The sequence below is a fragment of the Salarias fasciatus genome, unplaced genomic scaffold, assembly GCF_902148845.1.
Source record: "Salarias fasciatus unplaced genomic scaffold, fSalaFa1.1, whole genome shotgun sequence".
NCBI classification, from domain to species: Eukaryota; Metazoa; Chordata; class Actinopteri; order Blenniiformes; family Blenniidae; genus Salarias; species Salarias fasciatus.
The window spans coordinates 253,081-325,169 of NW_021941381.1; the positions used below are offsets into that span (position 1 = coordinate 253,081).

Below are 72,089 nucleotides of genomic sequence, written 5' to 3' on the forward strand. Positions count from 1 at the left end.
AGTTGTTGGTGTACAGAATAAAAAGAAGAGGAGAGAGGACACAGCCTTGAGGAGAACCCGTGTTAGAGGTGGTGGGAGGAGACAAGCAACCATTGACCAGAACACGCTGGACCCGATCAGTGAGAAAATCTAAAATCAATCACAACAATTGGTCAGGAAGGTTAAAATCTGAAGCCAGCCTTTGAATCAGGATGTGAGGCTGCATTTTATTAAACTATTACCAGCAGGGCCAACGTTAGCTACCCAGATGGCAATTAAAACATTAAAAAAAAAGAAAAAATAAGAAAATGTAAACACCGTCTGAAATGATCTAGTATAAATTTCCCTGAGGAATATAAACTGAGAATACCAGTAGTTATATTGATTATTGATTAGTGACTAGCAGCCATGTAGCTTAATCCAGGTTAATGTCACGTTCTGCAACAGAGACATAATTTCATGCAGCATAACCTGTCTTTCTCTCGTTTCTCCTCCTTGTTTTCTTGTTTTTTCTTCCCGGGATACCGGGACAGTTGTGGTCATTTTGACTTCTGTTCATACACAGAGGGACGCCCAGAAACAGTCATGGAGTGAATCAGGGAGGAGAGGGGGAGGAGGGGGGCATGGGGCAGGCAGCTGGGGGGCGCGCACGACTCAGTAAATAATATAAACTACTGGAATTGATTAATTGTCTTCGCTTAAAGGTGCATTAAGGAGTTTTACAACCTTAAAAATACTTATTTTCCACCATAAATATGCTACACATTTTTAATGATGTGTACAATGTGCCCTGACATATTCATTGCAAGTACCTCTAACAGCGCTAAATTGTCACTTGAAAGTTGCAGTGCCGGTCTGGCACCAGAATTTTTTTGGGGAGAATTTGAAAGGAATGACGTAATGCACGCTAGGGATGGTAGGTTTCATTTTGTCCACCATTACTCCAGCACCAGCTCCAGCACAGACTCCACCAGGTAAAAGAAACTTACATTTTACTTGAGCGCTACTAAATGAGTGAAGATAGAGTTCCCCTCTTCCGTGCACGCGAGCCACAGGGACGAGTGTTTCACTAAGCTGCATTACCCCCAAGGCCTGCAGGGGGCGCTGTTTCGCATAAAACGTGCAAACTCCTCAATGCACCTTTAAGAGTACCACACCTACTTAGAAAAATTGTGAAAGTTACACCTTTTCTTCTTTCCCATTCGTAGTGCTGGTGCAGTGGCGCTGGCGCCCCCTGATGGACGGCGCCCTTAGCATCTGCCTAACGGTGCGTGCACACCGGGCGCGTTGCAAGTGTCACGGGCGTCACTGACGCCTCAAAGTTGACGCATGTAAAGTGTGGAATTCAACGCGTGTTGATCTGCACATGACGCTTGCAACGCTCGCGACGCGCGGCAGGCTGTCTTCATGTTGACAATGGTGGAATCAGTGCCAAAATCGATCTGCTAAAGCTGATTTCACTTTAGCTCTAAACTCTTTAAATGTAGAACTTCATCGATATTTTTTTTTTTTAAATTAGGCTCCTGGCCCAGTTTGACGAGCCTCTGGCCCGCATCAGCGCTCAGAGTGCTCGTCTGTGATTGGATGACGCGCGCGTTGTTGCTTCCAAAGTTCAATTTTCCCAACTTCAGGCGTTGACGCCTGCAACACGTCGCGCGCGTCGCCAAAGTTCAAAACGCTCGGAAAGCGACGCTTGAAAAGTGTCTGACGCGCGTCACGTGCGTTGAAGCTCATCCACCAGAGACTTTGAATGTAAAAGCAACGCCTGTAACGCTTGCAACGCGTCCGGTGTGAACGCACCATAATACTGCCTATGCCACGGGCAGGCTCTGCCTTCACCCCTCCCTCTTCCTGCCATCATTTCCCTTCATTATTGCCCATGTTTCCTGCAGTTCACTAAAACATGTCTACTGCGGGATCTTCCTGACCGGATGCTCTTTAATACTGAGTCACTGCAGATAATTACTTTGTCTTTCTCTCTCGGATCCACTCCAATGCCATCTAAATTCTGGACTTCTGCTGCTTCCCTGATCGCGTCTCCAAGATGGCGGCCGTCTGTCCCGCTCCGAAGCAGCCACGGAGGCGTCAGTCTGTTATGTCTGTAGCTGTTACCCGGATGGGAGATCCTCTGCAGCGGATGTGCAGTGTTTACATCCGGTGCTCACGGCGCATTTGTCAGATTTAAAGCGGCCCTTCCTGATGTTTATCGCGGCCGGTGTTCCCCGTCGCTCCAGCTGGTGTCGTGTCCAAATGGTTTCGACCGTGTGGCGGTGAAGGATGGACGGGTGGAGCTCCAGCTCCGAGGGAGAGTGCACGGTGCAGCACGGAGCCGAAGACGGAGCTCTCAGGTCGGCTGACAGCGAGCAGGGGCAGCGGGGCGGCGCAGAGGGGGCGGCCGATCCAGGTCCCGCCGCTGTCGGCTTCGGTAGGAGCGGCATGGTGTTGGGACGAGTCGGCCCTGCGAGCGACACGGAGCTCCGGTATCTGCACTTGTTGTGGGAGCCTGGCTGCAGGGAGCCCGGCGTGGCGGGCAAGCCGGGGAAGATGACAGGGAGCCGGGCCAGGCGACACCACAGAGCCGGGAGGAGCCTCGGTCCACTGGGGAAAGACATCTACGGTAAGTCTGTGAAAAGAAGTCCTTTATGGACCGGTTTGGTCTCTGTGTGTAGAAAAGAGAAGTTTGATTGTGTGTGTGTGTGTGTGTGTGTGTGTGTGTGTGTGTGTGTGTGTGTGTGTGTGTGTGTGTGTGTGTGTGTGTGTGTGTGTTTGGTTCTGTAGAAAAAAGAAGTTTGAGGTGAGCAGAGTGTTGAAACAGTGTTGACAGCAGCTGTGTGGAGCACACAGAAAAACAGTCAGGTTTACATTTAAGAAGAATATGCAAAGTGCAAGTGTTAACAAACGGACACTTCAACAAAAGAATGTTGCAAGCATATAATATACCAACATAAATATTACATATATATGTATGTATATATATATGTGTGTGTGTGTGTGTGTGTATAGAAAACGTGTGTGTGTGTGTGTGTGTGTGTGTGTGTGTGTGTGTGTGTGTGTGTGTGTCTGTCTGTGTGTGTGTGTATTTATCTGTCTGTAGGGTTTGTCAGCTGTTTCCAAACGTGACATCTCATGAAGCATTGCTCTGGCAGGCAGGAAGCAGTGGAAGCCCATCACTGTTAGGATGATGTTCAGCCTTCATCCAGGAGTGGGACGATCAGTCAGAAACCTGTATTTTACCATATCCATTCCATACAGTTTGAAGGCTGGATGATGGCCCCTTGCTGTGGCTGGACATTATGTTTACTGTTATCTTTTGGAAACACCAGGACAGTTTACTCACCATAGTTTGAAGGTTGTCAAAACCTGACGTCCTTTACAGGCATGGAAGCTCAACATGTTTTCTCGCAGACAACCTCCAGTGTCCAGCTTCTGCAGTGAAATCTTCCAGTCAGCTGAACAGGTATTTTACTGTCCAGGACGTTTGGACAAGATTAAAGTCCGAGTTAAGCAGAAATAAATTTGTGTTATGAGTTTGTCACACTGCATAAACATGTGTCATTACCACTGAGCCAAATTTGAATGATTAAAAAAAATTGCCAAGTATATAAAATAAGTTCTCAAAATCATGGAAAAACCAGCACTTCTCTCTGCTGTGAAACGCTGGGGGCGTGTCAGCTAGAAGCGCCGGAGCCACGCCCACAGCGGGAGGGGAGCCGCCTGCAGCTGGGTCCGTCTCATGAGGCTTTTAGCGCTAACAGCCTCATCAGACAGACCCAGCCCTACCAATTTGAGCCATCAGAGCCAGAAACTGAGAGCGCTCAGCCTCGTTCCTCACAGTCTCCATCAGAATGGTCATTTATTTGTTTTAATTAAACAGTGGGATTCCCCCGGTCTGCACCAGTTCTCAGCCAGCTGCTAGGCGCCAGCCGAGTCGACCCGCGGCTCCGGGCGGGGGAGCTGTGGGTCCGCGGCTGGGAAGATCCGCGGGAAGGGCCCGGCGCGCGTCCAGAGTCGTCGTCGCCGACCCGACTCCCTCCAAAACCGACCTGCCTTCCGCGGCGGCGTCGGACACCGCCCCGCGGAGGAACCCCCGCGACCCCCGGGGAGAAGGCCTCCCGGACCTGGCCGCGCCTCGCGGCGCGGTGGCGGGCCCGAGGTGAGCCGACGCTCCCCGGGGACGAGGGCAACCCGCGAGGCGGGCTGCGCGGGCTTGTGTAGCTAACGGCATCGTTACCCTGCACACTGTGGCACCAGGGAAGATGCACGGGCGACGTGGAGGTGACATGCCTGGTTAGCTGGCTGGCTGACTGGTTAGCTAGCTGCAAACTGTCGTACGAGATGCTATCCGAGACTCGAAAGCTAGCGGGAAAACCGCCGATGCTAATACTCTAGATGTTTTTATATCGCTCAGCATCCGGGGGGCGGGTTTATGCCAATGATGGCCGCGTTATGTAACGCGGCCCTCATTTCTGACCCGCCCATTAAATCCTGAACACAGAAGCGGTGAAAAAAGTCTGTGAAGTCTACCTCCAAAATTAAATCATAAATGGAGGAATGGCTTTTATATGTTGTAAAGAAACACATTTATGACTTATTTAAGGTGTTTAGAAGAAAATGACTGATTTTGGTTAACTTGGACTTTAATATTGAGCCCTGCAGGCCGGTTTAGTTGCGGCTAACCCAGCATGCTGTGATGTTCTGTGTACAGAGATCATGTCTGATCTGCTGACAGTTTCTTTTGCTCCTTACCTGATTTTACAGAGGAGCTGGTGGAGTCAGTCAGGGTGGAGTCAGGCTGTCACTGCAGCATCTTAAAGGGACATGAACACAGCCGACCTACACAGCCAGAAAAGATTTTCATTTTCATTTTTTTAAACTCCCAATAGGGCTGCACGATTTTGACAAAAAAACCTAATTGCAATTTTTCTGACCAAAAATGCGATTGCAATTTGATTTGCGATTTTCACATTTTATACTTTCAAATGCAGAAAACCGCTAAAATTATGGTCGAACAAAATTCTTGTTACTTTTACATGGTCTTGCTCAAGTTGGCACATAAAATAACGCATAATGTAAACTAACTTGACAGTGCCTGCATGGAACGCGCACAACTGAGCCCAAAAACGTAGTATAGGAGAAACCGCCTGCGCATTGGTGGCGCGCCAACTCGAACAAGACACGAGCATCAACAGTCCTTCTGACATTTTAACCCTAACAAAACAAAGGCTAACTCCTTGAGTTTCTTTTAAATTTAACTGCACAACATAAAGTACAAAAAGCTGAAGGCAGCGGCAGCCGAGACGCCACCATGCATGTCGCATCATGTTTGGGAAAAAAAGAATGTGTTGTTTTAATGAAATAAAAACAAAATAATCAAAACCCAATGCTGTCAAAATTGTAATTCAATACTGGTCTTGCTTGCATGGTTCACAGAACATTACTTAGAGAACAGTTTTCAACGTGAAATAAATGGAAATTAAAAACGAGAACCGCAAATGGGCACCACTGTGAAACTAACTTCAGCTCGCAAAAAAAAAAAAGAAAAAAAAAATGCTAGCCTCTAAAGATAAAGGGTAAAAAAATTAATCCTTATTGCTGTAATATTCTTAGATCACAGTCAGTTCAGTAATCCTGCTCTGGGTCATCCTCCCTCACAGACGAGAGCATCACATGCTGGATGAAGGCTGAGCTGTGGGGCGATCAGGGGAGAGAGAGAATAACCTACGACTTGTTGACGTTTCTGTTAATTGTGTAGTGGTGTTGGTATAAATTAGATGTGTTTCCTCTGGATCTGGCTGCTGCACGGCGACACTGTCTACATTTGGCTCGCTTTTGCTCCACATCGGGGTTTTTTCAAACCCCAAGTCAGTCCAAACAACTGAACTACAGTTCTTTTTCAATACCAGCGGCTCCGCTCCCTCTTCTGTTGCCATCTCAGCCATTTTCACACCGTGATCGAGTCGCACTGAAAACTTTTTGCTCCTCTCGACACAGCAGAGCACACTGCAGGGTTTGTTGTTAGCAACCTGACAGTAGTTAGCGGCAGCGGTGCAGTGCACACGTACTTGCTTCCAATTGTCATTTCTGATTGGCCGGTGGCCCGGAACGCGAGACCGGAACGTTTTGATTGGCGGATAGGTCTGTCATTCAAATGCCTCGAAAAACCTCAGCCCTGTGCGGTTCGGTTACCGCAGCAGTTAAAACCTCAGTTTCAATGCGGTGTCGGTTAATTGTGCAGCCCTAACTCCCAACATGCCACCATGGGCAAAATTTCAAGGAGATGCCACCCAGGAAGGGCAAGAACGCAGTTTCACTCTATCGATCTATCTCTCGCTCTATAAGAGGAGCTAATAATATGATTTATTTATTTTATTTACATGTTGGTCCAAATATAAGACAACTCTGATTATATAATATCCATTTTACAAATATCATTTTCAGGGTTTCCCCTAAAGCGTTATAGCGTAGCGGCCCCACTACACTTAAATTTTTGCCTGTTACGCTTAAAAAATTTAGACAAATGCCGCTACGCTATATGAGGCTGCCGCTACGCTATATTTTTACAGAGCCACTAGCAAGTGTTGTCCGCTAACTACCAGGGAAGCCCCGCGGGGAATCCCTGCCTCAGTGCGTGCGTGTCCTGCATGGATTAGTCGTGTATCTAGCGCCAGAGCGCTGATTGGCCAAGCTCAGGCATATCATTATAATAATTGTGATGTACGGCGGACATGGCGGCTCCTGGTGGATGCCGACTCAAGGGAAAAATCTAAGTCTGAAACGATTCATCGATTAAATCGAATAATTTGATTATAAAAAAGCTTCGAATTCACTTCTGTTGCTTCGAGGATTCATTTATTAATTTTGTACAGTGAAACAACTGAGAAACTGCTAGCGTGTAGCACCCGGAACTAAAGCGCAGCATGTTTCCACCCGAGAGTGTAAGCCGCACGGACATGTTGGAGCAAGCAGGTGGAGCACAGCGCGGGAAACAACACGAGAAATGGATAAAGAGCAGAATGAAGAAAATGCAGGTGAAAACGAGGAAGGACAACAAAGAAAAGGCCAGAAAATGTCAAAAATTTGGGACCATTGTAAACGGAAAAAAGGGGAGAGATCGGTGCAATGTTTGCACTGCCAAGCAGAGCTGGCGTATCAGAACAGAACCACGTAGATGCTTTATTTACTTTTTATTTAAATCATTTGTGAATTCAAAGTGCCCAGTGACATTTGCTCCAAAATATGCATTATATCCCAAGTAAAATACATATTTTCAAAAAGTTAATTTCGTAAAAACACCCTAAATATGCATGCGGCAGCCGTAAACAAAGCTTTCAGTTCAGAGGTCGGGACATCAGGAGGCTAAGTCGTCCCTGACGTCGCCAGTCCCAAGCCAAGTTGGCCCCCAACCAACTCGGCCCCGACTTCCGATCAACTCGGCCCCCAACTGACTCGGTCGCAAGTAATTGAAAAAAAAAATTTCGGTAAATTTGTCTGGTGCACCGCCGCTGTGGAACCGGGATGAATCACACAAAACCTGTCAATCCAAAAAGGGAAGGGGCGGGCTAAAATAGCGCAACAACCAATGAAATCAAGCATTGTTGTCATGTGAGTCTGTTGCTGTGTGCTGCGTAGAAGTGACCATAAATCGATCAGTTTTCAACTTCTGATCGAGTTTATTATAAACACCATACATGGAGGACACAGACACAAAGAGAATGAAATGAAGTCATAAATTCTTCAGGCAGAGATTTTTATTGAGAGAATTGGTTTAAGGATGTATATTGTACTTGATTGCTATTGATATTATGGTTGTATGATTCTGATCAGCATTATTGTGATATTGTATTATTATCACATGTTATTAACATCCATCCATCCATCTTCAACCGCTTATCCGGGGCCGGGTCGTGGGGGCAGCAGTCTCGGCAGAGATGCCCAGACTTCCTCTCCCCAGACTAATCCTCCAGCTCCTCTGGGAGGATCCCAAGGCGTTCCCAGGCCAGCTGAGAGACATAGTCTCTCCAGCGTGTCCTGGGTCTTCCCCGGGGTCTCCTCCCGGTGGGACATGCCCAGAACACCTCCCCAGGGAGGCGTCCAGGAGGCATCCTAAACAGATGCCTGAGCCACCTCAGCTGGTTCCTCTCGATGTGGAGGAGAAGCGGCTCTACTTCCAGCTCCTCCCTGGTGACTGAGCTCCTCCCCCTGTCTCTAAGGGAGCGCCCAGCCACCCAACGGAGGAAACTCATTTCGGCCGCTTGTATCCGGGATCTTGTCCTTTCGGTCATGACCCAAAGCTCATGACCATAGATGAGGGTGGGAACGTAGATTGACCGGTAAATCGAGAGCTTCGCCTTTCGGCTCAGCTCCTTCTTCACCACAACGGACCAATACAACGACTGATCACTGCAGACGCTGCACCGATCCGCCTGCCAATCTCACCTCCATCTTTCCCCCACTCGTGAACAAGACCCCAAGATACTTAGGGCCAATCCCAATTCTACCCCTTTCCCCTACCCCTCAGCCCTTGGCCCTACCCCTATCACTCTCCTACCCCTTTTAGAATAGGGCTGAGGGCTAGGGCTGTCTTTGCAGCACTATGAATTGGGATACCCCTTGGCCCTTTAAGCCCCGCCGCACTCCTATAACAACAAAAAATTATGGATATTAGAAATGATAGAAATTACATTAGAAATTACTTTTATTTTTTTAATAATGGTATTATTATTTACCTTATATTTCTTTTTGAGGTTCTCCCACTTTTTTGAAGCTTGCTGGGCTGTAACTTCCCCTTCCAAGCCATTTTCTTTTATGAATTTCCTAAAGTAATACAGATATATTTATATAAACACGTTTTATTACTGACATATTATAGCTTAGACGAATAATATAATTTACTCTCATTGTGTTTTGGTGCTGTATTTTGATTTCAAAAACTTTTCTTCCTTTTTAACCTCTAAACCCGGGGTCCTCAAATACAAATCTTGAAGGTCCACATTTGCTTTTTATATACAAGCATGGGTCCGGACTTGGGGGGGGGGGAGGGGGGCAGCGATACCAAGGTGCGACGGAGCGCGCTGCAGAGCGGTGCAGAACGGTGCTCACACGGAACATGGAGCGTTTAAAGAAAGATTTTTTTTCTTTTTTTTCCCCCATACATTTGCCCTGGGTCCGCAGCGAGGTGTGCCGCGGTCCGGTCGTGGACCGCGGTCCGCTAATTGAGGAACCCGGCTCTAAACTGAATCAGCAGTCGGGTTTCATCGGGGGTCCCTGTGTCTAACATATTATGTTAAAAACATGATAAAAGATGACGTTAATACAGCAATTAGTGCTCTTCAGAAGTTACAAATTTACAATCGGAAACGGTGCTGCGCAGCGCTAAAACGTTAATCTATGACTGGGACACTGTCATGCCAGTATATCTACACATTTCAGTAAAGCAAATGCACTTTTTATAGCTTTTTAAATAGTATACAGAAAGCAATCTTACATTTGTGCGACTCCATGGTGGGCGCCATGTTGTTTTTTTCTGGCCAGTGTGAAACTCCGCCTACCCCTATAGGGAATAGGGAGCATCGATGCAGACTTCGCTGAAAGGGGTGAAATAGCCCTTCCCCTTACCCCTACCCCTATTCAAAAAGTAGAATTGGGATAGCCCTTAAGCCTCGTGAACGCGCATATCATAGGGGTAGGGGTAAGGGATAGAATTGGGATTGGCCCTTAAACTCCTCCACTTGGGCCAGAGTCTCTCCACCGACCTGGAGAGGGCTAGCCACCTTCTTCCGGTCAAGGACCATGACCTCGGATTTGGAGGTGCTGATCCTCATCCCTGTCGCTTCAGACTTGGCTGCGAACCGCCCCAGTGCATGATGGTCCAGGTTCCATGGAGCTAACAGGACAACATCATCTGCAAAAAGCAGAGCTGAAATCTTGTGGTACACAAACCAGACTCCCTCCGGCCCCTGGCTGCACCTAGAAATTCTGTCCATAAAGATTATAAACAGAACCGGTGACAAAGGACAGCCCTGCCGGAGTCTAACATGCACCGGGAACAGGTCCGACTTACTGCTAGCAATGTGGACCAGACTCCTACTCCGGTCATACAAAGACCGGATGGCCCTTAACAAGGGGCCCCAGACTCCGTATTCCCGGAGCACCCCCCACAAGACACCACGAGGGACGCGGTCGAATGCTTTCTCCAAGTCCACAAAACACATGTGGACTGGTTGGGCGAACTCCCACGAGCCCTCGAGCACCCTATGGAGGGTATAGAGATGGTCCAGTGTTCCACGACCAGGACGAAAACCACATTGTTCCTCCTGAATCCGAGGTTCGGCTATCGGTCGGATCCTCCTCTCCAGTACCCTGGAATAGACTTTCCCGGGGAGGCTGAGGAGTGTGATCCCCCTATAGTTGGAGCACATCCTCCGGTTCCCCTTTTTAAACAGGGGGACCACCACCCCGGTCTGCCAATCCAGAGGTTCTGTCCCCGACCGCCACGCGATGTTGCAGAGACGTGTCAACCAAGACAGTCCCTGCACATCCAGAGACTTGAGGTACTCAGGGCGAATCTCGTCCACCCCCGGTGCCTTGCCACCGAGGAGCTTATCAACGACCTCGGTGACTTCGGCTTGGGTGATGGACGAGTCCACCTCTGAGACCTCAGCCTCTGCTTCCTCCACGGAAGACATTGCGACGGGATTGAGGAGGTCCTCTGAAGTATTCCTTCCACCGTTCTATGATATCCCCAGTTGAGGTCAGCAACTCCCCACCTCCACTGTACACAGTGTTGGCGTAGACCTGCTTTCCCTTCCTGAGGCGCCGGACGGTTTGCCAGAATTTCTTCGAGACCGACCGATAGTGTTCATCCATGGCCTCCCCGAACTCCTCCCAGATCCGAGTTTTTGCCTCCACAACCACTCGGGCTGCAGTTCGCTTGGCCTGCCGGTACCTGTCAGCTGCTTCTGGAGTCCCATGAGCCAACAAGGCTCGATAGGACTCCTTTGGCTTGACGGCCGCCCTTACTTCCGGTGTCCACCACCGGGTTCGGAGGTTGCCGCCACGACAGACACCGGAGACCTTACGACCACAGCTCCGGGCAGCTGCCTCGACAATGGAGGTGGAGAACATGGTCCACTCGGACTCAGCCTCAGACTGTCCCCAGCCTCCTCGGGATATGAGAGAAGCTCTCCTGGAGGTGGGAGTTGAAAACCCTGCTGAAGAGACTGGTTCCACCAGACGTTGCCAAGAGACCCTCACAATAAGTTTGGGTCTGCCAAGTCTGTCCGGTTTCCTCCTCCACCACCGAATCCTACTCACCACCAGGTGGAGATCAGTCCACAGCTCTGCTCCTCTCTTCACCCGAGTGTCCAAAACACGAGGTCAGAGGTCAGATGACACGACAACAAAGTCGATCATCGACCTCCGACCTAGGGTGTCCTGGTGCCAAGTGCACTTATGGACATCCCTGTGCTCGAACATGGTGTTTGTTATGGACAAACTGTGACTAGCACAGAAGTCCAATAACAGAACATCACTCAGGTTCAGATCAGAGAGGCCATGCGATCCAATCACCCCCTTCCAGGTCTCACTGTCGCTGCCCACGTGGGCGCTGAAGTCCCCCAGTAGAACCATGGAGTTCCCAGTACCGGCCGCGGAGCGCGCAGGGACCCGCCGCATAAACACGGAGGCAGAGAGGAGCTCTGCGACGGGTTTAAAAATGAATCGTTAGATTAATCAATGCATCGAAGAACTATTTCCTAGATTAATCGGTTACAAAAGTAATCGTTTAACGCAGCCCTATTATCAGCGTTATCTCGTGAGTAAAAAAAATAAAAATAAAAAAAAATAAAAATATGACCGAAGCAGCACCCGAATAAATATTGGATATGCGTTTGATTCATGGAGGGAACTTCAGCTGCATTTGGGAGTGAAAATGGATGCTTACAAAAATCACATAATATGCGCTGTGGTCCTGCAGTAATCCGCGACGTAGTAAACAGCATGAGCATCCCTGGTGCAGCGCTGTGAAGCCGGACATTCTGTAAAATGTTTGTGCGCGCTCCCGTGCCGCCTTGGCTGGTGGCTGCAGTTACCCACAGCGCCTATCGCGGCAGCACTGAGGTAAATTTTGAAAAGTTGCCTTAAGTCCCTTTAAATTTTGAAATTGCTATTATGACTATTATTGCCATTGTTATCTTTTAATCATCACAGTATTGCTGTTTCGATATTAATTAATAATCTTTTTTCATTAGTTTGTTTCTGCTCTTGGAAAACACATCAAGAAATAGTAGACCAGGTACACAGCACAAACGGCAATAGCTACAGGTATTTTCATAAACAATGCTTATGTGGCAATGTTGTTTTCTATTTCTACACATTTATGGGGAAAATTATGAAATCTGTGGTGCTCTTGCAGGAAATTACCATGAGATGATGGCTGAATTTTATTTGTGGGAAGAAGATTGGAGGAAGATCAGACTAAATCTGGATGAGAGACACTGATGCTGGACACCATGGCCCAAACAAAACATCAATAAACACGTATTTTATAGTAGTTTGTAGATATGCAGATGGTTTTAATGAGACCAATGTTGTAACCGATTCTTTACTGTTTATGGTATTTATCATGTTGAAACTTAGTATGAATCAAAATAAAATATAATAATAATGGGGCCTCCACTTCCAGCACCACTACTCTAGCAAAGACGTCCACTTCCCCTTCAACTGCTGCAGCAAAGACCTCCACTTCCACCAGCAAAGCGTCGGTCTGAAGTGGCAATGCTTGGAACCTAGTACTGGGCGATATGGCCAAAAATTTTATCATGATATAGTTCATAAATTCGCTCGATACGCTATAATTCCGATATCGATATAAATAATACAAAAGCCTCAGAAAAACTGTTAAGAATCATGTACACAATGTACTACCTGTAAAACTAGAAATTATCTATCCAGGAAGCTCCTCCAGTATAACATTTTAGAAATAAAAACTACAATAAATTAAATGTTTACCTTTTATTTAAGAAATATGAAATCACTGTAAGTTTCATCTTTTTCAATATAAATAGCTTTAACTTTACACTTAAAGGTGCATTAAGGAGTTTTACAACCTTAAAAATACTTATTTTCCACCACAAATATGTTACAAATTTTTAATGATGTGTACAATGTGCCCTGACATATTCATTACAAGTACCTCTTAACAGCGGTAAATTGTCACTTGAAAGTTGCAGTGCCGGTCTGGCACCAGAATTTTTTTGCTGAGAATTTGAAAGGAATGACGTAATGCGCGCTCCAGCTGATAGGTTCGCCATTACTCCGCCAGATGCTTAGTGAGCAACAACTGAGCAGGATCTTCCAGAAAGTAAGAAAAGACTGGCTTCTAGCACTGCCACAGCTCCACACAGACTCCACCAGGGAAAAGAAACTGAATTTTTACTTGAGCGCTACTAAATGAGCAAGGAAGGAGTCCCCCTCTTCCGTGCACGCAAGCCAGGGCAAGGTCTCTATTGTTATTCGTCTGTTTATTGTCGTCGTTCTATATTATTATACTAACGCCCAAATAAACGCCAATTTGAACCCCTAAACATGCACGAAAACTCACCAAATTTGGCACGCACATCATGACCTGCGAAAAAGTTTATAAAATCCAAAAAAGAACACCATCGGCTCTCTAGCACCACCTATATCCCAAAAAACGTCTAAAACAGTCGCTACGGCCCGAAGGAATGTCGTAGAGAGATCAAACCAACACTCACGCGTTCGTCTCATCAAGATCTACATTTCACGCACTGACACCCCTGACCTAAATCCAACAGGAAGTCCACAATTTCCCTTTCAAAGTAAAATTTTGCTCAAAATCACTCCCTACGAAAAAATTATCTCCTCCGAGACCGTTTGTCGTACAGACATCAGACTAACGTGACATGATCGAGGAGAAATTTCTCTACAAAAGTTGTGAACAACTTTGTCAAAAGTCTGACGGTGTTGATTTTATTAGCATTCAAAGTCAGAAGTCTGAAATCTGCCTTGCTCTGGCCCTCATCCGTTATAATGGGGAAAAAAGGAAGAAAAGGAAGAAAAGTCAGCACCTCGAACAACTGTCGAGTGTGGCTAAACCGTGAATTATATCAACAAACCGAGCACACGTGAAGCGTCATCAGTTTCTCCCGAACAAGATCATGTGACATAAGTGGGGAAAATATCATGTTAAAAGTACATTTTCACAGGTATGAAAAGGTGCGCGCTCTACATTTTTTTTTGCTCTCAGTTATAATGGAGCCGGATGGGGAAAAATCTCGCGCTTCTCACAAACTGAGGCCTCTGGGGTCCAAACTAAAAGTCTGACTGCTCTGAAAGCTTCACCAACTGAAAGACAACTAATTTTCCGATCAAACGTGGTATTTTTTGTTCAGTTTTGCCAAAGTTGTTTCCCAAACAGAAAGTTTTATTTATTTTCTCCTCTCTCCCACTCTAACGGACATGACCATATATGGGCATACAGTGCAGTTACACAGCTGACAGCAGCTGTCAATCAAACTCTGATACTCAGTGCCTTCATTCAGTGACTGTCAAAAGCAGATGGGAGAAGCTAACAGCTCCATGTTAGTGGATGGGACATGCTAACAGCTCCCATGTTAGTTGATGACAGATGCTAACATCTACATGTTAGTGGACAGGACATGCTAACAACTCCATGTTAGTGGATGACAGATGCTAACAGCTACATGTTGGTGGATGGGAGATGCTAACAACTCCATGTTAGTGGATGACAGATGCTAACAGATACATGTTAGTAAATGGGAGATGCTAACAACTCCATGGTAGTCGATGACAGATGCTAACAGCTACATGTTGGTGGACGGGAGATGCTAACAACTCCATGTTAGTGGATGACAGATGCTAACAGCTACATGTTAGTGGACGTGACATGCTAACAACTCCATGTTAGTGGATGACAGATGCTAACAGCTACATGTTAGTGGACGTGACATGCTAACAACTCCATGTTAGTGGATAACAGATGCTAACAGATACATGTTAGTGAATGGGAGATGCTAACAATTCCATGTTAGTCAATGACAGATGCTAACAGCTACATGTTAGTGGATGGGAGATGCTAACAACTCCATATTAGTCGATGACAAATGCTAACAGCTACATGTTAGTGGATGGGACATGCTAAAAACTCACTTGTTAGTGGGTGGACGTCTCAGTCGCGGGCTGGCGGGGAGGCTCGGTCCCGACCAATGCCGCTTGCGGCTTTAATTGTTATTTAGTTTTGAACCTGCATTTGCTTCTTCTGAACCATTTGACGGTGCTTGCTCATAATGTTCTTCTGTGCTATTTTATATTTTTCTGAACACCACCCCCGGCTGGACATGGCATTTCAGGCCTCAGTGATGATCGTTTACAGCTTTGCCATTCTGTATGAACAGATAATTATGTGGTGTGATGTGAAAAGGAGTGTTGCTCCATGTCAATATCTCTTTACGCTTATCAATAAAGTATCACTCCCAGTTAACAACAATTCATAGCCCTTCCATTCTGCTATTAACTTGTGAACAAATTAGCTGTGGACTCACTGTGAATGTTTTCTCTCTGACAGCTGTGAAACGACTGAGGGAAGCTGCAAATGGCAACGACATTGACACAGGTATGAACATGCGACCTGCCTTTCCTTCGGTTTTTGCAACTTTTATTTGCGATCAGTATGTTTGTTGGAAAGTGTTTTCTGTCAAACAGTTATTAATTAGTTAATTTGAGCTGGAGCTCGGCCAATATGGGATTTTTGGATGCAAAAACTGATATTTGCCCCCCCCCCCCCCGATTTCTGATGTATAGGGTTAGTATAGGGTTGTCAGATATAATAAGTACAATTTTTTGGTTTATTCAGGTGACAGGCATTATCAGGATACTTTTCAAACTGGCGTAATTGTTGAAGTATATAGGGCCCTGGCTGTGCCATACCAGGCGACGTCACAGTTCTTGGTTTAGCTTTTCTCATCAGGGCTTTTGACCTGCTTAGTCTCGCCCATCAACCGGGACCTGTTTGGGTCCCGGGTGATGGGAAGACAACATGGCTCCCGGGATCATGCGGGCACTCAAACGCCCCTATTATTTTATGTATTTTTTTTACAGCAAATGTTCCCTTAAAGTGACATTAAGGAACTTTCCAACCTTAAAGGTCTAATACACAATTTTCTCGAAAAGACGAAGCCCCAAGTCTCATTACTCACTTTTTGAACAACGCGCATGCGCCAGACCATCCGCCCAGCTCTCCTGCTTCTCCCAGGAAACGCAGAAGTGTACGAGCGCGATCTCCTCTTCTCCGGCGTGTACGGCTCTATTTACAGTTTCTGCGATCCGCCTCGCTCATAAATAAAGCTTTTTTTCCGAAACTGTTACAGTTTCATTATGTCAGACTCGCCATCGGTCAGTACTAGCTCAGAAGCTCACTGGCTACATAAACACTCTGAATGCGGATGCGCAAAAGGGAGAAGCTGATTGGGCGCAAGCACGTAGAACCGCCTTACGAAAGCAGCTTGTCAGAATGATTGACAAACAGACCCACCAATTATTTAGGTGATCCACCCGGAAATCAAAATCGTGTATTATACTTTTAATAAAACATTTTAATATCTTTTGTGATGATACATCGACTTCCAGCTAGTTGAATGACCCCTCTGTCACGGGCTGAGGGCGTCAGTATTGCTTTCACTTGGACTGAGCAGCTGTGAGGAGGGTGGTAGGAACCCTGCACACTAAAAAGCTCCAATTGTGCGGACTGCTTTACGGCATGCGTCACATCATGATTAAACATTGTTTATCCATTAGATTCATGACCTCGTCGCTAGGGCTGCACAATTAATCGAATTTTGATCATGATCACGATTTTGGCTGCTGCGATTAAATTTAGATGATCGTCGCGATTTTTAAATTGAAAAAACGGGCTCTGTTGCGTGTCAAATCAAGCACTTTTTTAATCCAACAATCAGCCAACCACCAGGGGGCGACCGAGGTTAGGGCCTCATCATTACGCCGCCTAAACAACAAGCGAGTGAACCCCGCAGACAGTACAATGTGGAGAGCAGCAGGCAGAGACAGTGCTGAGGCATCTGGAGGCGAGGAGCTGCTAGCGCCTCCTAAAGGAGCATCATCTACTGCAGCGGTCGGCAACTGGCAGCCCGATGCCACTTTTGGCCCGCGAACAACAATATCTGGCCGCCAGATGATTTAGAGAATCTGAGGCTCCTGCTTCATGGAGGCAGTAACAACGTCCATTCACCTGTCAGTATGCAGCTCCTCCTAACCCGCCTTCATTACCTGTGAACACCTGAAACCCTCTGCGTCAGTGAACAACCTGAGCCGTGTAGCTCCTGCTGCCTTCAGGGACACTCCGTAAAAGTAGCTGCTGATGGACGCCACTGCGGTGTCTCAGTCAGCTGTTAGCTTAGCTGTTAGCCACTAGCTGGCTTTGAACGATTCCTTCAGGCTCAAACATCAGTCGATGGAACGCATCTCAACTTCTGTACCGGTGGAAAGAAGATGTAAACGCTGAGCGTCTCGGACAGAACGGGAAAAGCTGTTATTGACGGACAGTTCAGGATGTGAGCGGCGTAGCGGCGGCTTGGAGAGAAAGAGGGAATCATTGTTCTGGTAGGTTCATTTCTGGGTTTAGCGTGGCTGTTTACTGTTCTCTTGTTGTTTTATCTTCATCTTGTTGTTCAGTGATCATCGTGTTGCTCTCAGGGGTTAGAATGCAGCAAGTGACGGTCGCTCAGCAGTGAGGCGTTCAGGTTCCAAAGTCATAATCCGGCTCTTTTCAGAACAGAGGTCTGGTCAAACGTTTGTAAAAACTCTCAGTCGGCGCGTCTATATGTTCGTTTCTAAGGGAAAGCGATCGTTCACAACATTGACATGGTTCTAAATAGTTGTTTAGATTCTAATTAAAACATCTTCAATTATGTGCGCATGCACACCAGACTTCACTGAAGTGCTGAAGACGCACATCTTCAATTTGTCACTTGTTTGTTTAAAAAAGAAGTGCAATAAAAAGGTATGTTTTACATAACATAATGAATAATTGTGATGAATAATCGTGATTACAATATTGACAAAAATAATCGTGATTATCATTTTGGCCATAATCGTGCAGCCCTACTCGTCGCTATCCGTCCTTCACACAGCCACTGAAAACAAATGTAGGCGAGTTCAGTCCGACAGCACACCACCGGGAGCAGCAATTTATGCACCAGGCCTCATGGGAACTGTAGTATTCCTTCAGGCAAAACACTTCCGCTTTTGTCCACAGCAACTGCAACTTACATCAACTAAATTTTCCTTGAATAACACTGGTCATTAGTCATAGCCTATTGATCATATTGACACATGGTAGATGACCATCTGCTCTCTACCTGTCAGATGCTCTGAGCTGATATTGGGCTCAACCTCTGAAGCACCAGAACTCTCATATCTCCACCTTTTTCAAAGGAAACAAAAATATATTTTAATATTGATTTTACAAAGTTAAGAAGCAATGTGCATTGAATAAATACTAATAAACTAAAAGATTCCAGCGCAAATTTTCTTTTTTGCATGCTAACTGAAAGTGTGTGAAAGTGTGTGTCCCATATTCTCTGTGAGCTCTGAGCTGACATTAGCCATGACAGAGTCAGCAGGTGTGTCTGTTGCCAACGAGACCAGCTGCACTCAGCAGGTGTCTGTTGCCGAGGAGACCAGCTGCACTCAGCAGGTGTCTGTTGCCAAGGATACCAGCTGCACTCAGCAGGTGTGACTGTTGCCAAGGAGACCAGCTGCACTTGGCATTCATGGCAGTGAGTCAGCAGTTTTTCATCCAGTTTGTATGGTTGAAGAAGTGCCGAAAAACCAAAAGGTGAAAGTGATTTTTTTTTTTTTTTTTTTTTTTTACTGTGATTGTCAGAAGCCTTTCATGGATTTATCCTGAAATTTGCATGTCTGAAATTTGCATGTCTGTAGGATCATCTATATAACAGGAATCAGTTTGTAAAAATGTATGAAGTTTTGGATTTAAGCGAGAAAATGAAAATCTCTCTCCAATACATTGGAGCAGATGGGAGAAAATTCCGCACTGTCTTCAAACAAATGCACCTGGAATGATAACCATTTTAGGTAGAGACAAAATAAAACCATTGTGATAATCACAAGGCAAACCCTTACTTTTTTTATGTATGGCATCAGGGACGCCCTTGCGGGCAAACAGGAGAAGAAGCTGATGATCACTGCAGTGGTAAAAGACCCAGTCGGCAGCACTTATAGCCATTTGGAGTGCGGCTCATAGGCCACCAGTAGGAAGTGCTGATGATGTGGGGCACCGTGGAGTTCGCCACAGATGTCCACCTGGATGTGGGTCCACGGTGTCTGAGGGCACGGGGAAGGAGGTGGGCCGGGTGTACCGCTGGTGAGGCGGGCTGCATAGTCCCTGACTAGATCCTCAATGTCTCTGTCAATGCCTGGCCACCAGACTAGACCTCTGCATCTCTATTTCACTTCCACAATGCCCAGACGGCCTAAAAGAACCTGTTTTTCCAACAATGTTCTCTCCATGGCAGAGACTGGAGGACAGACCTTGTCCCAATTCTCATTTGAGATAAATGTGTTTGCTTCCGACTCCCACATACAAACACTCATTTAATAAAATGAGGAAAACGGTCTTACTGAGCAATTTGGACATAATGAATGGTGAATATAGCTTGTGCTGAGCTGATTGAAACTTTTTTTCTTCAGTGCGAAGGCTCTTGCAGGATGACATTGACCCCTGTGCAGCAGATGACAAAGGCCGGACAGCACTTCACTTCTCCTCCTGCAATGGAAACCAGAGCATTGGTAGGTTAACAACAGTGTTCCAGTCTCTGATTGTTTTCTCTTCATAAAAATAACCAACAAAGCTACACTTGTTAAAACCACCAGAAACGCTAAAAAGGAAAATAACCAACCAAGTAAACTCGGGGGGGGGGGGGGGGGGGGGGGGAGACGTCTTTTTCCCAAAAGACTGTTAGAATTTGGAGGACATTTATGTGATCAAACATTTAATCAGGTCCTCAGGTTAAACTCCAAACACAGGTCTTAGTTAAAATTGGCCACTGACCAAGAATTAGTTTCTAAACTGATGCAAAGTATCATGGAAAGTAGACCCACCTCTTGAAATCAAGTTTATGTTTTTAATCGGACAGCAGCACAAAGTACATGTGTACATTACATAAGTGCTTCAGCCATATATCCAGAATGCAGTGAACTTAAGAGCAGAAAAAAACAAAACAAAAACAAAAGTGCTTTGTAAACGTGAACCCATCACCTTCCTCTATTTTCTGCCCATCTTTTTCCTCCCCAATTACACTGGCAGGCAGCAGCTAAATCCAGCCACCTTATCCTGCCTTAACATTTTTCACCTTCAAAGCTTCATACAGAATGACTCTGGAAAATTTAATGAGCAAAATCCCAAAAACACACATAGCTTTCTCAACTCACAGGCTGTGTTGTTTGTTGTGTTGTTTTCACATTACAGGGCTACAGTAGACCCATTCGAGCTGCTCAATGAAATGAAATTTTGGCATTTTCTGAATCAACAGAACTGAGGTACTCAAACATGAACATTCTGACAAAACACTGTCTCTCTCAATACAACCCCATACACTATTATCTCAACTCTACAGGACTACCAAAAAGGTTTGTTAAGCTTCAGCAGAAGCTGGTTCTCAAAGTTCTTTGACCCGATGCGTGCCCTTTTGGGGCGGAGAATCAGTCCTGCAGTGCTAAAGAGCCTCTCGCAGGCAGCTGAGGCAGGTAGTGGCGTGTTCAGTTTGAGAGAAAGGTGGCACACTGCTGGATAAGATTTGAGGACATCCATATCATCATCTGGGTTGGCCAGGTAGGACTCCAGCTGTTTGGTGTTTTTATGTGCTTTACCCTTTTTGATGGTAGAAAAGAAGTCCTCTTCATCGGAAGACTTGGAAGTGTCACCTGAATGCGCCGTGGGTTGATCCTTCAGATGGCTTTTGATGCCCCTTAAACATGGGACATAGTATGGACGTCCAGATCATGTCCATATTGCGTTGGTCCGTCCAAGACCAATTATCGACCTATTTTGGACGTCCAAAATAGGTGCGGTATTTGGACGTCTTATTATTACCCAATTTCGACGTCTAGATGACGTTGAAGATCTGGACGTCGAAATTAGGACCCAATATCGACGTCTACATGCGGTTGAACATTCGAAAGTCGGGGGAAACTTTATGTTCCTTGATTAAAAGTGTTTACCATCTGAAAGAGATGAGATGACGTATTATGTATGAAACGGGTTTTGATGTATTTTATTTTTGTTTTATTTTGAAGGGCGACAGACAAGAAGTTCTGTGTCTGTGTTCACTTATTGGCTGCCATGGTGTATATTAGCTTGACTGAGTGAACCCGGAAGTGGAGGTGTGTCAAATGTGTACGCTTTACTGCGAAAACCACGGAGCTGGAGACGCTGCTGTCGGGCTAATTAAGTGTTTTTCCCTTAATCGCTGGTCCAGCGGTTGTCGGGGAACCCTGATTCCTGTTTTGTGGACCGACGGTAGTCTGGAGCCACCTTGGACCGGCCGGTCACAGTCCCTTTTGAGGGCAGTCAGCACCATAGCATGCTGGGACAGCGGATGGAGGAAGAGTTAGCTGCAGATTCGTCACTGGTCCGGTATTTTGAGTACTGTGAAGTTTTTGCAATAAAATCTGTTTAAAAAGAATTGGATTGTGATCGTAGTTTCCTGTACCTGTGAATTTTGGCTTGTCAGGAGGTTGGATGCTGTCTTTATGCATTTCGAGTTAGCATCTGCTGGAGATTGATTCAAATGAAGTAACAGGAAAATAACCTTGGACTCAAAACGTTTATAGTAAATGGTTGAAGTTGTGTCGTAAACTCACTGTGGATTCAACATTGAAATATCAACATTCTTCAGATGTTTATACTCGTCAGTATTTTTAAAATCATGACTTATGTGAATGTTAACCCCGGCTTGTATTTATTTTTCTTTGAGTCTGTTTGTTTTCATTGTCTCGTAAAGATAGAATTATGTCTAACAAAAGAGCGGCCCAAGCGGTTAAATTTAGTACGGAATTTCATCAAATTGTGAACTTTGGAGAAACACAAACATTTTTAAAACCACCACTTTATTTTAGGATAAGTAGTATTCCGCAAAATAGTCGTCACCCTCCCGTTTACAGATATTTTACTCAATAAACAAACAGCTTAACAGGTAAGGCTGAGGATCGCCGAACAGTAAGTCATGAGTTCAAATCTCGAGTGTCACCCGTCTGTAATAAATTGCTCAAAGAATATGCCGCGAATTCGGTCCGCAAAGAGATTAGGTTTTGGTCAACTTAAATTATATTTTCCCCTCTTTTTTTGGCCCTTGTCTGAAGGTCCTGGTGACGTTGATACCCGACGTCGAAATTACGTAAAAAAAAAGACGTCATCTGGCGTTACATTCTGTACCTTGTGGAGACGTTGCTGGGACGTCCAACAATGACCTTAAAAAGACGTTGATTCAACGTCTTTTTGCTCAGTGGGTGTAGTCAAGGCCTATGGAATTACAAAATCAAAGGATTTAAAGCACTTCCCCATTACCTCTGCTGTAACTCTGAGATTATAAAAATAAAATCATGGAAATTACGCAATAACATATTTAGCAAAATTATTTTATACACTTAAAAAGGACTGTAATTTAGTTTTCACAGGTGAACATTGCATATTACAAGAAAAAAAATATAGATAATGCAAATCTGATAAAAAAAAAAAAAATCCTATCAATAAACTAAAGCAACAGTATAATAGTCACTTACCACTTTTTAGGATCTCTTCGTTACATGTCCAGGTTGTCCTGAATTTAGGGACCAGAATGGCTGCTGCGATTAGCTCAGGATCACCAAGCATCTGTCCAAAACGCTTTTCAAGTCCTGCTTGTAGTGCGTCCACCAATGGCCCACAGTACTTGGAGGAGATGCGGAGCTGTCAAGCTTAGCCTTGATTGGTCGACAAACAGAAACGCAAACACAATAAAAAAATATCCAGTTTCATTGTTGGTATATCAACATAGCATATTTTTTTTTAGAAATATGACCAAAAGAAAATATAGTACAGTAAATAAGGAACACTACGTGTACAGAGTAGAAAAGGGGGAATGACACATACCTTGAGTACGGTTATTGTAGGTAAAAGCCATCCCATCTGTACGTTGGCCTCTCCCTGTAGGATATTGACGGCCTTCGCAAGTGGTTTCATGGTCTTGGCATACTCTGTCAGAAACGCAAGCTCCGCTGGAGTCAACCTTTCAAAAACAAACATAAATAGTTATTAAAAGTCAAACCACCAACTAAAAAGCACATATTTCCAAAAAGATGAGCATACATGACTACTATTACTTGGTCTAGAAAGTAGGGATGTGTGGAGTTAGTGGAAACATGTTAACACAAAATCATTTGACCTTAATTGGTAAATATGAATTGATGCAGTCAGTTTTAAAAACAGTACTCACATGGGGATTTTTAGTGCACTGCAAACAGATGTAATGGCTTCTTCTCCTTGTTCGTTTATGATTCTTATGAGCCTCTCCACAGTGAAGAAGAGAGAATTCCATCTCGTCTCGACTGGCCTCATGAGTTGCAGTTTGCATTTTGTGCGGATGATCTCTGCAGCCTGAGTGAATCTACTGGTCTTGTTCCATAGGCTCTGGCACTTCACAAATGTTGAGCGAGAGAGCTTTTTATAGACTGGATCAGCATCTGCTGTAGAGAGGTCAACTGTTGCAACCAGGTTGAGAAGGTGACAGGCACAGCGGTGATGCTTTGGCAGTTGATACTCTAGGCCATCGTCTTCATCCAATATACTTCCAGCGTCAACAATCTCGACAGGTTCACCTTCTTCCTCATCACTGCTGTCTTCTGTGGTTTGACTTGCCCCCTGGAGTGGTCCTCCTGTGTCGTTTTCATTATGCCTGTACACTTGGAATGCTTTTATGAAATTGGAGCCATTGTCAGTGGTTGTGCATACTATCTTCGCCCGGATGTTGTATTCTGTGTGTATGTTGTTAAGGGCACCAGCGAGTACCGCAAAGGTATGAGAGCCTTCTAACTGACAGCACGCGAGAGCAGCGGAGCATCGTCTCATCGTAGAGGGTCCAACCAATGGGCTGTGACACCTGGGAATCCTCTTCTGTGTGCTGTCCAGCAGTCTGTTGTTGTAGCGATGAACTCTACCTCGGACATTGCAGCCTTCAGATTCTTCTTCATGTCATGGGTAGCTTTAACCACTCTGTTTTTGACGGTACCACGGCTTATGACATTGACCCCTGGCTGCAGGTGCTGTACAAGACTTTTGAAGCCTGGTTGTTCCACAACACTTAGAGGTTGCAGGCCTTGGACAACGAAGGACACGATGGCATCATCCACACTCTTCTGCGACACTTTGCTTTCCCAGAGTTTGATCTGTGGTGGGAAAAAATAAAATAATTACACTACCTACTATTTTATAGTCAATTCCCAAATCTAATGCCACTCTCAAAAATGTTATGAACGGCACCTATTAAAAGCTGAGCAGAGTTATGAAAACTGATAACAGCTGTGTCTCACCAATACATTTGCAAAATATCCCAACATCTACTAAAGTGTCAGTATGCTCTGTTAAGGGCTGGTCATCTTTTACTTCTGTATGTCTCCTGCATAAAAAGACCTGTGTGGCACTGAATGGGGGGCTGGAGGGGGCATGTTGACTCTCTGAGGCAGGCTCTCTATCCTGATGACTACAAATATAAAAATAGGTCGATCCTTGACATAGGTGTGCTGAGAGCATCTTCTGATCTCTGAATCTTAAAAAGTAACATAAAAAAATTCCATTACAAACCTGCTTGGCAGAGGGACCTTCACCTTCCTCTGGCTTGGATGATTTCCTTTTGATGGAAGTTAATTTCAAGTATTTGTCCATGTGGTTGCTGTGCTTTCTCTAGGAGTGAGAAAAAAAAGTCAAAATAAGTTATAAAGCCTTAAATGAGGAGTTAAATTGTTGTCAAACATCTACATTACTTAATTTACGTTAAGTCTACACTTGTTATTCTGATCAACATGTGCCTGTACTCTACCAACATCATTAAGCTATAGCATGGAATTATGGACCAAATCATATCAAACATTTTTAAAAGTTTTAAACTACCAAACTATAGCATTAGGCTTAACTGGTATGTTGCTGATAGCTACATCGTGGTCATGGAATGTTAAGCTAACCTAGCATAACATCAGGTTAACACTTTGTTTTTTGTGTTGCTTACCATTATGTGCTTTTTTAAATTTGATGGAGAATTCTTGTACGCGAGAAGCTCTGTGAATTTGGGTCTACACAAGACACAGTTCATTCGCCAGGAATCCTTTTTTGAGCCGACAAACGTGAACATTTCCTTCAGGTAAGGCCATGGGTGGTTATCCTGGGCAGTGGGCTGTTTGTCGCGTTCATCTGGCTCGTCCTCCAGCGTGGCGTCATCAGGATTTACTGCTGCCACTACTTTGCTGTCCTCCTCCTCTGTGTCGGACTCCATACTCCTCCTCACATTAACAAATCTGTTGCTCAAGTTACTGAGTTGCTGCCTGGAGTCTGCCGCGGTGCCGCCAGCGGAACCTGCGGAAATGTTTTTTTTTTTCTGATCTATCTAATCGTTGCCGTGCATTAAAAGTAACGAGCCTGTTTTGAAAATCTACCGAGTAAAAAGTACAGATACTTCTGTTTAAATGTAGTGGATACAAGTAAAAAGTACTCAGAAAAAGAAATACTCAGTAAAGTACAGATACCAAAAAAAATGTACTTTGTTACAGTACTTCGTTACTTGTACGTCGTTACTTCCCATCTCTGGTTATAGATGTTGCACCAATCTTTTTCACGAGCTCTTCCTCTGTCTGTCTCGCCGCCTTCGCTGTTGCTGTGATCTTCTTCTTCGGAATGGGCATCTAAAAAGCTGCATTACTGCCATCCAGAGGACGTAATGTGCTATCGCGGTTGGGCGGTATGACTAAAATCCCTACCGTGGGTCAAATTTATATCACATCCTCATATCAGGAGGAGCTTATGAAGCACTTTATGTCAATGACAACTATTAAAATTTTGCAGTACATTATACCTGTCTTTTAATATGTCAACAAGCAATGCGTCATCTAGGTTGTGTTGTAGATAATGATGAAAAAGTAGTGATATTGGGTGATATGTAAGATGATGCAAAAAGGTTGATACTGATTGATACTAATGAGTTTTTTATTTATTATTCATGGAGAAGGCTGAACACAAAAATCCAGTGTGACAACACTTCACTGAGCCCACTTCAGGGAAGGCAGGGTGTGCCACATGCAACTCATTGGTGAGCATGGGGGCTGCAAAAAGAAAAAGTAAAATACCTCAAACATGTTGAGCCACCTGAAACGTCACCACCTTGAGACCTACAATGAAGTAGTGAAAGAAAAGGATGAAAGAGGAGCAGCAGCCAGTTCTACACAGCCTGCTGTCATACAGATGTTTGATGCCCAAAGGAAGTGCCCTAATTCTAAAACCAGGCCAAAAAAGGTGGCTCTTGCCATAGTTGAGATAATTGCAACAGACAGTCAACCAGTTGTCTTTGGTGTTGGTGGCATTGCTGGGGCCCAGATACTCTCTTAAAACTGACAAGTATTATCACAATGATGTTTGTGAGCATGTACACACTAAGGTAGAGAACAAAATCAAGAAGTTGGTCACGGTGGACAATGGAAGTCCTTATTTGGCCTTTACAACGGATTGTTGGTATGAGGAGACAGAATCCCTTATGAGCCTGACCTGTCATTTCAGTGACAAAGACTGGCGAAAGAAAACAAATTGTCCTCAATGTTAAAGCCATGGATGGTGATAAGTTCCTCAGTCTGCTGAAACATTGGATCATCAAAACAGAGAGAGTTGTACTTGTGCTTTGTGATAGTTGTGCCAACAGGATGAGGCTCTCCGAACTACCTGATCTCAGCTGCAGAGCTCACACACTTCAGCTGGTGGTGACGAATGGAATCAGCAACCAGAGAGCAGTGGCAGACATTGTTGCCAAATTGAAATCTTCTGCTACCCATGTTAACCATTAAGTGCTGGCCAAACAGTGTTTGAAGAACATTCAAAAAGAGCTTGACCTCCCCAGCACAGAATAATCCAACTGGTGCCAACACGCTGGAACTCCACTCTTCATATGTTGGAGAGCATGCTGGAGAGAAGCAGGCACTTAATGTATATGCAGGGGAACATGGGAAATATCTGTCTCAGCAGCAGATCAGTAGGCTCTTGTGGACAATCTGATTGCCACACTGAGCCCACTTGAACAGATTACACTCAAAATGAGTAGATCTGGCTCCACAATTTCATGCATCCTTCTTTGCATAACAGTGCTGAAAATGTTGCTGGAAACTTAGGTTGCCAAGTCAAGAGGAATCGGAACACTCCGAGACTATGCTGAACAGCCTAAAGACCAGATTTGAGAAGGCAGAGAAAACAAGGTGCTTATTCTTCACAGCACTGCTAGATCCTCGTTACAAAGGTCATGCCTTGGCTCCTGGCACACTGAGAAATGCAAAGGATTGGATCAAGGAAGAGCATGCAACTCTGCCTGAGGCTGCAAAACAGAAAAGTGCTTCCTCAGAAGGTCCAGGCCAAGAAGATCCAAGACGGAAAAGGGCAGAGGAAGAAGAGGAGGAAGTCGCTGGTCCATCAGACAAGCTTGAGCAGATAGATGAATGCGAACCTTCTTGGGGCACATGGACCAGGGGCACATGGACCAACCCCAGACGAGACTGATGAGGAGCAGCAGTTTACTCAGCAGCTGGATCAGTACTTAAGGGAACCGCTGATCGACAGGCAGAAGGGCCAGCCACTTGAATGGTGGAAACAGAATGCATCCCGATTGCTCCTTCTAGCACCGCTTGCCAGAAAGTTCCTCAGTCCGCCCTCCTCCTCTGTTCCCAGTGAGGTCAGCCAGATATATGAGCAGAAGAGGTGCAGAGCGCCTCTGTTTCCTCCACTACATAGAGATCCTAAACTGGGATTATTAAGAACTTTCAGTGAGGGATGTGTGGGGTAACTAAGAAGTATTAGGAGTGGGCCAAAGTAGTTATTTTGCACTATTCTTTATTTCTTTTTATGTTGTTTTTTGTTTGTTTTTATTGCTGTTTAGACACTCCGTAAGGGAGCCATTTGCACTTTAAAATCAAGTATTGTGCAGTGTGCACACTATGCTGGTTGTTCTTGAGTTCAGTTGTTTTAACGGTGTCTAAATATTTGTTTTAATTTATTTTATAGACATTATTTGAATAATTAAAAGCACCAAACACTTTTTGTTAATTTTAAAGGATGTTGTATAAAGTGTAGCAACGCTGTTATATTTTTTTACAGTTCAATATTTTTTTTTTCTTATTTTCAGCTTGAGACCTGTAATATTTGTTATCATTGTATCAGTTTTTAATATAAATTGCAGGAGCAAAGGCAGTTTAGGCCCCAAATATCGGCTCAAGAAAATCGGCAGTCCATAATCGTCCATCAGCCAAGGGCAATGGGAAAAAATTGGTATGGGTATCAGCACTAAAAAAATCCATATCAGTCTATCCCTAGCTGAAACATTTAACATTTCATTTTCGTCACTTCAATCAGCTTGATATTGTATTTTATTTCTCCATTTTGATGAGTCTGCAATGCATTTCTGATAAATTTTTGCTGAAACATTCATTTACTCAATCATAGTTGTGTCATACAATCCAGCTGCCCTTCAAGTATTGCTGATAAGATGATTTTTCACCACTTAAACCAGCTATGCACCCAAAGTAGGGTTTATTAACTCTAAGCTCTGCTCCATACGTTGAATAGTACCACTGTGCTGACTTCAGAAATCTGAATATTTTGAGAAAATGGAGGAGCTATGCATCCCTTGATGAATTCAATATTTTTTTTGTTTTTTTTTTTATTATTATTGTTGTGTTATTTTGGCATTATAAAAACTAACGGCAGCCTTCTGACCATTTGCAGTGCAGTTGCTGCTGAGCCACGGCGCTGACCCGAACCAGCGGGACAGTCTGGGGAACACACCCCTCCACCTGGGTAAGGCCTGAGCGTCGTCTGTGCGTCCACTTTTCAACACTCTTGTGAAAATGAGCCAGATATCAAGTCCTCCCATCTGTTTCCCTGCAGCGGCTTGTACCAACCATGTGCCTGTAATCACCACGCTGCTGAGAGGAGGTGAGATGCTGCAGCTGTCAGACCCTGTCCATACTTGGCCTTAACCTGCATGTCGGGCAGTAGGAGCCCAGTTGGGGGGTCAAGGCGCTACGCCCATCTTAACATTGCGAGCAGGACCAGCAGGTTCAGATCAGTTCGTTCTCTTTTTACCCCCCCCCCCACTGCAACTCAGAAACTGGCGGGGGGGGGCTCTAACACTACATGATATTAAGCTAACAGTGCATGTACTTCGTTTTCTGTTAGTAAATTTTGGCAGCACGGTGGATGAGTGGTTAGCGCTCTTGCCTCACAGCAAGAAGGTCCCAGGTTCAATCCCCGGACCGTGCGGGCCTGTGTGGAGTTTGCATGTTCCTCCCCGTGTCTGGATGGGTTTCCTCCGGGATCTCCGGTTTCCCCCATCAACCGATAACATGCACCATACGTCAATCCTCCAGTCAGGTGATTCTGACCATATTAACCTGACTCCACATCTGGAGATGGGTCCCTGGGCGCTCCCTGCAGCTGCCCACTGCTCCATACGGAATGCTTCAGTGGCATCGATGGATGGGTTAAATGCAGAGAACAAAATTGCGTTGTACATTCACTGTATAATGACCAATAAAGTACCTTACCTTACCTTACCTTTCCTATAAAAGAGCAGAATGACGGCTTGAAGTGCCAGAAAACTCACTCTGGGGAGACGGGCTTTAGGGGCGTTTCCACCAGTCACAATTAACAACCAATTACTGGCATAAAATTAAACCAGCCAGCGCTGGTGAATGGCTGCTGCTCAGTTTAAAAACACACTGCAAGTTAACACTGAGAATGTGGGCTGAAACTGAAGAATGATGAAGCCCCCGCCTAAGAAACTCTCCACCAGCTCCACTGGGGAGGACGTGATTCCAGCTGAGCCGCTGTCCGTGACCCATTCAGGGCGTTCACTCCTCAAAGCGTGTGTGAGCGATTGTGTGCCACAGTGCACACACTTTGACGTGTGTGTGTGTGTGTGTGTGTGTGTGTGTGTGTGTGTGTGTGTGTGTGTGTGTGTGTGTGTGTGTGTGTGTGTGTGTGTGTGTGTGTACATTGCCCTAATTTTATCCTGGCTGATTCCAACCATTGCTGTCCTGAAGAATGACTTCAAGCGTCTCTAGCAGTGTCACCTGGACACACACCAGGACAAAATAATACAGAACAGAATAAATGTTATGGTTCTCTCCCAGATGGATTTAGGTCCTTTTCTCTCCCACCTTTTGGTTCTGCCCACAAGGTTGTTAAAAACATTAGACACTGGACAAGGCTGCTTCAACTCTACGCACTCCTCATGGAGAGGAGCTCTCCAGCCCTCCAGCAGCGTGGACATGTTGCATCCGACATCAGTTTCTGTCTGGGTAACAAAATCCCCTCCAAGACTAAGACCATATTCCCCAACAGTAGCCCCTGGAGGACCAGTCCTCTGGTCCCTGTCAGACCTCTGATGGTACAGTGAGATGGGGCAGGGCTGATGAGAGCCCAGCACTGGTGGTGTTTTAATATGATTGTCTATTATAAATGATTCCATAGTCTTCGTTTCATTTACTTTTCAAAATTCAGTTTTGTTTACAGTGTTCATGCGTTTGGCGAGGACCAATGTGACAGTTCATGACTGGCGTCGCATCGATGACCTGAGCCTCCATCACAAGGACTGAGGTCCCCAAGCAACACCGGAAACATGTACCAGACATAAATCGGCGTGGCGCTTCCACCGTTTAGGGTTACGGTTGTAATGTAGGCGGCTTGATGAACGGTCGTGTCACGACACAGGTTGTGACGTTATTGCTCGCCGGCAAGCGGGGGACTAAGTTTAAAGAAGGCTCCAGACAGCAGAAGAGACGCTGCCAAGGACAGAAAGAGAGGAGTAGAGACAAGGAGGATGGAGGAGACAGACGAGGAGTCCAGAGGAGCCCAGAGCTCTCAGGAGCTCCAAGGAGCCCTGCTCTCCTCGGCGCCTCATGTTTGAAAACTGGAACACAAATAAATGTCATTGAAGAGTGAAGCTTTGTTTTTTTCATGGAAATTCGGTAACAAGTTCTGAATTCATTGAAAAGTCATTGAAAATCAGAGGTTAGGTTAGGTTCTGAACCCTGTTAACACTATATTAATAATATATGAAGCATAGATCTGCTCATTACTGGGTAACATTCACAGTTAATCTGATGAAGGGTTTAAGCAAGTCATTTTAAAGACTTGTGTGATCCAGTCCAAGCTTCCTTTATGGGTCAGTGTAAATGTTAAAATGTTCTCCCTTGAACGTCCATCACCCGTGTTTGTATGTGCTCCTCTCTGAATGGAGAAGAGTGAGAAATGTTCACTCCTGTACAAACAGCTGCTGCCTCCACAAGAATGTGTATTTTCTGTCACCTGCAGCCAATGACGGTCCTAGAAAAGTGGCTCCTCCCCCTGCATTACCCGGAGTGTCTCTTCCCAGTATGGCTGAGTGTTACACTGAGTATGGAGGTGTGTGTTTCGGTGCTGTGCTGTGCTCACTGCTGCCTTCGGCCACCTACATGCTGTGATAGGTTGTGTTTGAACGGTCTCACTGGCCTCTGCAGACTGCTCAACTGTCCCTCTCCGTCTCCTTCTCAAATGTTGTTGTATGCATCAGCTCTCTTCCACATATTGCCATATTTAGCCCCTTCAGTCTCGTAGTCCCCTCTTCCCCAGAATGTCCCTTCAAAATTAAGTCCCGGCGCCATCATTTTGCTTCCCTGTCCAGGCTTTGAGAACGAGTAATGTGGAGGAAGAAAACTATCTCCCTCCTGCTTCTCTCTCCTCTCACATAGGAGCCCCGTCTCTTTTTCCTCTGCTTCAGCTGCAGCGCGATGTTTTCGAGCTCTCCTCACTCCCTCGGCCGCACTGTGCACTTGAATCATGGCATGCAACAGATATCAACGCTTCTTAATATTGAGTTCGCTTGTGCATCTTTGATCCTACATAAACACTCGCTTGTCCGACTCCACTCTCAATATCTTTTTGCTTTCGTCTCAAACACGCTATCATCTGTGTACACCATACCAAAAAAGTTACTCCTGCTGTGGGGAGGCAGCGCTACCCCATTCTTCTGCCACACATCCATTCTCTCTTTCACCTTTCAACATACATTTTCCTCTCTTTCACTACTCCGCCCGCAGCCTTATCAAAAATGGCCACATCTGTTCGGCATGAAACCCAAACGGCTCACACTTCAGCGAGTGTGTCGTCTGAAATGGATGTCAGGCTCCTGACACTCTCTGTCCAATTCCCCGTCCATTTTAATCTAAATGCTACCAATGGAAACAAAGTGGTAGTCCTTTTTCATCTTCAGCTGGAAAGCTCAGAGCACCGTCCGTCTGCCTCTTAACACAGGCGAGTCTCCCTGACTCCCTTTAGATTAAAGTTGATTCCAGCCGCGTCCTGAGACGCCGGTCAACTCAGAGAGCAGCCCGACTGCCTCTGGGGTCTGAGCCCAGACTTACGGTGGCCCTGAGGTGCAAAACACAACGGCAAATGAGAAAACACAACACAAAAAGACAAAACACAATGCCAATTCAGAAAACACAACACAAAAAGAGAAAACACAACACAAAAAGACAAAACACAACACCAAATCAGAAAACACAACACAAAAAGAGAAAACACAACACCAAATCACAAAACACAACACAAAAAGACAAAACACAATGCCAATTCAGAAAACACAACACAAAAAGAGAAAACACAACACAAAAAGACAAAACACAACGCCAAATCAGAAAACACAACACAAAAAGACAAAACACAACGCCAAATCAGAAAACACAACACAAAAAGACAAAACACAACGCCAAATCAGAAAACACAACACAAAAAGAGAAAACACAACAGCAAAAGAGAAAACACAACACAAAAAGAGAAAACACAACGGCAAATCAGAAAACACAAAGGCAAAAGAGAATGGAAATCGGGTGCATCAGTCTTCTTCTTCTAATGATTTCCGGCAGGATGTACGCTTGTTTAGCGCAATGCTGCCCCTTCAGGTTAAGTAGTGGGTGACATCAGTCGTCGCTGATTGGACGAAAGAACTGGTCTGTCCTTTGAACCGGAAAGAGTCACAATTCGCCACTAATCCAATGCTTCGGATCCTTAAGATGCAGTAAAAAACGCCTGTTTTTTTAATAAAATGCCGTAAAAAATGTGCGTTTTAAACCAGCAAGACGCGCGATTTTTACGGCATTTTATAAGATGTTAATGAGCTCTGCCCTCTGAAAAACACAGCTAATAAATTTAATTTTTCTGAAGCCAATCAGCAGAGAGCACAGCAACGCCAAAACAATCGATTCAAGACATGGCCAGCTCCTCTGCTAGAATAAATGACTGAAATTCAGAGGGTTAAAATATCGATTTGCACGAATTATAATCACCATGGCTGAAAACGCTGTGGTGAAAACGTGTGGGTAGTACAAAAAAAAAAAACAACCCTTGATCATCACATTTTCAAAATGTATTAAGTCTATATCTGTACATATTTCTATATATTATAGCTCCAGTTATATTTTAGTAGTAGTAGTGTTATATTTTAGATCTGTTGTATATCAAGTTCAATGTTTTCTTCTTTTTGATTTCGATTACTTATTCTTTATTTGCAAATTTCCTCATTTATTTGCACCAGTTTGTTCTACGAGCCTCCATAACTAAATGTCTTCATGGTGAGATAAATAGTCTATTCTGTTCTTTATGAGGCACAGATCTGCTCATAACTGGGTAAAATTCGTATTTTTTTTCTGACAGACAAAACAGTTTGCTGTTAAAGGTTTAGTTTCAAACCAGTCTTAGAAATTGTACAGAGACTACATGCTTGTCAACATGAGGCCAGCTCAGAAGAGTTGGTTGATGACAGGAGAATTGTTTTATAAGGCTGTATTTAGTGACAGTGTTGTCTAAAGCTGTAACAGGGTAATATTAAATCAGTACTGGCTTCTCCCTACATGTAGATGATACTGGCTCCACCTTACCTTTGGCTCTTCAACTGCAGTCAGACTGAAGTGTGTTTCCATAAAGGACCCTCTTAATGTACTGTGTCACAGTGCAGAATTGTCTGGATTGAAGTTCATGATAATCACCATGTAAAATGTTCAAAATACCACCACGTACAACCTTTACATCTCCATTTAGCACCACTACTTAAAAAGGAATGCCAAATGCAAAAACACTGCTGTGCTTGTGTTGAGCAAGAACCAGTGAATTCAGACACATATGGGTGTGAAAACGGTTTTTATTGGAAAGGACATCAACACCACCAGTTGTTGAGTTACTCCTGTGGGTTCTCGGGGTCTGGACCAGCAGAGAGACCCGCTGCAGGGACATCTGAAGGCCTGGCTCTGCTGCTGCTGAGAGGCCAAATCAGCCTCATTCAGCCTCGCTGCCCTGCTTCATCTTCAAGGAACTGCAGGTTCAGACGCCGCTCCTCCTCCTCCTGCTCCTCCTCCTGATGGACATGCCGTTCATCACGATGCAGCTCCCAGCTCACCTGAAGCCTGGATTTCTCTCAGGGGCTCCGTCAGGTCTGGGTGGTGCTCCAGCCTCCTCCTGGGTAAAAAGCAAAGGGGGAAAGAGCAGTTCAGCAAGACACTGCCACCCACACCCTGCCTCCACCCATCAGACCCTGTGGTGGCAGTTGGTGGAGACGTTCCTGGACAGTAACATTGCTGGATGTAATTCCCAGGGTGTAGCAGCAGAGTGTGTCCTGTCAGCTGACTGCTCTGCACTTCTGTAATGGATTAAATATTATCTATTGTCGTTTGTCCAGCAGTTTTTGCTACTTCACTAGTTTGTGTTCACTGTAACACTGGACGAGAGACAGCTGTTCAGCGTAAACATCCACAGTTTACAGAGCAACTGGAGCTGCAGAAACAGCAGCATAGATTTATTTCACTACTCTGCATCAATAGTACTGCACACTGGGCCCTGGATCCAGCTGGAGCAGCAGTGGTGAACGTATCTATGTGATACTTGACAGAATTCTGCTTGATAGAACACCAGTATAGATGCTGAATTGTTTCCTGCATTATCTACAGCATGAACAAGGCTGCTGCTCACCTCCCAGCTGCTGGAGCTTCATAACACAGGAGAGTCCGGCTGGAGGTGGATACTCCATCCTGACGACGCTACATCTCTCTCCTCCACCCCTGGGCCCAGAGGAGGACGACTCCTGTCCTCCTGCAGAAACGTTACACAAACCACATGCAACACCACAATGCTACATGGCTGGGTGCAAAGCTATCTAGCCTAGCCGCGTGCTAATGCTAACCAGCTAGCGCGCTGCGTGGATACACTTTTAAGACAAAAACCTCAGATTTCAGAGTTGGATAACGGCATGGTAAGTTCAGAGTATTAAAACTTACCATCAGCTCCATCTCCGCCTCAGTCCACACAGCCTCTCCTCCGTTTCTTGCATTTTGCGCGGTGCTGACCGGGTCTGGAGCCAATAGATAGCAGCCGCTCGGAGACGACAGTGTTTTTTCCCCCCCTTTTTCCATTTGCGGTGATTTTTTTCCCCCCTTTTATCCATTTCTAACGGCACCGTTTGGTTCCGTTGAACCTCCTCTGCAGTGATGGAAAGCAGCCGCTGCTCCTCCGGGGAAGACCGGTGTTCAGTAGACTTTTTGGAAAGGTTTGCGTTGCTGTCGTGGTGAGACCGGTGGAACAGATCGTCACAGACGGCTGGCTGCTTCGCAGGCTGGAACGCCGCATATCCGATCCGAACTGACCAGACCTGAACCGCACCGAAACTGTGGAAAAGGGGCTTTAGTGGCGAATTGTGACTCTTTCCGGTTCAAAGTTTCCTCAGGGGGGTCCTTCACACCGGGAGTTGGTCCTGGTCCAACACTGGGGTTACTGTGCCCGGGTACTCTGGTCCTGGCTGGCCTGGGGGCTCCACACTTTGGTGTGCGAGTTCCCATGGTCTGTCGGGGTCGGGGGTCGGGCGCTGGAGCCCCAGTTTTAATTGACCCTCGACTTCCCTTGGTGTGGGGGGCCCCACTGGTGGCGTTTTCCCTAAGATGCTCAGTGCCATGCCATGTCTCCTCTGTTCTGTGCGAATTAATGGTAGAGTGTGAGTGTGAGTGTGGTGCATACTGTTTGATGGCGCGGTTTTTATTCTTTTTGTTTTTATGACTGTTTTTAATGTTCAGCACTTTGCGTTGTTTTTATTAATATGAAAAGTGCTATATAAAAAAAATCTGATTTGATTTGAAAGGACGGACCAGTTCTTTCGTCCAATCAGTGACGACTGATGTCACCCACTACTTAACCTGAAGGGGCAGCATTGCGCTAAACAAGCGTACAGCCTTCCGGAAATCATTAAGAGAAGAAGACTGATGTCACCCGATTTCCGTTTTCTCTTTTGCCGTTGTGTTTTCTGATTTGCCGTTGTGTTTTCTCTTTATGTGTTGTGTTTTCTCTTTTGCTGTTGTGTTTTCTCTTTTTGTGTTGTGTTTTCTCTTTTGCTGTTGTGTTTTGTCTTTTTGTGTTGTGTTTTCTTATTTGCATTCGTGTTTTGTCTTTTTGTGTTGTGTTTTGCACCTCAGGGCCACCGTACAGACTATTACAACCATCAATCTACTTAGTCAGGAAAACAAAATCTCCTCCGAACCAGAGTCCACAAACCCAGACCAGGATCACAACCTTTACTTTAGTTTCTCCAATCAGGCACTTTTGCAATCTTAGGATTGAACAGGTAGTGTACCGGGGCGACAGCAGCTCAGATGGTAGAGCAGGTCGTCTTATAACCAGAAGGTTGGCGGGTCGATCTCCGCTCCTGCAGGCGGAAAACTGTTGTTGTGTCCTTGGGCAAGACACTCCACCCACCTTGCCTAGTATGAAAGTTGTGAGAGTGAATGGTTGGTGGTGGGAGGGGCCGATGGCGCAGATTGGCAGCCTCGCTTCCATCAGTCTGCCCCAGGGCAGCTGTGGCTACAGCAGTAGCTTACCACCACCCAGTATGGTGTGAATGAATAATGCAATGTAAAGCGTCTTTGAGTGTCCTGAAAAGCACTATATAAAACCAATGCATTATTTATTATTATTACCGCCCAGCGGAACTTCAGTTTCAGTTCCTAGTCGGATCTGTTTCACTGACGCACTGACGTAGCAGCATGAGAAAAATCACCACGAGTTGGCTTCTTTTCAACACTTGGTCAGAGCTTTGTAAGTAATTTCACATTATGATGGAGTATTTGTTACCTTTGTTGTGCATCTCTGTATGTCTGTCGTTGTGTTGTTTTTTTCACAGCTGAGATACGTTTGGGTGACGAGTTTGGTTTTACCAGTGTAGTGCTGTGTATATCCAGCAGAGGGCCTCAGTACTGCGGTTGATGACAGGCTGTTTTTGCATCTGTTTAATTATATTAAGAATGTTTGGTGTGATTTTTAAGACTGTGAATGTCATATTTTTCATTATGTCAAAGACAACAGACATTATATTTTGTAATGTTGTTTTATTTTCATCCTTTGTAGTCTTACAAAAAAACTGAATGGAGGAAAAAGTATAAAGAAATAAAACTGAGGAACAAAAGAGTCAAAAAAAAGAAACATCATTACTCAACAAAACTTCTGGAGCTTTTGTCCTTCCATCCATGTTAACTATCTGTCTAGCTGCACAAAGCTGGAAACATGTTGCGAGGGCAGAATATCTTACCTTTTTATTTCATGCCAGCTGGTTGTGGTCTTGGAGAGATCCTTGCAGTCTCCTATTGTCACCTTTGGGATCCTGTTCGTGACGCCATTTGTTTTGGTGAAAATCTTCTGTCCGTCTCCACGGTGCCGCTCCGGCCGAGGCTTCCCCTCCAATCACGCCTCGATCCCACAGAGCCTTTTTGGATCCCAAAACCAAAGTTCACAATGAGGACCTGATGTTTTCTGGCTTTCAGTGTGTGAGTTTATTACAGCGAGATGTTGTTTCCCTGCCACAGAATTCTGGTCCTGGAGTCCCTGATCTACCCCAAAGTAGCGTCCAGCAGGCAAAAGGCCATGTCTAGTATGCGTGTGTGTTCATGAACACTCGTTCGCAGGCGGGGTTCTCAAGCTGAGGCTCTCGGTAGTTTTCCATCTTCCGTCCTGTCAAGTCATCCTCACACCCAGGCTCAGGGTCAGTCAGTCCCAGTTTCTGCATCTCAGGCTCCGACATTCCGTCCTTTGCTCCCCCAGGTGTTATCTGCAAGAGCTCAGACAACAACACTGCCACGGACTTCCAGTGCTGTTCCCAGGGTCGTAATTACAGTTTATCAAAATCTACGCAAGCAAGTTTATTGCATTCACATTATAGTACTTTTCCCCTCGAATACCATATGTAAGCAAGCAAGCGTTGAAATAAAAATATTTGAAAAAAAATCATTCCCACATGAGATGAACAAGTGAGGTTTTCGTTTGATCCCTCAATGACAGCCGTGCCCAATCCTGTTCCTGGAGCCCCTATCCAGCATGTTTTCGTTCTCTCCTTGCTTCCACACACCTGAATGCAATGACGGGCTCGTCCCTGGGTTTTTTTTCTTAGGTGCTTGGCAATGACAGAATCATTAGGTCCCGGTGTGTTGAAGCAGGGAGAGAACTAGAACATGCTGGATAGGGGCTTCGCAGGAACAGGATTGGGCAGCCCTGCTCTATGACATTCCTGCAGGCCATAGTGGATGCTTCAGTATTTCCAGGTGGTGCTAGAGCACATTTTAGCCCTCTGCCAGTTAACATTTTAAAGCAAAAATACTGTCATGATGTACAAGAGATGTATTGGCCTTCAGATGAAATAAACTACATGCTGGCTTGATGTTGTTTTTGTTCAGGTGCCCGTGTGGACGCCCTGGACCGAGCTGGCAGGACCCCACTGCATCTGGCTCGATCTAAGCTCAACATCCTGCAGGAAGGAGATTCCCGCAGCTTGGAAACCCTGAGAGGTGAAGTCACCCAGGTAGAGAAGGGGGAACGTTGGCCTGGGGGTTGGTGATGGTGGTAATGGACCGAGGTCACCCGGTCCAGAGAGCACCGTGACGCCTCTGCGCTGCTCAGCAGGACTCTTCTCTTGTAGATCATCCAGATGCTGAGAGAGTACCTGAACCTGATGGGCCAGAGTGAAGCTAAAGAGAGGCTGGAGCACATTTCAACACAGCTGCAGCACACACGAACCAAAGAGCAGGTGACTCCACAGACTCCCTGAGGGATTCTCACCTTCACATCAAACCTTACTGCTGCTTCACTCCTGTCTTCACACCATGCCTGTCTTCATTTTCCAGGTGGATGAAGTCACTGATCTATTGGCCAGTTTTACATCGCTAAGTCTACAGAAACAGAAGTTGGGAGATATGTAGGCAGAGGATAAAGTGCGTAGAGAGCTGAGGCCCAGATACGTTTCCTGCCGAGTGTGCCCAAAGCACAGCTCCAGCTTCAACTCACATTCGCTCCAGCACAACAGCTTTGAATTGTCACTGCTGAGCAAATTTTGTCCAAATATGAAAAACCAGAGGGCCGAGTGTAGTGGGACCTTGGAGCATGCATGTGTGTGTATGCGTGCGTGTGTGTGTTTTATCAGACATGTTGTATGAGACAGTATTCTATGGAGTTCATCTCCAGTGCATATTTCTATCATTGCCTTGTGTTGCATGTTCCTGGTGAGTTGTCTCTTTAAAAAAATAAATAAAACTTAAAAAAAAAAAAAGGGCCAATTGTTGAAATTTCTGGATGTAAATCAAAGCATCTTGTTTGTTTGGATGTTGTGCTGGATAATATATACAAGTTATGCATGTCGATCACTGTCTGGTTGTATCACGTTCACATTGCAGTCTGACGACTTCAAAGGATAAGTTCTGTTTAAACAGTTTTAACGTTTTTTATGGAATTAACTACAACACTGTACTCACCCACAAGGCTTTTCTGATCCGAACAGAGCTTCGGGAGAAATTTAGATCCAAAATCAAGCGGCGGACATCCGTATGCGTCTAGCAGACGGGGCATCAGTAACGCCGCTCCTAAAACGGCTTTAATCATCCAAAAACTCATTAATTTCACCGATATTTCATCACGGTCCGCTCAGCCTCTTCTCCACCACAGCCCGGGGTCGCCAGATATGTCATATATGCAGATATATGTTCGATTTGAATGTAGTACTTGGCGTCCACACGTATCTAGACAGCTACATCTAGATATCTATGTCTGTATGTCTAGGCGGTAGTGTGACATTAGCGAGAGCTACAGAAGCCGCAGTGTTGTTGTGTGTGTTTTTTCGACTGCCGTTCCTACCGCATGTTTCTGATACCTGCTCTTGGAATAAACATCCTCACGCTGCCAAACGTCTCTGGACTTCTTTCAAGCAGATTACAGAGATCAATGTTTCGGGTGTTTTGTTGACCTCTGACCTGAAAACTTTGTCGATGGCGCCGCGCCTTGCGCAGTACGGCTCATTGTCTCCGGGGCAACCGGAGGCTGCACATGGTACTTTTTTTTTCCAGTGTAGTGTAAAATGGACGAATATCTGTTGGATGAAGATGTTGTGGATGAGAACTTTGAATATGAAGGGTGTCCTTACAGTTTGGAGCCAGAGTATACAGATGAAGAGCTCATCGAAAGGCGAGGCAGAGGAAAGAGGAGAACGGCTGCCAGAGCCGTACTGTGCATGGCCAGGCAGCCGTAAACAAAGTTTCAGGTCAGAGGTCAACAAAACCACAACATTTATCTCGACACCGGGCTGTGGTGGAGGAGCAGAGTGAGTGGACCATGATGAAATGTTGGCGAAACTAATGAGTTTTTGGACGAGTAAAGCCGTTTTAGGAGCAGCGTTACCGATGCCCCGTCTGCTAGACCTGTACGGATGTGCACCGCTCGATTTTGGATCTAAATTTCTCCCGAAGCACTGTTGGGATCAGAAAAGCCTTCTGGGTGAGGATATTGTTGTTCTTCATTCTATAAACAACGTGAAAGCTGTTTAAACCGAACTTATCCTATCTTAGCTTATCCAATGTAGTGTGAATGATCATGCAAAAAAATTCAACATTGGCAAGAAATCAGAATTGAGCATCCAGACCTGCAGTGAGAACATAGCCTCAAAACGTTTGAATTTAATGCTGTGTAAAACAAATCCAGTGCAACATATGTAAGCCCCATTTTACCCTGTAAAACTCTTCTTCTGGTCGTTTCGGCACGTCTTCTCCTCTCCCAACTGTTACGGATTGCAAGAGGTGGGGTTTTTTTCAACCGTGGACAATGAAGTTTTTATTGTAGAAGTTAAGAAAAAAAAAACCTGTATTTTGTGGGATTATGTCACATTACGTCGATGTATTTTGTGGAGATCTGTCTTTCACCAGGTGACTCCGCCGCTGACGCGTCCGGTGTAAAATGAGGGAACATGCATTTGTGGAATGAGCAGCAGAGCATAATGTTTTGGCTGTAAACACTTTCCTTTCCTGTTGCTGTTTAGTACCTCCAGGTTTCTTTCCACATTTCCATTTTATTTTTATTTTAGGCTTTATTATAGACAGCAAAAAGTACACAAATATATGATTTAAAAAAATGCTAAATTGTGTGGTGGCGGGGCGTGGTTGGAGCTCAGCTCTGGAGGAGAGGTTGTGAAGTAGACCTCAGGGAAGTGGCAGGAGAGGTGAAAGGGAACACCTGTGACTGGTGCTCTGTTCCCACTGAAACTAGCAGTTCGATGTGTGGTTTTTACAGTTTTTCACAATTGTTAACACACAAAAATCTAAACTTTGGCACAATTTGCACAACCTTAAACACGTACCATTCGCACGACTCGAATTGTCACTACTTCACACTCTCTTATGACTCTGCTAGACTCTGACTTTCCTTCTTTACACTCTGATGCCAACTGCACATCACCTTGTGGTCTAAACTCTACACACTATGTTCAGTTGTTGCACACACCTCTCATGTAAAAGCTCAAAGCTTCAACCGACAATACACTCTACAGTCAATCGCACATTAACTTGTTGTCAAAACACTACAAACAATGTTCTGTTGCCACACACACTTCTCATGTAACATCTCAGTGGTATCAACCTACAACACACAAGTGTTCAAAACTCAACAAATTCAGGTCAGTACACTGTATACCAGGGGTCGGCAACTGGCGGCCCGCGGGCCAAATCCGGCCCGCCAAACCGTCCAATCCGGCCCGCGACTGGATTCCAACACCCTCACGCACGCACCCCCGGGGCCAGCGAGTGGACACACGCCCCTCTGAATGGACGGCCCCCATCCCCCGGATGTACGGATGTATGCCTTGACTGCCAGTACCCCCCCCAGCACCGCGGGTGTATGCCTCCGTAGCTCCCGCCGCTATCCAAGTCCCTCCCCGGACCGTGGTCTACACTGGACCGTGTCTTCATTAGCTATGAACCAGGTCTACAGGGTCCCGTTCCAAAGAAACACAAGAAACACACACCAGGTGACGGAGCTACAGCTCCAGTTTGTGCTTGTAAGTCCCATACAGTACAGTAAAGCACTGACATACAGGTATTGTAGCCTACCTCTGATGTACAGTAACACATTTTTTTTTTCCTTTTCTACAGTGTCTTTTGACCTCTGTCCGCACAGTAACTTGCATTCTCTCTGTTGTTTCAGCGAATCGAGGGGCTTGATGTGGCGAGTGAACTACCGTATTGGCCCGAATATGAGACGACTCAGATTATAACACGACCCCTATTTTTCAAAGATCATTTTGTGAAAAAAAAAAAAATGCTTAAGACAATAAGGTCACTCCTAAAACAACTTTTTAGTATACAATTATTCTCAACTAAAAAAACTCACAACTGAGATACATTTCACGAGATATAAAATGGAAAAATATTACTACAGTATTGAATAAAAAATCTATTCTCTTTCTCAAAATAAGAAACAATAAGCAACAAATAAGAACCTCAAGGGGTCAAAACTGCATAAATGATGTAAATAACTTCCCAGTGCCTTCAGCTGAATCAGGCTCTGGTGGTGGACATTCCGTCTTTCCGTCTTTCAGAGACGTATTCTCTCACCCTTCTATCAGTCTCTCTGAAGCGTCGCTCTGGGACCACGGAAAGCTTTTCTCATAGCGTTAGCATCTGTAGTGTTTTTTCTGTGCTCTCCAATAAGAACGAGGCTCTGCTCCACCAGATCTCCTGCAGCTTGGCAGTAGTTTGATGACTCTGCTGCGTTGATCACCATCAGTTTAAAGTTGGTATCATAACTTCTCCTCTGTTGTTGCTCAGTTGTCCAGCGTTCAGCCCCTTTGTTCCAGATGATCCGCCATTTTTCATCAGATCATTTGATCTCATTTCATCGCTCCACTCGCTCTCTGGTCAGTGATACTTTGGCTCCATCTAGCGGCGCGGATGCGTATTGACCATCTACCGTAAGTCCGCGATTATAACACCACCCCACTTTTGAGGATGCAATTTCTGGAAAAAAACATTGTCTTATATTCGGGCCAATATGAATATATTATTTTGATAACACTTCACTTGAAGCACCCGGTATAACACATTATAAGTAGTTATAAACACTCATAAATGATCACAATGCTTTATAAGCAACTGTACAGCATAGGATTATGGTTAGGGTCAGGTCCTGATGTTATAAAGCATGTTGATCATTGATGAGTGTTTATAACTACAGTTATACAGTGCTATAATGTACTTATAATGTGTTATACAGAGGTGCTTCAAGTAAAGTGGTACCATTATTTTCATAGATGAGACTGGGTTTACTGTAATCTGGTCAAGGGGAGGTGCAGGGGAAGAAATGTCGTAGGCCAGCAGGCCATTGTTGGGGTCCCCGGCCAGTGTGGTGGGAGCATAACTGTGTGTGCAGCACTAAATCACCATGGTGTCCATGTACGTCTTGGTGTCTATAACACAGACTTGCTGCTGGCCTTGCTTGATGACCTCCACGAACAACTTGTTCCACCAGATCACATTAATGATCCTTAAAGAATTACTGATGTTGTCCTCTGGGACAGTGTGCGTTTCCACCGGGCTCTGCTTGAACGTCAGTGGTTCCAGGACCAGCCACACTTTACGCTGTTATTCCTCCCACATTACGCTCCATTCCTCAACCCCATAAAGAAGTTGTTCTCAGCTTGGAGGTGGAAGGTGTATGAGTGAAACCTCCAGACCCAGGTCCCACTGGTCCAGGCCATGGAAGGAGCCTGTGGGGACGTCAGCCTCGAGTCCATTCAGGGATTCATGCGCCACTCAAGGCGGTTCTTCAGAGACGTCTCCATAGGGAGAACCTGGCCTGTGATGTGGACGAGGCCTCTGGCCTGACAGGAACCAAAGGCATGATGATGCTGGATCATGATGATTCCTCAACTTTGTCCAAGAATAAAACATTTTTGGCTACATATTTGTGTGCTGTTTTAAGTTTTAATTTTTCTATGAAAATATAGGCTACATTGAGTCATTTTTACAAAAGGAGAAATATCTTCTTTTCCAGAGTCACTGTCATTCATATGGTGTGTTCCATTTAGTTGTGGACTACAAAGTGCTGTAAATGCTTGGTAGTGTGCAGCAAAAGCTTACTTGTGTGTGCTCAATGAATGGTATGTGTCATACGACTGTGTGTAGCAAATGAAAACATGAGTTCCATTTTGGGAACACAATGTAGAGATTTGATGGCAAGCGTGTTCTTGCAAAGGGAGTGTCAGGTTTGGCATTTTGTGTGTGCAGTTTTCATTTTGTGTGTGCAGTATTGAGAAATGTGTGTTAACGATCGTGAAAAACTGTAAACGGGTTGACCCGCTTTCAATCGGCAACTGATTCCTTTCCCACCGCCTGCAGACTCTGGTCTAATCGCCTGCAGGCGAGCTGCCTGGCTGCATTTTTCCATGCTGATGATGTCCCACGTTGATGACATCATCAGCACGACTGAGCACGGAGAGCTAAACAATGCAGAGGGCTCGATGAATCTCCTCTTCACCACGGATCGAGAGAAGCTCTTTGATCAATGCTGGGTCATCTTGACAAAGGAAATGCTGTGTCCAAAAACAACAACTGGCATGCTAATGTAGCCACGCTACGGCGACGTCATCGCGTAAATTACCCTGTCGACTCGGGTCTGCCTTTCATCGGAGGCCAGCCGATTAAAACCCGGGTTGAAATGCTGCTTAAACCCTTTCCCACTGCCATGGGGAGCCGGGTATTAGCGGGTTTAAACTGTTTTTTTGGCCAGTGGGAAAGAGTAATCACTGATTACCTCTCTTCCTCGCTCACAGCAGATGGCGGGGCTTAAAAGACCGACTCCGGCAGTCGGCTGGAGTCGTGCTGCTGGAGGACTGACTGGCTCAGGAGCCGTCTGGAGAGCAGTCTAGGGAGGCTCTACATTGATGCTCAGGGCAATAAAGTGTTGGAATGACTTTGGCTGTGTTCACTCTGTGTCGGAGGACTCACGTGGAGGGAAAGAGCACATTCATTTCACCATTTATGACTGACGTTTCTTTGAATCAGATCACAGTCACATGTCAAAACCTTTGAGTACTGTTGTCTGATAATAGATGTGCTATTGTCATATATGTGTACATATACATGTTGTATACACAAGATACAGGGCTCCTGATACAAAATAAAAATGGAAGAAAATCACCTGATAAAGGTAACGAATGAAAATAACCAGAAAAAAGAAATATACATATGAAGAATCAATAGGCTTAACAGCTGCTTTGTCTTTGTTACAGTCACGTGTATCAAATTATCAGTTTCTAACTGAGCATCAATCAAAACATCTGATCCATGATCCATTGATAAAATGAGAACCTGGACCCAGTGAGTGCAAGCAGTTTACTTAAAGGTGGTATGGACAATTCTCCCCACATTTAGAGACCAGCGACTTTTAGTGTGGCAGTGAGTAGTTTCAGAGGGACCAAAAGTGTTTTCATAGAGTTAACAAAAAGAACCCCCCCCAACCCCAATACAGGTTGTACAGAGGATTTTCCATGGAGAGTAATCCTGTGACAATTAGTCCTTTTTGAAATGCTGCGCATGCGTGACGTGACCCACACCCCCTCCTCCCCTGCTCTCTCCGGAGGACCGCCTCCTCCTTACGCAGAAAGTAGCATGTAGCAACTTAGCATCATAGCGCTAACACATAGCTACCAACGTGTCCTTTTGAACAACACAAAACACAGAGAATATGAGTAAAATCCTGTACTTGTGCCAAACCCTGTCCCTGAGCCGTCCCTGGTCTCGGTGGATCAGAGGAGGACGGGGAGGTTTGTGTGGAGCTGCAGGACTGGAGCAGACTCACGCTGGGAGCTCACAGCTGATCTGTGTGGCTGCAGCCTGCGGGCTAAACAAACCCCCCCTCCTCCTCTCACTCTCCGGACTTTTCCATACAAGTCTTGTTTTAAGACTAAAACAGACATTTCTGCCAAATGGCAGCACATTGCAGCTATGATTAAGAAAAACCATCTCAAGTCTGCAGGTGAAAAGGTGTTGATAGCAGCAGCAGAGCCTAGCATGGTGGAGCGCGTGGGGGAGGGGGGACAAAAAGGGCGTAGGAGCATGACAGCTACGCTACAAATGTAGAGAGGTTGACTGACACATTAGAAAACCAATGGATAACGAGGCTACCTCGTTATTGATTGGCTAAAGTAATGTTGGTTTTACAATGTCCAGAGTTGATTATTTAGGCCCGAGCCCCTGGCCTGCCAAGGGCAAAGGGCCTATTGTTTCTGCAACACAGACAACGACTAGTCGAGCGCACAGCGCTCAACCAAGGACTTTCACGCACTCAAAACACACAAAAATGACAAGTGGAGCACGCAGCACTCGACCACAGACATAGGCCAACATGTCCAAACACACACACCGACATGCACTCACACATACACATGTACAAACAGAAAAACGCACACACACGCTCACACACAAAAATGACACCGAAATAACAGCGGGAAAAAAAATCGCATATTGTTTTTGCAAAAAAATATTCTTTCTTTCTTCTTCTTCTTCTCTTTAAACTGGAATTTGACCCCCGAAACATGCTCGAAAACTCACCGAACTGAATTTTTGCACAAAATTCAGTTCTGGCGAAAAAAATGTTTTAATATGTGTTTCAATATTGGGATTTAAAAATTGGCTTTACAGCGCCACCTGTGTGGTGTTATTGTTGTGAACTACATTACCCAGCATGCCATGGGGTACAGGGAGCGGAGCCAGGAGCAGGGCCAGTGTGGAGATGTTTCTCATGGAAACAATAAATGTAAATAGCATTCATGCCTCATCTGATTATTATAAGAATAAATCAAGACAACACATGGTGTCAGAAGTGGCCGTGAGCAGACATGGACGATAGTTTTGCCATGAGGGAGCCACGGAAAAGACAAAAAGCCAAGTCTGCAGCTGCGTGAGTGAGAAATGCTAAAGACATGTAACAGAGTGGTGTGCCAGGTCAATTTGGATGATTGTATGTTCCTCCCAGCTTTCCCAGTGACACCGAAGGACACACAGGTTCACCGGTTGACAAAAAGAGTACAAAGGTTCCAAGCTGACAATAATTTATTCTCTTCTTAGTTGAGTTTGTTTAAATTGTAGTTTTTGAAGTACACTTAGAGGCGAGTGCTTCATTTCAGTCAAAAGTCTCGTGTGCGGTTGGGCTGGCCCACACCAACACGCCACCGTATCGAGGACACGATTCAGGATAAACATTTAATATGACAGCAGCTCCAGGACGGACAAAGACAGCCGTGGTGTGTCTGCGCTGGAAACGGTGCTTGAACAGGGCAGAACCTAATAAATAAGAAGGGTTTGTTATAGCCTGCGCACCTGTTGATTAACGTAAAGTTACACAACAACATACCGCTTCCTACATCTGTTAGCAGGGCAAATGCTCAGACCAGCACCGGACCATCGGGACCCATGCGCCCGACCTACAGCTGCTGCGGCATGCGCTTGACGCGCTCCCCCGGAGCCATCGCGATACTGCAAGGCATAACTTTCATCAGGACCAATACGATATTATATTTCATAGAAAGGGAGTAAGCCTTTACCTGCTCTCACGGAGCACCGCTACCAGCCAGAGCCAACCCGGAAGTGCAAGAACCAGAGAACAACACAGACGTACGAGGAGTTTTTATAGCGCCCCCAGCCAATAGGCTGAGAACAACACTAAACACACCCATCCTGCCACAGACGCAACATGCTAACAGTCGTAGCTGCGGCGTGGAATGGCAACCGGTAGCAGTAGAAGAGAAACTGGGGAAGAAGGCGATCTCGTGCCTGAATTAGAGGACAACCAGCAGCAGGACAGGCCTGTGGAAGTCCCGGTACCCCAGCGTGCAGTCATGGACAGGCTAAGTCCACCCTCTTCTATGCAACTGACCGGCAATCTGGTGGACAACTGGAAACGTTTCAAGCAGAGATTCAACATATATCTGGCTGCAAGTGGAGCAGGAGGTAATGATGAAACACTGAAAGCTCATATTCTTTTGCATGTTATTGGAGAAGATGCACTAGACATTTATAATACGAGGGGGTACCCAAAATAAACCGGAATTTGGTCAGAAAACAATAATAATAATGAGTTTTGACTTCTGGCCGTCAGATGTGCTGCAGGTAAGCCTCGTGCACATCTGTGAGAAATCTGAGCTCCCAGAGTGACACTGACGCCTGTCAGGCGCTATTTATAGCAACAGAATGCAGAGGAGGTCTGCGATTTTTCCAAAATGGCGACATTGACTGGGAAGCCAGAGCAGCGCGTAAACATTAAATTCTGCTTTTTGCTGGAAAAACAGCAGCAGAAACACTCAGCTTGTTGCAGCAAGCCTACAAGGATGCTGCTCTGGGGAAGACTCAGGTCCATGAGTGGTCCGGGCAGGGCCGGCCCGGGCTTCAGAGGCGCCCTAGGCGAGCCCGAGACGAGCGCCCCTTGGGAGCGTGTTTTTCGAGCGGTCCCGACATTTGTTGAGCGGGGGGGGGGGGGTGCCGAACAATACCGATCAGTGCCGGGCAGCGCCGAGGACGAGGAGCGCGGTGCGTCGGACCGCTGCACAGCAAGGCACACGGAACACAGAGCGTCGTGGCGCCCCTTGTACGACCGCGGCGCCCCCCTCGGGACGTGGCGCCCTAGGCAGCCGCCTAGTTCGCCTATGCCTAGAGCCGGCCCTGGGTCCGGGGGTTTGAGAAGGGCCAGATGTCGGCGCGTCAGGCCCACTCAGCCGTGAAAACAATGCTGAGCTGCTTCTTGGCTGTCCAGGGTCTGGTCCACAGCGAGTCTGTCCCTCCAGGTCAGACTGTAAACCAGGACTACTACAGGAAGTCCTCAGACGCTCCGTGAGGATGTGAGGAGGAAGCAGAGCGTCGTGGCGGAGTGGAGCCGGTTGATCCACCACCACAGAGCGCCAGCGGACACGGCGCTGCGCCTCACGCAGTTTCTGGAGAAGAATGAGATGAATCTCCTCTCCCATCCGCCTGATTCGCCAGATGAAGCCTCCAGGGACTTTTTCTTATTCCCCAGGTTGAAGAAGCAGCTGAAGGGACAGCGGTTTGCAGATGTGGAGGAGGTGACAGAAAAATTGCAGCCGGCCCTGAATGGCACAATTACGCACGGGTCTGACGACGCATTGGTGAAGTGGGAGACACGGCTGGAGCGCTGCATTAATGCGGATGGAGACTATTTTGAAGCCGACAGTGATGTTTTATTTTGAAATGTCAGAAATAAAAAGTTACGGTCAAATTCCGGATTCTTTTGGCAGCAAGTAAAGCAGTCATCAGTTTCCTCAAAACTGTCTTTGCTAGACATGTGAACTGTTTTCAGACAACGGACCTCAGTTTTCAAGCTGTGAGTTTGCATGGCGGATTGATACAAGTCTATTTGATGACGTCACCTATTTTGTAGTTCCTCATGGGGTTTGAACGTAGGGTTTGAACGTAGGGTTACGTTTATGAGCTTATGAACGTCAATAAACCGGATGAGCAGCTGAACATGTGCTACTGGTAAAGTGTAATGCGTGTCTTATGAATTGAGAGTGAAGAAACATATCGATCTGGATTTATTTCTGTTATTTGCCAGCAACCGTGTGACTGCTAATGTTGCTATTCCCGCGAGATCTTGTGTTCTCGTGATACCGACTGTCCCACTCTCTGGATCAATGGTTTTTGTCCACTGACAATCTATAATGGTTTTGGCGTAGGGTCCCGGGCAGATGTGGAAGCACGGGTGATCTGGTGCATAAACCTGCCGAACAGACGTGCATATGAGAGGCACGCGGCGGGTTATTGTGCATATCGGACCCCCGTCTTGTTTTTCACTACGATTCCCATGATGCATTGCGGTCCGGTCATGTGAGCAAACAGAGCCTGCGTGCTTGTAGCTAAGCTAGCCGGTGCACACAGAATGGCGACATAAAGCGCCGGGCACATTGTCCTCTTCTAACCTGTCAGTCATCATAATCACTCAATTTTTCCTCCAGTCTCCCAACCAGGAAGCACGGCGCGCGGCTGCACAGCCCAGTCGCCCGCCCGCGCGCGACGAGCGGAGCAGGGGAGCAGCGCAGCAGCTGAACCGGCTGCCCGCAGCTGAGCTGTCGGCAGCCGGTAACCAGTCGTAGGTGCCTCCTGCGCTGAATGTCTGTTCCTCCCCGGTCAAACTCGCTTTGATATGTGGCTTTGCTCACTATTGAACACATTTGAACTGAGAATGTAACCACGTAGATCGCCAATATGTATTTCCACCATACAGAGAGTGGATATTTTTGAGAATATTTTTGTGAAACAAAAGAAGCTGCATGATCGCACCGCAAAACAACTCCCTTTACTCAAGTCTGGAGATGTGCGATTAAGAGACATCTCTACTGGCACATAGAGACAACAAGGGAGAGTTGAGGGAGAAGTCGCTCCACGCTCCTACAGGATTCAAACAGACAATGGGCTATCTCAGAGAAGAAATCGTGCAGATCTTCAACTACAACCAATGGAAAAGGACACTGCAGCTCAGGAAATACTTCGTCAAGATTCAGTTGCTTCTGCAGAACAACCAAAAACTGACTCTGATAACACTCACAGTGGTCTGACAGCAGCGTCTGCATCACCCAGTGCTGCAGGAGCTAAATCACCAGATGTTGGGAGACTGTCTAGACCGAGGAGAGTTGTTCAGCCACCTAAGCGGTTGATTGAGAGTTGTTAAAGCTAGGGTTGGCGATCTTGGAAAACTAGTGTTAGCATGTAGCATCTCTGCCTGGCAAGCTCCACCCAGCTCCCACCCCATTGGAGGAGCTCCCGTTGGCAGCGGAGACGTTCGTGGCGCATGTGGTGCGCGCGGCACTTCCGCGTTCAGTGCGTTCCTGGCGTAACCTGTCCTCAGCGCTTCGTTTCTTCGTTTTTCTTTATTTGCACTACGCCAAGGTATGGCGCACTGAACGGTGAGTGAACCCCCAAACATTTGTCTCCGCCGTCAAATCCAGGGATTTGATTGGTTTAAAAAAAGGTGTCCCGTTGCTGTTTGTCCCGTTTCACTCCTGCTGTAGATAGCGGATATTTTCCAAACTACTTTAAAAACACGCTATGAATTGCTTCCCATCAGGTCATAAAGATCATTTTAACCAGTATTTAAAAAAATTATCTCATTCAAATCGCCAACCCCAGCTTTAAGGTTCAAACTCACATCTTCAAAGAAAAAAAAAAAAGAGAAAGAAATGTTGACATAATTAAGTTGTAAGTTACAGTTTGCTATTGCACAACAGAGTAAATGTGTTAAAAGTTACAGTTTACAATTGCATAGCGGATGAACAGAGGAAATGTGTAAATGTGTTTGAATGTGTTGAAGTCACAGTTTACTATTGCACAGCAGAAGAAATGTGTTTAAATAATATTTTTTGTTTAATATTACAAGTCTTGAAAAGAAAAGCTAAAGTTAAAAAAGTGTTTTTTATAGGGGGAAAGATGTGGTGTCATTGTTGTGAACTACGTTACCCAGCATGCCATGGGGTACAGGAAGCGGAGCCGCGTAGCAGGGCCAATGTGGAGACGTTTCTCATGTAAACAATAAATGTAAATAGCGTTCACACCTCGTCTGATTATTATAAGAATAAATCAAGACAACACAACCTGCAAACATCAAAATGCATTTAAAAAAGTAATTAGGATATTATATGTCAAACTGAAAGATTTATGGCCCCCCAATAAACCCCTCCCCTCGCCATTTGTGCACCATTTGTCCACCGTATGTCCACTGCGCATTTGTCCACCCCCCCCCCCACCCCCCCAAAACTTCCTTCCTTCTGAGGTCTTTTGAAGTTTTTACGATGTGTTAGGTGTTGACACATCTGAAGGGATGAGTAGGAGCCAGACAGACGGTTAGAGGGGGTGAATTTATATTGTATTTAGAGATGGCGGAGAAACGTGTCATGAAGAGGTTATATTACAAGCCGAGTCATCCTGGTAGTTTCGGTGGGGTAGAGCAGCTTCATAAAGCGGTTCAAGATGAGACGGGAAAGAAAGTCAGGGTGGAAGATGTGAAAGACTTTTTATCATCTCAAGACACCTATACTCTGCATAAACCGGCTAGGATACATTTTCCAAGGAACAGAGTTTTTGTTACAAGACCTCTCAAACAATTGCAGGCAGACCTTTGCGATATGCGCGCGTTAGCGGATGAAAATGATGGGTATAGTTATTTACTCACGGTCATAGATGTGTTTTCCAAATTAGCGTACGTGCGAGCTTTGAGAAAGAAGACTGCGGCGGAGGTGGTGTCTGCCTTTGAATCCGTCTTTCGTGAGAGCCAGATACCTGAAAAACTACAGACTGATGCAGGAAGAGAATTTTTCAACAAAAGTTTCAAGATTCTGATGAGGAAACACAACATCATACATTTTGCCACAGCCAGTGATCTAAAAGCCTGCATGGTTGAAAGACCAGAATGTGGAGATATTTCACTGCTAAGAACACGCGTAGGTACGTGGAGGTCCTACCAGACTTAGTAAAAAGCTATAAGAACACTTACCACAGCAGTATAAAAATGCGTCCGGCTGATGTGACTAAGGAAAATACCCCTCGTGTGTTTCACAATCTGTACGGTACGCCTACACCACGAGACAAGAGAAAAAAAATAATAAAGACAGGATTTAAGGTGGGCGATGTTGTCAGAATATCCAAGTTGCGAGGGGCCTTCGATAAAAAATACGAACAGAGATTCATGAACAAAGTTTTTACGGTGTCAGAATGCATTCCGCGTACTCCGACGGTATAGAAACTCAAAAATTACGACGGCGAAGTGATCGAAGGTTCATTCTATGAGCCGGAGCTGCAGAAAGTGAAAAAAAGACTCATTAACATTTTTCAATCATACAATTTTCAAACAGGCTGTTAGATATTACATTTTACTACAAACAGATTTGTCCGGGTGTCTGTAGCAGTTTAGATGGTTATATGACCTTTTTAAAGCTCTCCAGAGGTGAACCTAAAAATTATGATCCAAACAAGAAACTCAGGTTTTATCTTAACATAGAAAGCAAATAATCAAAAGTGTTTCTATTTGTGACCTGAAGATAACCAAATCTGCTCCTAACTTGAAATTTTAAGTTACTGCTCTCAAAACTTTGAAACATGTCGTGTCCTTTGTGATAAGCATCGTGAAATTCTCTGATATTTCCCAGTTAACGTGATCAGTGGAAAACCTTCACATCCACCCAAGTTCTAATATATAGATCTGAAAATACAACTCAAAAGGAGGTAAGGTTTTTAAAAAAGTGTATAAAATACAAGAAAAGGTATAAATGAATAGATAGTAAAATCATTCAAAGACAGAGTCTCATTCTAAATATTCAAAATAAAACCACACAAACTTAATCAGGAAGAGTAGACGCGCTTGAATAAAAACAGAATAACTGGTTGATAATTTTCACAAACTCAAGTTCAATTTTCTGTATAAGAGACAATAATGATGATGTTGTCGATGTACGCCAAACAAAACCGAGTCAGCAGGTCATGTCAGCTTTGAAAGCTGCTGTCTCACAGCTGCAGCGTAGACGGTTGGACTGTCTGAAAAAAACAAACAACGTTAATCCTGTAAAGCGATATTGTTGGTCACAGAAGGTGAAATTAAACAAATCCAATGTATTCCTGTGTACAGCAGAACACAAATACACAACTGTGTACCATTTCGCTCTGGCTGGTATTGATACTAAAATAGCATTAACATCTGGTACAACCAGAGTTAAAGGAATGATGCAGACATTTATTTATTTTTCCTCGGATCCTGTGCAAATCTGTACTTCTTTGTTCCTGGTTTCAAAAATGGGGTTTATTGGTGTGGTGTTTGGAGACACACGACACTCCTCGTTTCAGCATTGTTTGAACCACTGGCCTGATCCCCAGTTCTTTTTCCATTGATAAGAGATACTGTTTAACACAAACAGGATATTTCGCATAGTTAATTGTTGCTTGATAAGGTTCCACAGCCAGCAATCCTACATGATTTGCAAATACAGATTTTCTTCCCTTTTCTAACAAATCCACACAAACATTACCAAAGAAGAAAATATGACAACCTCTTGTAAGAGCAGCATTTATATAAGAACAAAGAAAGAACAAAATAAAGTGCTTAGTTTAAAAAACAAATACAATCATCAGCTTTACATACCTTTTCCTGTAGCAATTTCTTTTCTGAACAGTCTCAACCAGCTGCACAAGAAAACAGAATTTCAACTCAATATACATTTTCTCACTCTTTTTCTACTCTGACAGACAGTAATCACTCCGTACTGCAGTTTGCACCGCTGTTTTAGGTGGCGTAAAGATTTGTTGTGCGTCAACTCTTGCCTGTATCTTGTTTATAGCACTCCCTACATATAACGTGACTCTGTAGCTCGTCTGATACTTTAAAACTGAACCATCTCCGAATTACTGAGCCACTGTTTTTTTCTTTTTCTTTTACTGAATGGGGTTTTTTATTGGGGTGTTGTTTGGGACACATGGCACAATGACTCCTCGTTTCAGCATTGATTGAACCACTGGTCTGACCCCATTTCTTTTTCCATTTGATCAGGGATACTGTTTTAACAAACAGGATATTCTGCATAGTTAATTGTTGCTTGATAAGGTTCCATATTCAGCAGTCGTACATGATTTGCGTGCTGCGTCCACAATTTAGATGGAACAGACGCTCAAACTGACAGAGGTTGTAACAACACATCCAGCTGAATGAACTTCTGCTTTCATTGTATTTTGCAGGATTTTAATGAAAAAAATGCAAAGTCTCCTCATCATACGACCAAACAATAACATTTTAGTTGCTATCTTCATCATCTGGTGGTCTATGGAGAAACTGGTAACAAATGTCAAGCATTTTAGTCCCAGTGATCACTTGTAACTGCACTTTGAAGTTTTTACGATGGGTCAGGTGTTGAGGAGATGAGTAGGAGCAAGACAGACGGCTAGAGGGGGGTGAATTTATATTGAACTTAGAGATGGCAGAAAAGCGTGCCATAAAGAAAGTCAGGGTGGAAGATGTGAAAGATTTTTATCATCTCAAGACACCTATACTCTGCATAAACCGGCGAGGGTACATTTTCCAAGGAACAGAGTTTTAGTTACAAGACCTCTAAAACAATTTCAGGCAGACCTTTGCGATAGGAAGACGGGCTCACCTTTCCTCCTCTCCTCTCTTTCATCATCTGGTTGTCTATGAAGAAACTGGTAACAGATGTCAAGCATTTTAGTCACTGACCCAATGATCATTTGTAACTGCACAGATGAATGGTTCAATGTTTCCGTGCACATCTTTTAATAATAACATCAGTCCCTCTGGAGAGAGACAAACAGTATTTGTGGACTTGCTACTCTGTCCGAGAATGGTTTATCTACTGGTCTGCTTGAATGTTCTGATTCCCTCTATTGTGAACAGTCAAGTCACCACATCAACATTTAGAAAAACAGAGGCTGCTTTCTGCCAAACAGTGAAATACTGTCCTACCATCTGATGTATGTTTGGAATGTTTTACTGTTACTCACTCTGGAGCACAAACGCTAGATAATCTTAATTTTGATAGCATATCTTTTTCCTAAATCACAGACACATGTTGAAATTTCCAGCCATCTCTCTCAACCGGTAACAGTTTTGACAGCGGTTCTCTTGGTGGGACACCAGAAATGCTGACAGTTTGAACAGTGTCATTACTTCATGGACAGTATATCTCCTGTTGATGAATACAAGAGAGAAATGCACCTACATTTCCGAGAAACTTTTTTGGTTTCCCTTTAATGTTTAAACAAATCTTTGGTATTTTCTACCGCTGTATTTGAAACTTGTGCCTGAATAACCATCATTATTATTATTATTTGATCACCGTCAGCGTACCAATTCTGTCGGCCGCTTCATTGTGTAGAAGTTTTTCTCCACAGAAATGAAACTGCTCTCTGTTCTGGTGTAATGTTTGTCTTTGGTACTTGTTGAGTTTTGGCCTTGATTCAACACTTGTGGCACTCTGGTGGGTCTAGCTACTTTAGCTTCATCTCTTTTTTTTCCTTTGCTCACAGTCTCTGGTAATGGCATGCATCATTGAAGTTTCCCAATGCCCAGCTACAAAGAAATGATGACATGCAAAACTAAAAATAAGATTAGATAGACAAAAAAAAAAACTGAACACATCAGGACAGCTCCAGGCCTGCCTCAGTTCTCATTCCAGCATTCTTTCACAATTCCAAGCTCACCAATTTTCCAATATCCAGCCCGATCAGATTGTCGTACACATCTGCAAAAGTTTCCACAAACTTTTCTTTGGATCTCATCTCTCTCAGGAAAAGTCTCTGCCACAGTTTTGACTCACATATCGTCGATTTTAATGTTGCGCATGAATAACAAACATTGAATAGCAGGAATGAAACGGTCGGTACACAGTTTTTCCATCAGACGGCGAAAGTGAGTTTGATAGAAATATTCGTCCACCGGCTGTAAACAAGGATGCTGTTTCTCATTCGGATGTCTGATCTGACACCCGTAGCAAAGCTCTTCCCGGTACTTGTGAGTCACAATGTCCAGCAGATGGATGACCGCTGTTTTGATGGTTTTGATGATGGCCGAGGGCATCCAGCCGTCCAGCTCATCCTCGGATTCCTCAACCTCTGGAGTGTCAGGAGGCGAAGATGCTGGTTCTGGCTCCACAAAATCCTCGGGGAGTTGGGATTCATCCACTTGAAGGTCTCCGTCGTCGACGCTCACCTCCCTGCTTCGATCCTCATCATCTCCCAGGGACCCTGGATCCGGGTCACAGGTCTCGGGAATGGTGTACAGCGATCGAGAGGGACCCGGCTGAGAGTCAAGGTCCGGGGAAGCGGGTGAGATCAAATTCGATGATTCATCCGCGAACATGTTGATCAGGTACTCCACCAACGGAGTTCTGCTCCACAGCGGATCGATGAGGACGCGAGAGCTGGTTCTACGGATACTCCTGATGTTCTCCATATCTTCTTGATGTGGAATGATCGATCGCAGTCTTTATAATGTGTACGGGTGGCAGGAAGGTCCGGGGGGTGGGGTTAAGCAGAAAAACTGGTAGGATCGTGGACATGGTGAACTAAAAGCTGGAGGATTGAATGGAGGCCGAAGGAAACAGGTTTTTTTTAACCGCTAGAAGATCTTTCCAGTAGCAGCAGCTGCGAAAAAGTGATCCGATTTTATCGTCCGGTCCTCCAAACCTTTTCTTCCATGCGACCAGCGGGACATTTAGCAGCGTATGGAATACGCCGCAGCTGGTATTAAAGGTCTCCAAAAAAAACTCCTCCGAGCCCTTTTTCCCTTTGTAGCAACAAATGCAGGCGCAAAAGCACATAGTGCCTGAAACACCCGCTCTGGACGGCCACGCAATGCTGTAAAGCACTTTTTTTTTCCAAGAAGGAGACCCTGTTTGTGCATCACCCTCCACGGACTCACGCTTCAGAGGTCGACCGGGTGTCAGCGTTGGATCAACGGGCCTCGCGCCACCTTCATCAGGGTTTGCCCGAAAATGTCGAACAATCATGTTCACCCCAATACACCCCAGTTGTTGGAGTTCAGCATCGGTATAGAAGGTACAGCTCCCTGCTTTTCACCCTCACCTCGCTGATAGAGGCAAAGCTCCCCCGTTGTATATTTGAACATGTAGCCTCATGCACCACGCCGCCCGTACGGTTTCAGCGGCCATTCTTCCTTCAACGATTCCAATGGACGGAGCTGGGTCCGAAGCAGGTGCATCACATGCTTCTTGGGCGCATTCGGGATGATCGGCGTCTCTTCGTACACCATGATCGGGGTGTCCCGGATGATCGGTATGTGAATTCTTTCCTGAGCCATTTTTTTTCTTCCAAAATCTGTATTTTTTAATTGGAGTGATCCAACATGGGCTTGATGTATTTAATGACGCGTATAAATAGAGGCCCTTCTATAGGGAGGGCGAGAGGAGGGCCCACAGGACTTCAGCGTTTTTATTTTTTCCTCCTTTCCCCCACCTCCACTGACTCAGCATGGGGGAGGGTGTGTGTGTGTGTGTGTGTGTGCGTGTGTGTGTGTGTGTGTGTGTGTGTGTGTGTGTGTGTGTGTGTGTGTGTGTGTGTGTGTGTTGTGTGTGTGTGTGTGTGTTCTGATCTGACGAACCATTTACGACCCAATCGTAAGTGTGTGTGTGTGTTCTGATCTGAGGAAGTCATTTGACAGTGTGGCATCCTGGCCAGGTGAAGAAAAACAGAGACGCGTATTTTGTGTCTGATTTATGGAAGTTGAAGGAACTTGGATGCTGACGATGATTCTCTGGAGGTGAGAAGCACATCAGGCCTGTAGAGACGCTCGGTCTGGCTGTGAGTGTTTGAAGCTCGCTACAGGTGTTGATTCTGGAAGTGAGTACAAATACGGCCTTCCAGCCTCACCATGCAGAGGTGCTAAAGCCATTTGTTTGCGTCACTTGACGCTTTTGTGGTTTTCCACAGAGTTTTTTCCCAATGTGTATTTAGTCTGGTCAGGTCAATCAGAGAAGTTGACAAACGGATGAAAGAAATAAGTTAGATTAGATTCCCTCGTTCCGTGTCTTCTCACAGAATGTTCTTTAAAGCATCTGAGTATCGACCCGTTTTGCTGTTTTTTAGGGCCAGTTGTATTCCGGGGCATTCTTGCAGGCCTGTACTACAGCCATTTCCTGCTCCTTAGTGAAGCAATCTTTATTCTTACGATGGAGTCAGTAACCCCCCCCCTGTGCAAATAGATCATGATGAAAAACTACTCTGGAATTCCTGTTCTCAAATGAGTGGACTTTATGGTGAACGATACATGACAAAGTTATGGAAAAGCTTCTTACTTTAGCAGATGTGATAACACAAGTACTTCACTGTAAGAAACGTACTGATGAACAGGTGTCTGAATATGCAGAAAGATTTCTTCAATGTTGGAAAGAAAAGATAAAATTAAAAGTGTCGCATAAAGCTGAACCTTTCTTTGTGTCAATGATCATTAATGGACTGGGAATACAGGATGCTGATACTATAAAGAATTAGCAAACCCTGACGTGTTTTCATTGAGTCCTGTGGAATTACTAAAAAAGGACGAGAGAATTAGATGCAACTGGATTGTTTGCAAAAAAAAAAAAAAAAAAAAAATCTAACATTCATGCTGTACAATACACAACTCTGGGAGAGTATAGACCGTTTGTATCAACACAACCAGGCTTCAGAGGATGAGGACGAGACAGGATGAGACCAAATCAACGACGATTTAGGGGCCGACGTTATTATAATAATACTAATGATCAAAAACTGGCGAGGGTGAAGAAACCTCAATGATCAGAGACTGTGAGCAAAGGAAAAAAAAAGAGATGAAGCTAAAGTAGCTAGACCCACCAGAGTGCCACAAGTGTTGAATCAAGGCCAAAACTCAACAAGTACCAAAGACAAACATTACACCAGAACAGAGAGCAGTTTCATTTCTGTGGAGAAAAACTTCTACACAATGAAGCGGCCGACAGAATTGGTACGCTGACGGTGATCAAATAATAATAATAATGATGGTTATTCAGGCACAAGTTTCAAATACAGCGGTAGAAAATACCAAAGATTTGTTTAAACATTAAAGGGAAACCAAAAAAGTTTCTCGGAAATGTAGGTGCATTTCTCTCTTGTATTCATCAACAGGAGATATACTGTCCATGAAGTAATGACACTGTTCAAACTGTCAGCATTTCTGGTGTCCCACCAAGAGAACCGCTGTCAAAACTGTTACCGGTTGAGAGAGATGGCTGGAAATTTCAACATGTGTCTGTGATTTAGGAAAAAGATATGCTATCAAAATTAAGATTATATAGCGTTTGTGCTCCAGAGTGAGTAACAGTAAAACATTCCAAACATACATCAGATGGTAGGACAGTATTTCACTGTTTGGCAGAAAGCAGCCTCTGTTTTTCTAAATGTTGATGTGGTGACTTGACTGTTCACAATAGAGGGAATCAGAACATTCAAGCAGACCAGTAGATAAACCATTCTCGGACAGAGTAGCAAGTCCACAAATACTGTTTGTCTCTCTCCAGAGGGACTGATGTTATTATTAAAAGATGTGCACGGAAACATTGAACCATTCATCTGTGCAGTTACAAATGATCATTGGGTCAGTGGCTAAAATGCTTGACATCTGTTACCAGTTTCTTCATAGACAACCAGATGATGAAAGAGAGGAGAGGAGGAAAGGTGAGCCCGTCTTCCTATCGCAAAGGTCTGCCTGAAATTGTTTTAGAGGTCTTGTAACTAAAACTCTGTTCCTTGGAAAATGTACCCTCGCCGGTTTATGCAGAGTATAGGTGTCTTGAGACAACCCTGTCTCCACAAAATTAAGTTCTGAGAAAACTAAACTGCATTCTCAAATACGTTTCAGACTAACCTATTCTGTCCCTTATTATGTTCGTCTTCAACATATCTTTTTTTTATTTTTTCATTACCCTTGGTCGGAAACGGATTTTTTTTCCTGCTTTTTCTTCATCATGTTGGTGGGTAAAAATGAGCCTGTATATTCATCTGGGATGCATTTTACTCTTCTGAAAAGACATTATGTTTATTTACTCCTTTTTTAGTGATGTTTGAAGGTTCCACGCAGTCTTTTTCAACTTATTCTTGCCGTTAATTATATGCACGCACACCTCGCTCTCACATTGTGTAGTGACGAGGGCTGTTTTGGAGCTAATAATTACCTCCTGATGTGTTTCTAACATACCTGTTTTGGGGTTGTTGTTTTTTAAGAGCAGCTCCAACAAGATCTGCCACCAGAGAAGACAGCTGGAGCTTCTCCCACGCTGCACTGCGGGTCTGGATCACCATGGAAACCAAGTCGCCGTTCTGCGGTCATCTGAAAGTGATTACAACATTATCGTTCTTCACTGTTGTTTATTTCTGATAAAATAAACGTGTATTTCCCCTTACAGCGGTCTGCATGCTCCTCGTTACTTCCACCTTACGACAAGTCCCAATATGAAACGACCGCATTGCTCATTTATGATCCAAATATTAATTCATGATCCAAGTTATGACCAAGATCTATATTTTAAAATCAAGTATCTGCTATTGGTCATGTAAATATTATCACGGAGAATCACGGACTGAAGGAGTGTTTTTTTTTTTTTTTTTTTTTTTTTAACAGAGGGCTTTGCTCCGAGAAGTTTGACCACAAATACAATTCTCTGCATTAAATAATGACTTCAGGTAGACTTTCAAAACATAACAAAATCACTAAAATAGTTTCTGAAACAGATCAGAAGCCACAATATGAAACATTTTTAAAAAATGACTATCGAACAGAGAAGTCTCTAAATTATAATTTACACAGTGCTTCTCTAGCAATAAATGTACATTTTTATCTTCATATTTTCCACTCGGTTTATGGATGTGATCTGTAGTTTTTTTTTTTGTTTAAATGCGCGATCTGTCTGTTTTGTCTTCTAAAATGCCGCCCCGCTGGTTGTTAGGCTGTTGCTATGGACTCTGAACTCTGACCCGGAAGTACGTCACGGACTGATTTTTTTTTTTAAACGGAGCGACTTTTTGCTCTTAAACTAATTATATTTGTCTATAAATACGCTTCTGTGCATTATATAACAAGTTCTGTTTAATTTTAAGAGTAATATTTATTTTGAATCAGATGTGTGTTTTCATCTTCATACATTTGCTGAAAAAAGTTTGTTATAAATCAAGCAATCATTAAATCGATCACTCTGTCTGCAGTTATGTGTTATAACATTAAGATCAAACGTTTTTAACTGTTTTAATAGTATTCCAGTAGATTATGAAGAATTGACGTAACGACAACAAAGAAGAAAAGGGTGACAAATCTACTCATTTCTTTAAGATAGATAGAACTTTATTCATACCTTTGGTGTGTAACTGAGGATAAAAGTCGATCTAAAAGCAGCACAACACCAGCGTCACGTGCGTGTGTGCAGAGGAGAAGAAGGCCAATCCTGAAAAATGGACTTTTAGATAGATACTTTTATTAATCCCCACATGGGGAAATTCAAGGGTCATTCAGGAGCAACACATAAAACAGGACAGAATAACAATAAATAGCATTTAAAAAACAACAGAAAAAAAAGAAGAATCCCGTGTATAAACCCCAGCACATAATGTTACATGAACAGTGTTCATTATAAAGTCGAATGGCAGCAGGAATGAATGATCTCCTAAAGCGCTCCGTCCTACAGCACACTGAGAGGAGACGGTCTGATCTGTGGCTCCTCTGAGCAGACAGAGTCTCATGTAGAGGGTGCCTGGTGTTACTGAGGATGGATGGACGGATGGACTGTTATGAGCTGTTAACATGGTTAGTGTGTGATTGGCTCACAAAAACTTCTTTTGGTTGATGTTCTCTTCATTCACGCATATTTGAGTATTCTGTAAGAATAATTAGTGCAAGCTCTAGCTCCCTTCACACGACTGATGTGCAGCATGGTGGCGTACTTCAGCACGAAGGAGAACCTCTCAACACAGATGTGCTGCACTAGATCCACCAGACGGAGCTGCAGAGGCCTTCTCTCCAACTTCAGTGTAAAATACACACTACAAGGCCTGTTTCTTTCTTTCTTCATGCTGTGAGAGCTGGATTATTGTCAGACAGTCCTTTAGAGGTGCCCCACAAGGTCATTAAACCCTCTGAGGCCTCGCTGAGACATGAAGCCTGTTTTGACCTTTGACCTCTGTTGCTCTATTGCTCTTATTTGACCTCCACAGCAGATACAGACCTAAAACTTGAACTGCGAGGCCTCTGGGAGCTATAAAATCGTGACCTGTTGGACTTTTTTCATAAGCTCCTCCCAAACAGGAAGTAGCTTCAGGAAGGAAGTGGGGCTTCCAAATTCTACATATGACTTTCTGGCAGAGGTGTGAACACATCCCACAAATCTCAGCTTATTTGGAGCAAATCTGACCAAGTGATGATGCTTTATTGAGTCTTTTAACTGGACACTGCGGCACCCTGTATGGGCAGCAGAAAGGACTTGATGGAGTTAAACCACCGCAGATGTGATCCTGAGGGAAGACAGAATAACATACTAACATTTCAACTTCCTAAGTTGAATGGAAACGACTTTATCAGCTGATGACACTGGGGGAATCAGAGTCTGTGACCTTTACCCTCTCAGATTTGCTTTATTTGGCGAACTCTTTAGGCTTTATCATCAGCTGATATAAAATGTTGCCTTTCTACCCTGAAAATTGAAATTGTAGGAGGGGAGTTTAGGAGAACACTTTGCCAGGGTTTGAGGAGCTGCTTATTGGATTCGGGGTTTGTCTGAGACAGCGCTCAGGCCTCTGATTTGATCCCGACTCCAGACTGCTTACAAAGGCTCTGAGAGGCTTTATCATCAGCTGATGAGAAAGCCTAAAGAGTTCGCCAAATAAAGCAAATCTGACCAAATGATGATGCTTAATTGATTCTTTTAACTGGACACTGTGGCAAACATTTTATATGAGAACCTGGATTTGATCCTCCAGACTGCTCACAAAGGCTCTGAGAGGGTAAAGGTCACAGACTCTGATTCCCCCAGTGTCATCAGCTAATAAAGTCGTATCCATTCAACTTAGGAAGTTGAAATGTTAGTGTGTTGTTCTGTCTTCCCTCAGGATCACATCTGCGGTGGTTTAACTCCATCAAGTCCTTTCTGCTGCCCATACAGGGCGCCGCAGTGTCCAGTTAAAAGACTCAATAAAGCATCATCACTTGGTCAGATTTGCTCCAAATAAGCTGAGATTTGTGGGATGTGTTCACACCTCTGCCAGAAAGTCATATGTAGAATTTGGAAGCCCCACTTCCTTCCTGAAGCTACTTCCTGTTTGGGAGGAGCTTATGAAAAAAGTCCAACAGGTCACGATTTTATAGCTCCCAGAGGCCTCGCAGTTCAAGTTTTAGGTCTGTATCTGCTGTGGAGGTCAAATAAGAGCAATAGAGCAACAGAGGTCAAAGGTCAAAACAGGCTTCATGTCTCAGCGAGGCCTCAGAGGGTTTAATGACCTTGTGGGGCACCTCTAAAGGACTGTCTGACACTAATCCAGCTCTCACAGCATGAAGAAAGAAAGAAACAGGCCTTGTAGTGTGTATTTTACACTGAAGTTGGAGAGAAGGCCTCTGCAGCTCCGTCTGGTGGATCTAGTTCAGCACATCTGTGTTGAGAGGTTCTCCTTCGTGCTGAAGTACGCCACCATGCTGCACATCAGTCGTGTGAAGGGAGCTAGAGCTTGCACTAATTATTCTTACAGAATACTCAAATATGCGTGAATGAAGAGAACATCAACCAAAAGAAGTTTTTGTGAGCCAATCACACACTAACCATGTTAACAGCTCATAACAGTCCATCCGTCCATCCATCCTCAGTAACACCAGGCACCCTCTACATGAGACTCTGTCTGCTCAGAGGAGCCACAGATCAGACCGTCTCCTCTCAGTGTGCTGTAGGACGGAGCGCTTTAGGAGATCATTCATTCCTGCTGCCATTCGACTTTATAATGAACACTGTTCATGTAACATTATGTGCTGGGGTTTATACACGGGATTCTTCTTTTTTTTCTGTTGTTTTTTAAATGCTATTTATTGTTATTCTGTCCTGTTTTATGTGTTGCTCCTGAATGACCCTTGAATTTCCCCATGTGGGGATTAATAAAAGTATCTATCTAAAAGTCCATTTTTCAGGATTGGCCTTCTTCTCCTCTGCACACACGCACGTGACGCTGGTGTTGTGCTGCTTTTAGATCGACTTTTATCCTCAGTTACACACCAAAGGTATGAATAAAGTTCTATCTATCTTAAAGAAATGAGTAGATTTGTCACCCTTTTCTTCTTTGTTGTCGTTACGTCAATTCTTCATAATCTACTGGAATACTATTAAAACAGTTAAAAACGTTTGATCTTAATGTTATAACACATAACTGCAGACAGAGTGATCGATTTAATGATTGCTTGATTTATAACAAACTTTTTTCAGCAAATGTATGAAGATGAAAACACACATCTGATTCAAAATAAATATTACTCTTAAAATTAAACAGAACTTGTTATATAATGCACAGAAGCGTATTTATAGACAAATATAATTAGTTTAAGAGCAAAAAGTCGCTCCGTTTAAAAAAAAAAATCAGTCCGTGACGTACTTCCGGGTCAGAGTTCAGAGTCCATAGCAACAGCCTAACAACCAGCGGGGCGGCATTTTAGAAGACAAAACAGACAGATCGCGCATTTAAACAAAAAAAAAAAACTACAGATCACATCCATAAACCGAGTGGAAAATATGAAGATAAAAATGTACATTTATTGCTAGAGAAGCACTGTGTAAATTATAATTTAGAGACTTCTCTGTTCGATAGTCATTTTTTAAAAATGTTTCATATTGTGGCTTCTGATCTGTTTCAGAAACTATTTTAGTGATTTTGTTATGTTTTGAAAGTCTACCTGAAGTCATTATTTAATGCAGAGAATTGTATTTGTGGTCAAACTTCTCGGAGCAAAGCCCTCTGTTAAAAAAAAAAAAAAAAAAAAAAAACACTCCTTCAGTCCGTGATTCTCCGTGATAATATTTACATGACCAATAGGAGATACTTGATTTTAAAATATAGATCTTGGTCATAACTTGGATCATGAATTAATATTTGGATCATAAATGAGCAATGCGGTCGTTTCATATTGGGACTTGTCGTAAGGTGGAAGTAACGAGGAGCATGCAGACCGCTGTAAGGGGAAATACACGTTTATTTTATCAGAAATAAACAACAGTGAAGAACGATAATGTTGTAATCACTTTCAGATGACCGCAGAACGGCGACTTGGTTTCCATGGTGATCCAGACCCGCAGTGCAGCGTGGGAGAAGCTCCAGCTGTCTTCTCTGGTGGCAGATCTTGTTGCCACCAACAACAGTTGTCAGTACCTGATCCGTACCCGGAACACGATCCGTACCAGACGCTTCTGCGCATGTGCCCTCATCATCACGACATGATTTACGGCGAGACAGCTCGTTAGGGCAACTCTACTGGGACAAACTTTATTAAGGCGTATGTCCGTTTAAAGTTTAGCAAAATTACATACTTAAAAAACGATCTGTGTGTCTGTCTAGTTTAGAAAGATAAATTTATCCTATTATCTCACACAGAAATGATCATTTAAACATCTTATATTAAAAATACCATCAAGCTAAACTCTAAATGGTTAAACAAAGCCAGGTAATTTTATTTGTAAAGCCATTTTTACAAATAATTTGTCTGTAATCGCTTTACACAGCATCATAACAACATCCTCTGCCCTTATACCCTCACATCCACTGAGATAAAACTCCCAAGAAAACTCTCAACCACGAATGATGGAAGAAAACTCAGTGTGAGCAACAGAGGAGAGATCCCTCTGCAGGACGGGCACACGATCAGCAGATGAGACAGACAAGAAAACAGTTTACAACACAGGGAGGACATGCCAAATGAAGACTAAAATATATATTAGCGTCCTCAGTCAGTCTCAGCAACGGAATACATTATGAAAATTATTTATTACACAGTAATTTTTATTTCAAAGTTTTGCTTGTGATTAATTTAATACTTGTCGACATCACCCACATTGTTTTATCACTTTCTTTATGTGGACAGTGTTATCTGACTAAACCAAGGGCTGCACATCTGCTTTTATTAACATTAATTGTGAAAAGAAGCTTTAAAAAGAATGTAATCATAATAGACTGTTGAATCGGAAGGCTTTCACTGTGTGTCACAACACACACTTCAGTTCAGCTAAATGTACCTGTGGTGAATGGAGCCTCTCTGGACAGTGAAGTCTGAGCCTCTGCAGTCCTCCTGCAGGCAGTGTCCCATTCTCCAGGGCCTGGTACCTGGCTCTCCACACTTTATGACTTTGTACATTATCAGACAGATGTGATGTTACACCAACACAGTTTCAATAGTAAACATCTGACACACAACAGTTGCGTAATTTCATTACATCACACTATTACACAGACCAGAGAAAAGTCTTGTCGCTGCAGTTATTTTTAATTACATTTGATTACACTCAACTCCAGTGTGCAGAGAACAAATCCACAGACAACAAAATGTAATTTGCATGTATGAATAAGAGAAGGAATTTATTTCAAACATTTAAAAAATGAATTGAAAAACAAAGAACAGAATACAAACAAAAAAGGTCTGAAAAGGAGCAAGGAATAACAAAACTTATTCAATTTCTATGTAATATTATTTAGCAGTGTAGTATTGTAAGGCTGGTGTATCTATGTGCAAACTGTAATCCCATTACTCCATCTCAGGTTGTGGATAAAGGATGCTGTAGTCAAAATGTTGAAGCTCTGAGTCTTCTTGTACTGAGTCGTGGTCTTTGAGGCCCAGATGCTGGGGAGGGGAAGGGCTCCCACTTGAAGCAGGGCTCCAGGACTCCAGGATTCCAACCAGAGCCAAGCTGTTCCTGGTCTTGGTCTTGTTTAGTCCCACCACAGAAAACACACTGCATCTGCACCGGAGTGGGGCAGGACCAGGACCAGCCCTGTGATGGTGACAAACTTCTGGGACAGGTTTAGCCCCATCATCTATGAAGACTGGACAAAGAACAGAGGGAATCAGCTCTTAAATGTTACTGTTTTCTTGTTTTCCTTTCACTGAATCAGCAAACAACAAAGCTGTTCGAGTTCTGTCGTCCTGAGGCGATTTTGATCTTGATAAAACCTGTTCCCTCTTCCCTCCTGCCACTGGCCCTGTCTTATCAAACCTCATGTTGGTTTATTAAACCTATAAGAGTGAACCAGTGACTGTCTCCGAACAGGTTAATATCACAAACAAGTGTATTGTAATTCCCCTTTTTTAACATGTGAAAACAAATCGTTAACAAGTGACCATAAAACTGTTCTTAAGTTCTACACATACAGGACTGTCTCAGAAAATTAGAATATTGTGATAAAGTTCTTTATTTTCTGAAATGCAATTAAAAAAACAAAAATGTCATACATTCTGGATTCATTACAAATTAACAGATATTTCAAGCCTTTTATTATTGTAATATTGCTGATTATGGCTTACAGCTTAAGAAATGAATGTGCTTTCAAACTGCACTCTGTGAACAGCCTGCTCTTTGAGAAATGTCTTTTTGTGTCTTACCCTCCTGATGGAGGGTGTCAATGATGGTCCTCTGGACAGCAGTCAGATCAGCAGTCTTCCCCATACTTGTGATTTAGTTTACTGAACCAAGCTGAGTGTTTTTCAAGGCTCAGGAAACACTTGCAGGTGTTTCGAGTTATTTAGACGATTCAAGTGATTAGTTAAATAGCCTACTAGTATACTTTTTCATGATATTCTAATATTTTGAGACAGGATTTTTGAGTTTTCTTAAGCTGTAAGCCATAATCAGCAATATTAAAATAATAAAAGGCTTGAAATATTTCAGTTGATTTGTAATGAATCCAAAATGTATGACATTTTTGTTTTTTTAATTGCATTTCAGAAAATAAAGAACTTTATCACAATATTCTAATTTTCTGAGACAGTCCTGTAGACAGGAATTATTGAATGCATAGTAACTGTAGAGATATGTCTGTTTAGTTTTATTTGATCACATTTCAGCTTGCAAACGAACTCATAAGAACAACAGGTGTATCCCAAAACTGATAAACAATAGTGAATCCTGCTCTGGAGTCCCTGATTGATCAGCATCGATACAGACCAGATGGTAACAAGGAGCAGCGGCTGTGAGGACAGAGTGAAGCAGCTTCACTAATTAAGCATGTAACCCTCCGAATAGGGCCCACAAAGCGCTCAAAACGCCTTAAAATGTTCTCACAACAGACATAAACTAATAAGAAAATGTAATTATAACTTTAAGAGCATAAATACTGAAAACCCACATACCTGACGGCGTCAGTTCATCTCTGCACGGCGTCTGAGACGAAACTAAACGATCGCGAGTTCACAGGCTGAACAGGTAGATCACAGATCACTTTTGAGCCGAAATCGAAAACAAAGTCCCTGAAAAGACATTTCAGCGGGAGAAATGGAGGATGTGGCGTGGGAGCGTGTGAATCCGGCCAATGTGTGACAGTTGGCAGCAATTAAAATATATATTTTTATAGTTAATTACCACCTCAGAGTGTCGTAAAATACGCCCACTTCTGCGCATGTGCGGGGTGCTGACGCATGCGCAGAGGCGTCTGGTACGGATCGTGTTCCGGGTACGGATCGGGTACCGACAGAGCTGCTCTTAAAAAACAACAACCCCAAAACAGGTATGTTAGAAACACATCAGGAGGTAATTATTAGCTCCAAAACAGCCCTCGTCACTACACAATGTGAGAGCGAGGTGTGCGTGCATATAATTAACGGCAAGAATAAGTTGAAAAAGACTGCGTGGAACCTTCAAACATCACTAAAAAAGGAGTAAATAAACATAATGTCTTTTCAGAAGAGTAAAATGCATCCCAGATGAATATACAGGCTCATTTTTACCCACCAACATGATGAAGAAAAAGCAGGAAAAAAAATCCGTTTCCGACCAAGGGTAATGAAAAAATAAAAAAAAGATATGTTGAAGACGAACATAATAAGGGACAGAATAGGTTAGTCTGAAACGTATTTGAGAATGCAGTTTAGTTTTCTCAGAACTTAATTTTGTGGAGACAGGGTTGTCTCAAGACACCTATACTCTGCATAAACCGGCGAGGGTACATTTTCCAAGGAACAGAGTTTTAGTTACAAGACCTCTAAAACAATTTCAGGCAGACCTTTGCGATAGGAAGACGGGCTCACCTTTCCTCCTCTCCTCTCTTTCATCATCTGGTTGTCTATGAAGAAACTGGTAACAGATGTCAAGCATTTTAGCCACTGACCCAATGATCATTTGTAACTGCACAGATGAATGGTTCAATGTTTCCGTGCACATCTTTTAATAATAACATCAGTCCCTCTGGAGAGAGACAAACAGTATTTGTGGACTTGCTACTCTGTCCGAGAATGGTTTATCTACTGGTCTGCTTGAATGTTCTGATTCCCTCTATTGTGAACAGTCAAGTCACCACATCAACATTTAGAAAAACAGAGGCTGCTTTCTGCCAAACAGTGAAATACTGTCCTACCATCTGATGTATGTTTGGAATGTTTTACTGTTACTCACTCTGGAGCACAAACGCTATATAATCTTAATTTTGATAGCATATCTTTTTCCTAAATCACAGACACATGTTGAAATTTCCAGCCATCTCTCTCAACCGGTAACAGTTTTGACAGCGGTTCTCTTGGTGGGACACCAGAAATGCTGACAGTTTGAACAGTGTCATTACTTCATGGACAGTATATCTCCTGTTGATGAATACAAGAGAGAAATGCACCTACATTTCCGAGAAACTTTTTTGGTTTCCCTTTAATGTTTAAACAAATCTTTGGTATTTTCTACCGCTGTATTTGAAACTTGTGCCTGAATAACCATCATTATTATTATTATTTGATCACCGTCAGCGTACCAATTCTGTCGGCCGCTTCATTGTGTAGAAGTTTTTCTCCACAGAAATGAAACTGCTCTCTGTTCTGGTGTAATGTTTGTCTTTGGTACTTGTTGAGTTTTGGCCTTGATTCAACACTTGTGGCACTCTGGTGGGTCTAGCTACTTTAGCTTCATCTCTTTTTTTTTCCTTTGCTCACAGTCTCTGATCATTGAGGTTTCTTCACCCTCGCCAGTTTTTGATCATTAGTATTATTATAATAACGTCGGCCCCTAAATCGTCGTTGATTTGGTCTCATCCTGTCTCGTCCTCATCCTCTGAAGCCTGGTTGTGTTGATACAAACGGTCTATACTCTCCCAGAGTTGTGTATTGTACAGCATGAATGTTAGATTTTTTTTTTTTTTTTTTTTTGCAAACAATCCAGTTGCATCTAATTCTCTCGTCCTTTTTTAGTAATTCCACAGGACTCAATGAAAACACGTCAGGGTTTGCTAATTCTTTATAGTATCAGCATCCTGTATTCCCAGTCCATTAATGATCATTGACACAAAGAAAGGTTCAGCTTTATGCGACACTTTTAATTTTATCTTTTCTTTCCAACATTGAAGAAATCTTTCTGCATATTCAGACACCTGTTCATCAGTACGTTTCTTACAGTGAAGTACTTGTGTTATCACATCTGCTAAAGTAAGAAGCTTTTCCATAACTTTGTCATGTATCGTTCACCATAAAGTCCACTCATTTGAGAACAGGAATTCCAGAGTAGTTTTTCATCATGATCTATTTGCACAGGGGGGGGGTTACTGACTCCATCGTAAGAATAAAGATTGCTTCACTAAGGAGCAGGAAATGGCTGTAGTACAGGCCTGCAAGAATGCCCCGGAATACAACTGGCCCTAAAAAACAGCAAAACGGGTCGATACTCAGA

General features: G+C 44.2%; 1 protein-coding gene and 1 long non-coding RNA gene across 2 annotated transcripts; one reads left to right on the forward strand and one right to left on the reverse strand.

Annotated features, from left to right (window-relative positions):
* The first annotated feature begins 2,137 nt into the window (after window positions 1-2,137).
* On the forward strand, window positions 2,138-39,962 carry LOC115385357 (ankyrin repeat domain-containing protein 54-like). The gene is made up of 8 exons (XM_030087342.1): window positions 2,138-2,596; window positions 15,584-15,631; window positions 19,744-19,842; window positions 29,054-29,125; window positions 29,216-29,263; window positions 39,070-39,194; window positions 39,312-39,419; window positions 39,517-39,962. The coding sequence occupies exons 1-8, from the start codon at window positions 2,257-2,259 to the stop codon at window positions 39,589-39,591; spliced, it is 915 nt and encodes a 304-aa protein (XP_029943202.1). The 5' UTR covers window positions 2,138-2,256; the 3' UTR covers window positions 39,592-39,962.
* LOC115385358 (uncharacterized) lies at window positions 34,763-35,719 on the reverse strand. Its single transcript, XR_003931121.1, has 3 exons — window positions 35,638-35,719; window positions 35,333-35,452; window positions 34,763-34,822 (listed from the first exon to the last, which is right to left on the reverse strand). It is a non-coding gene; the product is annotated as an uncharacterized LOC115385358 (long non-coding RNA).
* Window positions 39,963-72,089: the final 32,127 nt, after the last annotated feature.

Bases quoted from the DNA above. Each gene is read 5' to 3' on its own strand.
- LOC115385357 (XM_030087342.1), top strand. From the start codon at position 2,257: ATGGACGGGTGGAGCTCCAGCTCCGAGGGAGAGTGCACGGTGCAGCAC. The intron at 29,126-29,215 runs GTAAGGCCTGAG...GTTTCCCTGCAG, and splicing joins GAACACACCCCTCCACCTGG to CGGCTTGTACCAACCATGTG. The intron at 29,264-39,069 runs GTGAGATGCTGC...GTTTTTGTTCAG, and splicing joins CACCACGCTGCTGAGAGGAG to GTGCCCGTGTGGACGCCCTG.